Source organism: Helianthus annuus, chromosome 5 (genome assembly GCF_002127325.2).
Source record: "Helianthus annuus cultivar XRQ/B chromosome 5, HanXRQr2.0-SUNRISE, whole genome shotgun sequence".
Classification (NCBI taxonomy): Eukaryota; Viridiplantae; Streptophyta; class Magnoliopsida; order Asterales; family Asteraceae; genus Helianthus; species Helianthus annuus.
Genome location: NC_035437.2, coordinates 63,231,951 through 63,304,039, shown reverse-complemented (window position 1 = coordinate 63,304,039; position 72,089 = coordinate 63,231,951). Strand labels below are relative to the sequence as shown.

At 37.6% G+C, this 72,089-nt stretch overlaps 2 protein-coding genes and 5 long non-coding RNA genes across 11 annotated transcripts; 2 read left to right on the top strand and 5 right to left on the bottom strand.

Annotated features, from left to right (window-relative positions):
* Positions 1-38,709: 38,709 nt before the first annotated feature.
* LOC110938871 lies at positions 38,710-39,591 on the bottom strand. The gene is made up of 3 exons (XR_002591771.2): positions 39,256-39,591; positions 39,103-39,172; positions 38,710-38,794 (listed from the first exon to the last, which is right to left on the bottom strand). It is a non-coding gene; the product is annotated as an uncharacterized LOC110938871 (long non-coding RNA).
* Positions 39,592-40,402: 811 nt separating this feature from the next.
* LOC110938870 lies at positions 40,403-41,374 on the bottom strand. 4 transcript variants are annotated; one of them, XR_004893323.1, is made up of 5 exons: positions 41,302-41,374; positions 41,140-41,216; positions 40,804-40,869; positions 40,639-40,696; positions 40,403-40,482 (listed from the first exon to the last, which is right to left on the bottom strand). It is a non-coding gene; the product is annotated as an uncharacterized LOC110938870 (long non-coding RNA). The 4 variants fall into 4 exon arrangements; XR_004893324.1 differs by having other exon boundaries at positions 40,804-40,883; positions 41,302-41,369; XR_004893325.1 differs by lacking the exon at positions 41,140-41,216.
* Positions 41,375-46,004: 4,630 nt separating this feature from the next.
* LOC110938867 lies at positions 46,005-46,788 on the bottom strand. The gene is made up of 3 exons (XR_002591767.2): positions 46,604-46,788; positions 46,451-46,520; positions 46,005-46,142 (listed from the first exon to the last, which is right to left on the bottom strand). It is a non-coding gene; the product is annotated as an uncharacterized LOC110938867 (long non-coding RNA).
* Positions 46,789-46,871: 83 nt separating this feature from the next.
* Positions 46,872-47,521, bottom strand: LOC110938868. The gene is made up of 3 exons (XR_002591768.2): positions 47,233-47,521; positions 47,043-47,098; positions 46,872-46,954 (listed from the first exon to the last, which is right to left on the bottom strand). It is a non-coding gene; the product is annotated as an uncharacterized LOC110938868 (long non-coding RNA).
* A 229-nt stretch (positions 47,522-47,750) lies between these two features.
* On the bottom strand, positions 47,751-48,192 carry LOC110938869. Its single transcript, XR_002591769.2, has 3 exons — positions 48,125-48,192; positions 47,960-48,017; positions 47,751-47,830 (listed from the first exon to the last, which is right to left on the bottom strand). It is a non-coding gene; the product is annotated as an uncharacterized LOC110938869 (long non-coding RNA).
* Positions 48,193-55,591: 7,399 nt separating this feature from the next.
* LOC110940644 (cytochrome b-c1 complex subunit 7-2, mitochondrial) lies at positions 55,592-64,309 on the top strand. 2 transcript variants are annotated; one of them, XM_022182196.2, is made up of 4 exons: positions 55,592-55,772; positions 56,769-56,926; positions 57,099-57,146; positions 64,032-64,309. In XM_022182196.2, the coding sequence occupies exons 1-4, from the start codon at positions 55,673-55,675 to the stop codon at positions 64,098-64,100; spliced, it is 375 nt and encodes a 124-aa protein (XP_022037888.1). In that variant the 5' UTR covers positions 55,592-55,672; the 3' UTR covers positions 64,101-64,309. The 2 variants fall into 2 exon arrangements, with proteins under 2 accessions (XP_022037888.1, XP_022037889.1); XM_022182197.2 differs by lacking the exon at positions 57,099-57,146 and having other exon boundaries at positions 55,593-55,772; positions 64,032-64,308.
* A 3,038-nt stretch (positions 64,310-67,347) lies between these two features.
* On the top strand, positions 67,348-68,976 carry LOC110943196. Its single transcript, XM_022184949.2, has 4 exons — positions 67,348-67,444; positions 67,589-67,726; positions 67,805-68,061; positions 68,149-68,976. The coding sequence occupies exons 1-4, from the start codon at positions 67,348-67,350 to the stop codon at positions 68,221-68,223; spliced, it is 567 nt and encodes a 188-aa protein (XP_022040641.1). The 3' UTR covers positions 68,224-68,976.
* Positions 68,977-72,089: the final 3,113 nt, after the last annotated feature.

The window sequence follows — 72,089 nt, the reverse complement described above, 5'->3', positions numbered from 1 at the left end:
GCTATATGAAGTAAAAACATGCAAGAATCATCCATTAAGTTTTAAAACCAAATACAGTACCATTGTTTTAACGGAAACACGCCCTAACAACCATAACCTTGTTCATCAAACATTACAAACTTAAACATAACATAAACACAGTTTAAGGACTGTGACTTGTCCAGGAAAGAGTCACATTCCCTAAACCCCGGATGACCTTGGAAACTAGTGCAGCGGGAAAACGTGCCATACCGTGCCAGATCTTTTAATTCCCTGAAATACATGTAAGTTGAAAAATCAACAATAATGTTGAGCGAGTTCATGCGAAAGTGAGTAAATAAACCTTTGTAGTTATCAAAATCCTGGTATGTAGCAAATAAGGAAAAAGAGATCACCAATGGTTTGTAAGTCCATTGATATGTGTGAAGTGCAAGTAGGAAGACTCAAACCTTGCGATTTTGCGTCGGGGCACAAAGTCACCCCGAGGTCCGTTATGCTGGACCTGGGGTTGGGCTCGCTACACCCAGATAGATCTACCGCTTACGTCCCTCGGTCCTACAATGAGGATTAATGGCCTCCAGTTTCCGCCTACCCACTCACATGATCTAAGTAGTAACCCTCCTTACGCTAACCATACCATGTAAAAAGTACTCGTAATCATAGTAACATGTATTTCATCCCCGCAGTTTAGAAAACTGAAAATAGTTAAGAGAAAAGGGGGACATGAACTCACAGTCGGTGCGTCTCTACCAAGTACTCCGAATCAGGCAGCTGTGCAACGACCTACATGTACTAATTCTATTAGACGGATGGCCGTGCCTTAGCTTTATAGTTTAAGTTTTTGGGAAATAGTTAAACAACTATTTCGTGTTTACATTTTGCATGTACTTGGTAGTTAATCTCCTTCCCAAGGATGGGGGGATTTAATACATGTGCTTTCGAATTACACCATTAAGTCTCACTTAATATATTCATTTCCAATTCCAAAATATAAATATTTTTCTCAAAAATATTATATTTTCATTTCACATAATATTTCCCAAAAATAATACGTCGATAAAATACGCGTTCATGAATATTTCCGTATAATGCGTAAGTTACGTTTTAGCGTTCGAGTGGTAATAGTAATTACCGGTGTAACTCATATAGTTATCGTAGAGGCGTTCGTATTATTTTGGATCTGTTAACGTTCGTAAATATTATTTTTACTCTAAAAATAATATTTGTGTATTTTTCACAAAATAATCATAAACAGTGTTGTGAAAAATATATTTACCAAATATATATTTATCACGTTTAGTTTTGTGAAAATCCCACCTCCGAATATTTGTAAATAAAGTCGTGGCGAAATATATTTTGAAAACATGTCAAAAATAATTCTAACACTTGTAAATAATTCTAAGTGTTAGGTTTCAGAAAAATTTCGCCAGAGTTTCCTCTGTAACTGGAAGTGGCCACGCTTTCAAGCGTATCATTTTCTTTTACAAAATCATTTCAACAACTTCTTTATTCAATCAAACAATTTCCGACACATCAAACTAGTCGACAAGTATGTAAATCGCATAAGTACATGAACTTGTAGTTTTTCCGAAAACCATAGTGTAACTCCCATTATATTTTGTAGATCTTATATAGAGTAGCTTAATCTCGTAAAAACCTCGGTTTTAGAATAATTCCATCTTTACAACTTCCCGTCATCTTTCACAAAGATTGTTATTTTGTCGAAACTCTTCATTTCACAAGTGTTTATACACTTGTGGTTTGTAAAAATCATACTTGTTAGTGTACTATCCGACTTTTAGAAAACATGATTTTCTCGACACTTGGTCCTTTGAAAATACCACTTGCAGATACGTAGATCCGCTAGTTTTAAACACTATTTTTCAAGTAAAAATACTTTTACACAAGTTCATGTTTCTCGTGTGGTAGAGTTTCACCTTTTAACCCTTGTACCATTCAAAACAAGCTTATGTCAAGATCCATGATCTTAACCAAACCAGGTTAAATGGTGATCCGAGTTACCACAACATAGATCGGGCCTAGATAACTACACAAATAAAATACTACAACTTTTACACCACTTATGTGCTTTTAACCATCAATATTCATGTTTTAGTAGACTTTTATGTTTCAAAACGCAAGTTTCCGACTTTTAACCGTTACAATACATATTAACCACCTTAGATTAGTTCGAGTATGAGTTTTAAGTGTTATACCTCTAGCTCAAGGCTAGGGAAGAATCTATGCGAAAAAGAGGTGGATAAAAGCGAGATAGAGAGGTCCTTCGCCTTCCGTTTGCTCCAAGACTCCTAATGCGTGACCCTTGAAGCTTGTATAACCTTGGAATGAGAGGATGGAACTCGAAAATGGATGTAGAAGGGGAGGGGGGTTCGGCCGAGAGTTGTGGGGAGCAAGAGGGAGTGAGTTTGTGGTGAAGTGTGGAATGTAAGATCATGTGTGTAAGTGTTGTTTCTTATAGACACAAATCAAGATCATGGTCCAAAGGTCCTAGTGTTCTCTTGATATGAGACACTATGGAATATAAAATTCAAAAATGGTACAAGATTAGTCCCATGGTAACCGAATCGGCCCAGGGGGGGGTAAGCTAGTTCGATTCCAACTAGAGGTTAAGTATTAGTTAGGTTAAACCAAGTTAGATTTAGGGGTTAACTTGGTTATGGTGTGATGTGTTTTATAGCAGGTGTTAGGGTGTTCAGGGACCCTAACTGGCTCAGAAAAAGACCAATAATATTAATGTCAAAATTTTCATGTTCCGGGTATAGTCCGGTTGTTCAGTTGGATAGTAATCCGTTAAAGCGCTTAATAAAGCTTTAAAGTGTCGTTAATAACATTTTTAGTGACACAATTTATTTCTCAAAGTGTCGGGAATATTTCCTCATGTTTTGGCACTTTATTAGTTAGCCAGAGGCTGAAATGTTAATTAAAGTGTTGTGTTTTGTGCTTAGAGTACGTTTTAGGCACATCCAGTCATCGTAACTTATTCCTAGAGACGCAGTTCTACAACCCTTGTATCCCTACACTCACTATGGGTGTAGTAAAATATTTCTGGCTCATACAGGCCTTAGAGGCAGTATCTGCCTGATGCTGGCTTTATCAGCATGTTCAATAGGTTATCCGTTCATAGTGCTACTGTGCTTTTATGCATCATGTTTGTCACTAGAGTTCAGCATGTAAATAATGTAGTGACGGTATGTAAAGTATGATGCAGGAATATACAAGTATCAGAAATCAAGTAGCAGTTCATCAGTAATTTCAAGTAAGCACAGTAATTTAGTAGCAATTAATTATTAATTAAATCGTACGGATACCTGGTTTAGTGAGGGTTGTCACATTCTCCCCCCGTTAGAAAAATTTTGTCCCGAAATTTTAAGCTCTGCTTGTAGAAGCAGGGTTCTTAGGAAATAAGTGGGGGTATTTCTCTTTCATTCGGTCCTCACGCTCCCAGGTGAACTCAGGACCATGGCGGGCATTCCAACGAACTTTGACGAGCTTGACACTGCTCCGGCGGGTCTTGTTTACTTTCCAATCCGTGACCTCAACAGGTTCTTCAACGAAGTGGAGCGTGTCGTCAACATGAATTTCGTCGGTAGGAATGGCAACGGTATCTTGCGTTGGACTTCTCTTCAGATTGGATACATGAAATGTATCGTGAACACCATTCAGTTCGGCAGGTAGGTCCAACTTGTATGCTACGGTCCCAATTCTTTCCAAAATCTTGAACGGACCAATATATCGCGGATTCAACTTTCCACGCTTCCCAAAGCGTGCCACACCCTTCCAGGGTGATACCTTCAACAAAACCATATCACCTACCTCAAACTCTAGAGGTTTCCTGCTTCGATCCGCGTAGGCTTTCTGACGGTCACGAGCCGCACTGATGCGATCTCGTATCTGTGCGATCTTATCGGTGGTTTCCTGGACTACATCAGGACCAACCAACTGTCTATCACCGGCGTCAGACCAACAGAGCGGTGAACTGCACTTGCGCCCATATAAGGCTTCGAATGGCGCGGCACCAATACTGGTATGGTAGCTGTTGTTGTATGAAAACTCAACCAGAGGCAAATGCTTATCCCAGCTACCGCCTAAATCCATAACACATGCTCTCAGCATGTCCTCCAATGTCTGAATCGTCCGCTCGCTTTGACCGTCGGTCTGCGGGTGAAACGCGGTGCTCATATTCAACTTCGAGCCAAAGGATTCTTGGAAGGATTGCCATATCCTTGACACGAACCTTCCGTCTCTATCAGAGATAATCGAGAGAGGTACTCCATGGCGTGTAACAATCTCTCTCATGTAAATTTCAGCCAATTTGCTTGTATTATCCTTTTCTCGGATAGGCAAGAAGTGTGCTGACTTCGTTAATCGTTCCACTATCACCCAGATAGTGTCATGGCCTCTAGGCGTTCTTGGCAATTTTGTAACGAAATCCATGGAGATTTGTTCCCACTTCCACTTGGGAATCTCTGGTTGTTGCAGAAGTCATGAAGGCTTCTAGTATTCCGCCTTAACCTTAGCGCAAGTTAAACATTTGCTCACATAAACAGCCACATCGCCTTTCATCCTAGGCCACCAATAATAATCTTTAAGATCCTGGTACATTTTATCCGCTCCAGGGTGGATAGAGTACCGCGACTTGTGAGCTTCATCGAAAATAACCTTTCTTAAACCTCCAAACAAAGGAACCCAAATCCTTTTCTCAAAACACAACGTTCCTTCCTTGTTTGGTACCAATAACTTCTCCATCCCACGGAGACACTCTTTTTCAAGGTTTCTCTCCTTGAGAGCTTCTTTCTGCGCGGCACGAATGCGCAGAGGAAAATCGGTTCGAATAACCATTTCCAAAGCCCTAACCCTTATGGGCTTGATCCTCTCTTTTCGACTTAGGGCATCGGCGACCACATTCGCCTTCCCTGGATGATACTTTATCTCGCAGTCGTAGTCATTCAACAGCTCTACCCATCGTCTTTGCCTCATATTCAACTCCTTCTGGTTGAATATATGCTGGAGGCTCTTGTGATCTGTGAAGATTGTGCACTTCGTACCATAAAGGTAGTGCCTCCAGATCTTTAAAGCAAAAACCACTGCGCCTAGTTCCAAATCATGTGTGGTATAGTTCTTTTCATGTACCTTCAGCTGGCGTGACGCGTAGGCAATAACCTTTTGGCGTTGCATCAACACACAGCCCAATCCTTGGCGCGATGCGTCACAGTATACCACAAAATCATCTGTACCTTCCGGTAGGGCTAAAATTGGCGCGTTGCAAAGCTTATCTTTCAATATCTGAAACGCTTCTTCCTGTTTGATTCCCCAATCAAACTTCTTGTCCTTCTGATTTGAGGAGCGTCAATGGTTGAGCGATCTTCGAAAAGTTCTCGATGAACCTTCGGTAATAGCCAGCCAAACCCAAGAATTGCCGAATCTCGGTTGGCGTTTTTGGCGTTTCCCAATCCTTGATCGCCTCGATCTTGGTTGGATCCACGTGGATTCCATCTCCATTTACCACGTGCCCAAGGAATTGCACTTCTCTTAGCCAAAACTCGCACTTAGAGAATTTGGCCTACAACTGTTCTTTCTTTAGCAGCTCCAGAATGGCTCTTAAATGCTGCTCGTGCTCAGCCTTCGTCTTTGAGTAAATCAAAATATCATCGATGAACACAATCACGAACTTATCCAAGTACGGCTTACAAACTCGATTCATCAAGTCCATGAACACTGCAGGTGCGTTTGTCAGACCAAACGGCATAACGAGAAACTCGTAGTGTCCATATCGAGTTCTGAAGGCTGTCTTCGGGATACTCTCCTCTTGTATCCTTAACTGATGGTAACCCGATCGCAAATCGATCTTCGAATAGAAGCTTGAACCTTGAAGTTGGTCGAACAGATCATCAATCCTTGGCAGAGGATACCTATTCTTGATCGTCAGCTTGTTCAACTCTCTGTAGTCAATGCACATACGGAAACTACCGTCCTTCTTCTTGACAAACAAAACTGGAGCTCCCCAAGGCGAGAAGCTTGGTCGGATAAATCCCTTGTCTAACAACTCTTGAAGTTGTGTCGACAGTTCTTGCATCTCATACGGAGCAAGTCTGTAAGGTGCCTTAGCCACAGGCGCGGCGCCTGGAACTAAGTCAATGCGGAACTCCACTTGCCTTTGAGGCGGCAAGCCAGGCAAATCTTCTGGGAAGACTTCTGGGTACTCCCTCACGACAGGGATGTCTTCGATCTTCGGTTCTTCAGCTTTCTTATCCACAATGTGTGCCAGGAAAGCAACACATCCTTTCTGCAAACACTTTCTTGCTTTCAGGCAACTAATAATCCTCAACGGCGTCTCACGCTTCTCTCCATGAACAACAATGGTCTCACCATCTTCGGTCGGGATACGAACGACCTTCTCGTGACAAACTATCTCGGCCTTGTTACTCGATAACCAATCCATTCCTACTACCACGTCGAAGCTTCCCAACTGGACTGGTAGTAGATCTAGAGCGAACTCACGCTCTCCCAATTCGATTACGCAACCTCGAATCACCTCATTAGCTTCTACTAACTTCCCATTCGCCAATTCGATCGAGTACGGAATATCTAACTTACTAGCGGCTAAACCAAGCATATTCTTAAATTCTAACGACACGAAGCTATAATTGTGACACCTGTGTCACTTCAACCATCAAACAAATGCCAAACCAAGGAAATATTGTATTTCATACTTGGGATTTGTATAAATATGTGTATGCTTTGCACATATCAATTCTTGTTCAATTTCATACTCTACAACGCTTTCTGGAGAATTATACGCAAACTGGTGCATAAACGTGCTCAGTTTAATGCGACAAATACTCCGGGAGACCATCATACACTTAACATACCTTAAATAACCTTTACATAACTTAGAAATAAGTTTTGAAGGCTTTGGTATGGCAAAAACAAGTTAATTCGCTTACAAGGACTAAACTTGACAAACTGCGAAAGTATGCCAATTTGAACCATAACGAACATTCCGGAACATGTCCATAAGTTAAACATACCATATATATCCTTTACATAGCTTAGAAATAGGCTTTGAGGGGTTTGGTATGCTAAAACAAACTTTTGGATCATTCAGGGACTAAAAGTGTCAAAAAGTGCATAAGTTTGCACTTTCGCGCATAACTCACGTTCTGAATACATCCGGACATCCAAAAATTTATGTAAGCATCCTTATATTATGCCTAAGTGTTTGGCATGAGAAAAATCCATTTGTCGCGTCATTTGGATCGTCTTTCGCGCTTATGCGCATTCCGTCGTAATTAAGCGAACATCGCGATCGTACGGCCAAACGAACCGACATCCGGAATATTTTTGAGCATATTTTAAGTCCCCTACACTTTAACTTCATCTTAGAGCCTTGAAATGAGGTTAACGGGGCTTAAACGTGCCAAAAATGGGCCAAAATACGTGTTTCTGAAGTGCAGGGACCAAAATTGAAAATTCTGGTCTGGGAACCTTAGGCGGGGCGCGTAAGGATTTGCCAAATCCTTAGGCGGGCCGCGTGAACATGTCTGACAGAAAGATTTTGCATTTAATGCAGAATCTGGCCTTTCGTTCGATCAAGGGGCGATGCCTTTTCACCCAATGAAGAGCCAAGGGTCAAGTTCACTGAACTTATCCACTGGACACATGTACGCACGAGATCAAGGCACGATATTCGATAAAACGATCCTAACGGTTCCACTTTTCCTATAAATACCCCCCCCCTTTAGTGTAAAAATCACAAAATCAGATCTTAAAGCTCTAAGTTGAAACCATTGTTTCATACCTGAGCTATTTGGTCTTGATTAGCACTCGGGGACCCTCCGTAAGTCTTCTTTCGCTCTTTTATTCGCTTTTCGAGTCCGAAAATCAACGTTTTGTTGACTTTCTGCATTGACCAGCTTATGGTCGATGCGAAGTTCATGGAACTTCATAACGTGAGCGTGATCACGATGGTTATAGTCCGTAGTGACTATACCTACTGATCACCACGTTAACTAGGCTCAGTGACGAGTCGTAGTTTTGGCCAAAATGTGCATTCTTGCATATTTTGTAACCAAACTACTCGTGGGCATCAAAGCCGTTTGTTTTGATGTCAAACCTGTTTTCAAACTTAGTTAAGCATGTTCTAACATGCTTAGCTCGTCACTTTTAGTTTAGTGCTTATATAGGGTCGTAAGGTAAGCGATCTAAACCATCGCTTATACTTTCGAACCCGACCCATTTGGTCAGTCATTAGGACCCGACCAAACACATTAGGTGACCATAGCTATAACCTTCCGAGGTTATACCGTGTGGCCGCAATGTTAGGCGTTCCGAACGCGTTCTACGCGAACGACGCGTTAGGGTAGCATAAGCTACCTAAACGGGTCGTGATGGACCGTAAGCACTTAGATTAGGTTTCATTTTAGTATGTAGGCTTTGCTAAGCCATATTACACGAGTCTCCATACTCGTTTGGTTTACGAACCCGCATACTGTCCGATCCTTCCGATTTGGTCCGGTATATTAACATAAGCTACCTATTAGGTGCCGTTGATATTCCGTGATCTTTAGCATTATCCGGTTATTATACAAGGAATCCAAAGCAATCTCAGGTGAGTACATAGTTCCCCTCTTTTACTGTTTTCTGAACTGTTTTGGGGTGAAGCATGTGTACCTATCTGTTATTTTCATGATTTCAAAGTATAATTGATTATACATGATAGTATTTATCTTTTGACAAACTAAATGACTATCTATGGTTTAAACACTGATTTCTCAAAAAAAATTACAAAAGTAATTGTTGGAATAGTACTTATTTTGTTCACCAGATCGATTGGTAGTATGATATAGCGCTATAGGACTAGACACCCCATTCCTGTTGTCATGGAATGTCTGAAACCAATTTGTTTCTCCATCCAAATAGGGATTTCCTTTGTGGTATCCTTATAGTCTCAAAGGTGTAGTTTGATGCACTAGGTCTGAATGAATTCTTAAATCTCACCTTTAAAGTATATTTTGATATACTCCCAAAAAGTATAGTTTGATATACTCTCATGTGTGGTATTGTACAGAACCAACATATATTTTGTAATCATCCAAAGCATATTGTGATATGTTACTTACATAACTAAAACATAGTTTAATATGTTATTTATCACATCCAAAGCATATACTGATATGTTAGTTACAACACTAAAACATGGTTTAATGTGTTATTTATAAATCCAAGGTATACTTGTAATATACTACTGAAAACTATTATTTTGAACAACTAAAGTATATTTAATATACTATCTATCAAACGATTTAGTTTTGGTTAGTGTTTAGATAACGGAACGAGTGTAATGTGATGAAAACATGGTAGATACGCCGCTGGTACTTCTTATATATAAGTGTTTTCATTGCATTACATACCGTGGCGTTATTTAGTACACTTGGGTTAACAATATTGGAACTGAAATATATTTTAATATATTACTTATTCAACTTTCTTAAAACCAAGGTATATTTTATATATACCATAAACGTTTTATTAAAACATTGTTTTTCAAACAACTTAACTTATATAAACTCATTTTACATGGTTATTCAGTTAACCATACATTATTCTCTTATTTATACATATCATCTGATCCTATCGTTTTTTTTCAAATGATTTACAAGACAAAGCAAATTTACAAAGTTCATGACTAAACATTTTCTCAAACATAAGTCATGAACTCCGTTTTCACAAAACCTATGTATCTCACAGGCATTTTTATGCTGACGTACCTATTTTTACACATGTTTCAGGTGCTGTCTTGAGATGATTGTTGATGCATGCTACATTTAGGATGGACTCGTGCCTTAGCAACTTTAAAACTTGGAAGATCATAGTTGTACTTGTGTGATTGTAATAGAACAACGAGTTCATTTAATCAATAAAACAATATTTAAATTTCCATGTGTTATGAAACAATGATTCTGTCCCAACACTCCCCGACGTTTCCGCCACGTTTTGTTGTTCCACGTGGTCGGGGTGTGACAGAAAAGTTGGTATCAGAGCTCATGGTTATAGGGAATTAGGTTATTAGTAATGCTTTGACCTAGTCTATAACCTTCCTAGGACCCTAACGCGAGTTTACTTGCGTTTAGTCATAAAACAACACCGTCACCTATCCTTAGGCGACGACCGCAACAAGAACATAAATTTCAAAACCGCTTTGAAAACTAATCATCTGTTCTAGGATGATTGATTACTAGGTTTTGAACCCTCTGTTATAAGGTTTTGAACCCCTTTGAATTTTCAAAACTCTCGTCAAAGTTGGTCTAAATATTGTGAACACATGCAAACTGGAAGGGTGGGTGCCTGTACCCTGAGTTTTCTGTCTAAGGCTAGAGTGTTCGTACAAATCCACATAATCGGACCAGTCACTCTTACCTGGGAACTCTTGGGGTGAGTGTCCACTTATAGGCGAGCATGTCTTCGCGATACATTATTTTTGACCTATTTGCTTCGATTAATCACCAGGTCGTTTGTTGCTTTGTAGTAACAGACAGACGGCCACTATCCTTGCTTTCATCAGATTTGTTTCATCTCATTCTTTTCGTCTAATTCTCTCACTCGTTTCCCCTCATGTTTCCTCTTTTAGAATGCCTCCTCGACGCGACAATCAGATGGCGAATGCCGAACTGGCGGAAATCATCGCGCAACAAATGGCTGCTGCCTTCCCAATTCTTTATGCTCAAATAACTCAAGCCATCAACAACAACAATGCTCCATGCAATTTCAAGATTTTTAACTCAGCTAAACCGCTCAAGTTCAATGGTTCTGAGGGAGCAACTGGTCTTCTTCAATGGTTCGAGAGCATTGAGAATACTTTCCGTCACGTTCAGTGTCCTGAAAATCGCAAGGTCGAGTTTTCTTCGAGTGTGTTTCAGAAGAGGGCTCTTACGTGGTGGAACGGGGTTATGAGAGACCGCGGTGCAGAGGTTGCATTAGCACAGACTTGGGCCGAGCTTAGGACTCTTATGATGAAGGAGTTCTGTCCTCGTCATGAGCTTAGGGCTCTAGAAAGGGAATTTGATGATTTAAAACAAGACAGTGGGGAACATCAAGCCTATACTGATCGCTATGAGGAATTGAGCTTGTTATGCCCTACTATGGTTACGCCTCTGGATAAGGCGATTGAGAAATACATTGATGGGCTTCCTGACGTAGTTCAGGACATCGTTACTGGCAGCAACCCTACTACTGTCAGACAAGCCATTGAATTGGCTGCCACTCTGACTGAATCCCAAATCAGGAAGCGCACGCTGTTTCGGAAGGGCGACTTAAGACCATCTGACAAGACTGCTCATGTGGAACCAAAGGAAGAAAGTGCTGAGGTGTCTAAGAAGAAAAAGCGCAAAGCCTCTCAAAGCTACGCTGTAACTGCTCAAGACAAACAAGTTGCACCAAACCAGCCAACACAACCTCGTACAAGGCAAAACTATGTTGGTACAGCACCGTTGTGCAACAAATGCAACCGTCATCATCTAGAGCAAGAGCAGTGTCACAAATGTACCCACTGTGGGCGGTTGGGACATTTGATCAATGTTTGTCGTTATGCAAATCAAGCTGCTGCAAACCCTGCTGCTGTTCAAGCACGGTTCCCTCCAGGGTCATGTTATAACTGTGGTGACCTTACCCACTACAGGAACAATTGCCCAAGGCTTGTTAACATACCTCCAGCGCGTGGACGAGTGTTCAACATCAATGAGGCAAACATGAACAATGATGCAGCAGTGAACAATTAGTGTTTTGTATTTCCTTAGTTGCTATCTTTTGACACTTCAAGACAATTCCGTTGTTACATAAATAAAGATTTGTTGTTTTTATTTCTGCAAAATTTATGCGTTTGTGTGAATGCTTGATGCAACTTTATGATGTCAACCCAAAGACAAACTACTCGTATGGTTCTGTCATATTATGATCACTTGTGATCTCCCCAAGAACCTTAAACTCTCGTTTCTTTTAAGAAACAAAGTTAAACACTTATTGAGAATCCCTCTATCTTTATAGATAGATCTTCATAAATCGTTAAAGTGCCAAATGAAATCCATAGGTTGGATTCCTAGTGTGCCTTAATATCCATACCTAAGGATAACAAAATAAAGAATCAAGTTAACTAAATTTGTGCTTATGTATTTTCTTACATGTTTTGTGGTTGTATGTGGTCCATCCAAATCCTCATAGAATCTTTCATATCTTCATACGAGAGATTCATAATGGGATATCCAAAGATACTATCTTAAACCCTTAATGGATTTCAACAGTGTAGTTAAGTCCCTCGGGTTATAAAGTATTATTCTATAATTGGACCTCTTGAAAGGTCTGCTTAAACAGATTGATTTTGAAAATCTGATTAGAAATATCATGTGATGATATAAAAAAATGATCCCTTAAGCGGTCTATTTAAAGAGATCGTACGACGGTCTAGTTAAGAAGATCATGTGTTGATCTAGTTAAAAAGATCGTTCGTTGATCGAATTAAAAGGATCCTTTGGTGGTCTAGTCAAATCGCTTCATATTTATTCAAGTAATTTTTCCTACGGATTATGAAATGGACTGTGCGGACTGTGCAAGGAATTACGTAATTATGGAGGCCTACATAATTATGGAATTCAGTGCACAGGAACCACAGGAAGTTTCATCATGTGTTAAGACCTAGTGACAAGAATAATGATACGGGAGAAGTCTCGGACCTCGACCAATGTCATTTATTCTAACACTCCCCCAATTCTGATCTCAATCACACACCAAGTTTTCCTATGATAAGCCTTCATAAGAAACGTTCGTCAATCAGTAGTTCAAAATTTCATGTTTTACTATTTCAAGGAATTCACTCTGAGGGTTAACAAATTCGCTAAGAATCCTAACATGGCCCAGGGTTTTACCTAAGGGTTCAATGGATCTATTATAAGGCGAAACCTTCACAGCTGTCCTCACAAGTTTCCTCTAGAATTAAATTTCGGGACGAAATTTCCTAAAGTAGGGGAGACTGTGACACCTGTGTCACTTCAACCATCAAACAAATGCCAAACCAAGGAAATATTGTATTTCATACTTGGGATTTGTATAAATATGTGTATGCTTTGCACATATCAATTCTTGTTCAATTTCATACTCTACAACGCTTTCTGGAGAATTATACGCAAACTGGTGCATAAACGTGCTCAGTCTAATGCGACAAATACTCCGGGAGACCATCATACACTTAACATACCTTAAATAACCTTTACATAACTTAGAAATAAGTTTTGAAGGCTTTGGTATGGCAAAAACAAGTTAATTCGCTTACAAGGACTAAACTTGACAAACTGCGAAAGTATGCCAATTTGAACCATAACGAACATTCCGGAACATGTCCATAAGTTAAACATACCATATATATCCTTTACATAGCTTAGAAATAGGCTTTGAGGGGTTTGGTATGCTAAAACAAACTTTTGGATCATTCAGGGACTAAAAGTGTCAAAAAGTGCATAAGTTTGCACTTTCGCGCATAACTCACGTTCTGAATACATCCGGACATCCAAAAATTTATGTAAGCATCCTTATATTATGCCTAAGTGTTTGGCATGAGAAAAATCCATTTGTCGCGTCATTTGGATCGTCTTTCGCGCTTATGCGCATTCCGTCGTAATTAAGCGAACATCGCGATCGTACGGCCAAACGAACCGACATCCGGAATATTTTTGAGCATATTTTAAGTCCCCTACACTTTAACTTCATCTTAGAGCCTTGAAATGAGGTTAACGGGGCTTAAACGTGCCAAAAATGGGCCAAAATACGTGTTTCTGAAGTGCAGGGACCAAAATTGAAAATTCTGGTCTGGGAACCTTAGGCGGGGCGCGTAAGGATTTGCCAAATCCTTAGGTGGGCCGCGTGAACATGTCTGACAGAAAGATTTTGCATTTAATGCAGAATCTGGCCTTTCGTTCGATCAAGGGGCGATGCCTTTTCACCCAATGAAGAGCCAAGGGTCAAGTTCACTGAACTTATCCACTGGACACATGTACGCACGAGATCAAGGCACGATATTCGATAAAACGATCCTAACGGTTCCACTTTTCCTATAAATACCCCCCCCTTTAGTGTAAAAATCACAAAATCAGATCTTAAAGCTCTAAGTTGAAACCATTGTTTCATACCTGAGCTATTTGGTCTTGATTAGCACTCGGGGACCCTCCGTAAGTCTTCTTTCGCTCTTTTATTCGCTTTTCGAGTCCGAAAATCAACGTTTTGTTGACTTTCTGCATTGACCAGCTTATGGTCGATGCGAAGTTCATGGAACTTCATAACGTGAGCGTGATCACGATGGTTATAGTCCGTAGTGACTATACCTACTGATCACCACGTTAACTAGGCTCAGTGACGAGTCGTAGTTTTGGCCAAAATGTGCATTCTTGCATATTTTGTAACCAAACTACTCGTGGGCATCAAAGCCGTTTGTTTTGATGTCAAACCTGTTTTCAAACTTAGTTAAGCATGTTCTAACATGCTTAGCTCGTCACTTTTAGTTTAGTGCTTATATAGGGTCGTAAGGTAAGCGATCTAAACCATCGCTTATACTTTCGAACCCGACCCATTTGGTCAGTCATTAGGACCCGACCAAACACATTAGGTGACCATAGCTATAACCTTCCGAGGTTATACCGTGTGGCCGCAATGTTAGGCGTTCCGAACGCGTTCTACGCGAACGACGCGTTAGGGTAGCATAAGCTACCTAAACGGGTCGTGATGGACCGTAAGCACTTAGATTAGGTTTCATTTTAGTATGTAGGCTTTGCTAAGCCATATTACACGAGTCTCCATACTCGTTTGGTTTACGAACCCGCATACTGTCCGATCCTTCCGATTTGGTCCGGTATATTAACATAAGCTACCTATTAGGTGCCGTTGATATTCCGTGATCTTTAGCATTATCCGGTTATTATACAAGGAATCCAAAGCAATCTCAGGTGAGTACATAGTTCCCCTCTTTTACTGTTTTCTGAACTGTTTTGGGGTGAAGCATGTGTACCTATCTGTTATTTTCATGATTTCAAAGTATAATTGATTATACATGATAGTATTTATCTTTTGACAAACTAAATGACTATCTATGGTTTAAACACTGATTTCTCAAAAAAAATTACAAAAGTAATTGTTGGAATAGTACTTATTTTGTTCACCAGATCGATTGGTAGTATGATATAGCGCTATAGGACTAGACACCCCATTCCTGTTGTCATGGAATGTCTGAAACCAATTTGTTTCTCCATCCAAATAGGGATTTCCTTTGTGGTATCCTTATAGTCTCAAAGGTGTAGTTTGATGCACTAGGTCTGAATGAATTCTTAAATCTCACCTTTAAAGTATATTTTGATATACTCCCAAAAAGTATAGTTTGATATACTCTCATGTGTGGTATTGTACAGAACCAACATATATTTTGTAATCATCCAAAGCATATTGTGATATGTTACTTACATAACTAAAACATAGTTTAATATGTTATTTATCACATCCAAAGCATATACTGATATGTTAGTTACAACACTAAAACATGGTTTAATGTGTTATTTATAAATCCAAGGTATACTTGTAATATACTACTGAAAACTATTATTTTGAACAACTAAAGTATATTTAATATACTATCTATCAAACGATTTAGTTTTGGTTAGTGTTTAGATAACGGAACGAGTGTAATGTGATGAAAACATGGTAGATACGCCGCTGGTACTTCTTATATATAAGTGTTTTCATTGCATTACATACCGTGGCGTTATTTAGTACACTTGGGTTAACAATATTGGAACTGAAATATATTTTAATATATTACTTATTCAACTTTCTTAAAACCAAGGTATATTTTATATATACCATAAACGTTTTATTAAAACATTGTTTTTCAAACAACTTAACTTATATAAACTCATTTTACATGGTTATTCAGTTAACCATACATTATTCTCTTATTTATACATATCATCTGATCCTATCGTTTTTTTTCAAATGATTTACAAGACAAAGCAAATTTACAAAGTTCATGACTAAACATTTTCTCAAACATAAGTCATGAACTCCGTTTTCACAAAACCTATGTATCTCACAGGCATTTTTATGCTGACGTACCTATTTTTACACATGTTTCAGGTGCTGTCTTGAGATGATTGTTGATGCATGCTACATTTAGGATGGACTCGTGCCTTAGCAACTTTAAAACTTGGAAGATCATAGTTGTACTTGTGTGATTGTAATAGAACAACGAGTTCATTTAATCAATAAAACAATATTTAAATTTCCATGTGTTATGAAACAATGATTCTGTCCCAACACTCCCCGACGTTTCCGCCACGTTTTGTTGTTCCACGTGGTCGGGGTGTGACAATAATCGGCGCCAGTATCAAATAAAACAGATGCATAGCGTTGGTTTACAGGGAACGTACCAGTGACAACATTGGGATCCTGGCGCGCTTCCCTTGCTTCTATGTTGAAAACCCTTCCGCGGGCTTGGTTTAATTCCGGGCAATTCCTCTTGTAATGCCCAATATCACCGCAGTTGAAACATCCTGGCCTCTGCCCATTTCCACCACCGTTTCCAGCCTGATTGTTCCTCTGATTACGATTCACAGTGCCTGCTTGGTTTGCATGATTGACCCGATTCCCATCACCTCCATTGTTTCCCTGTGGCCGATTTCCATTACCACCACGATTATTCCTATTCCCAAATCCTCCTTGGCCTCCCCGGCCAGCACTAGCCCAACAAGAATCCTTCGAATGACTAGTCTTCCCACATGATTCACAAACTTTTGGCCCGCATCGACCAGAGTGATGGCGTTGGCAAGAGTTACACTTGGGATGTGCACCCATATATCCCTTACCTTTCCTCCTACCACCAGCTGTATCCTGAGCCGGCATACTTGATTCTCCTTTCCTAACCACCACCCCGGTGCCCTGCTTGAAGTTTGAAAACTTCCGCTTGTTTCCCCCTGATGACTCCACATGAGTCTCTTTCTTCTTGGGCTCCGCTTCATCAAACTTGTTCAAACGAATTGCCTCCTCGGTGAGAGCCACACTCAAATCAATGGCTTCAGTGATAGTCGCAGGTTTGGAGGAGGTCACCATGCTTATGATTTGAGGAGCTAATCCCCAAATGAAGCGTTCAATTCTCTTGAACTCAGGAGTGACCATGTAGGGTACCACATGCGACAAGTCGTGGAATCTCTGAACGTACTCTGCTATCTTTGGGCCTTCCATTTTCAGATGCCAGAACTCGGTCTCCAATCTCTGGATTTCAGCGCGGGAACAGTACTTCTTGCGCATGAGTTCCTTCAATTCGGTCCATGTCAGCGCGTAAGCAGCAGCTTCGCCAAGTGTCTGTACTTGAAAGTTCCACCAGGATAGGGCTCCATCCAAAAACAGCCCAGAGATATAAGTGACTTGCTGATCCAATGCGCATTTGCTCATGCGAAGAACGGATTCTGTTTTCTCAGCCCAGCGGACAAAGGCGACAGCACCTCCTGTGCCATCAAAGTTTACGGGCTTACAGTCCAAGAACTGTTTGTAGGTGCACCCTGCACATACATTATAACATATGATTGGCATTAGCACTCTTGCTAAGGGAATCCATTTAGGTCATGGTATGTCTTAATGACTTAGGGTTACCATGAGGTGGATTGTTATTGTTGCCAATGTTGCCAGAGTTGCTTCCACTCATTCCTCCTTGAGAGGCAGCATATTGAGCAATAGCAGCAGCAATGACTTGCTGTAGTTCTTCCTGAGTCGTAGGCATTTGCTGTTGTTGACGTCTTGGCGGCATCTTCTAGAGATGTGTTTACGTCGGTCAGGCCATAGTGAAGCGTACGTATATAGTAATAGTAATAGCACATAACATCTCATGTTATCAATATTTCACAAATACCAATCACACAACATCCCATGTCACAAATATTATACACACAACATCCCATGTCATAAAAAAAATATAAATAAGCAATCAAGCGAATCAAATGTGATGAGAATACTGCGATTGCCATATATATATCGAGACCACAACGTAAGTGTATCAGTACATTATTGTGTCATACAATCATCAATCAACTAGGGGCTACATCACCCCTGTCCAAAAGCTATATCAAGTCAGTGTCAAATACATCAAATACATCAAGTATGTGTCAAAAGTCAGAATCATCATGTAGTCTCCAAAAAGGCTGTGCAGTCAAAAGCAATCGCGGTCCTCTCACCAACGTCTACCCTAACAGTACTGATGAGCTCTATACAGATGACGGTGGAGGAGGGGGAAAGTGAGTGTAAATCAAGCGACGTAGCTGGAGCCAGTCCTCCTCCATAGCTCGCTGAGTACGAATGATAGAAGCAACCTGCTGCTCTAGTGTAAAGAGGCGGGCAGCATAATCTGGGGGTAATGATCAAAATGGCTGCAGAGGAGAGTGTGTCTGACCATGGCACGAACATGGTGGCAGCTGAGCTCTCTCAAGCTCCTGGATACGCTGCGTGTGTGACTCGTGCTGAAAAACAAAAGACATCAAAACGTCCTCAATAGTGTGTCCCACATGGAACGGATGGTATGGATCAGTCGGTGGCATGACGGGCGGTGAGGACCAGAGCAAAGGCTCACTGGTGGGGTCAAACGGTGCCACATGAAATGGTGAAGCAGAGGGTGGAACAGATGACATCTGGGGCATGAAGGGAATAGACATCAGTACGTGCCCAAAAGGATGGGCTGAAGAACCCTCTCCAGGCCTCGCTTGTCACACCCTGGCTTTGCGGAAGCGTGGTTATTTTGGTGTGACTTCTTAATACCATAGCTTAATCATAACAAAGCTATATGAATTAAAACATGCAAGAATCATCCATTAAGTTTTAAAATCAAATACAGTACCATTGTTTTAAAACGGGATCACGCCCTAACAACCATAACCTTGTTCACCAAATGGCATAACGAGAAACTCGTAGTGTCCATATCGAGTTCTGAAGGCTGTCTTCGGGAAACTCTCCTCTTGTATCCTTAACTGATGGTAACCCGATCGCAAATCGATCTTCGAATAGAAGCTTGAACCTTGAAGTTGGTCGAACAGATCATCGATTCTTGGCAGGGGATACCTATTCTTGATCGTCAGCTAGTTCAACTCTCTGTAGTCAATGCACATACGGAAACTACCGTCCTTCTTCTTGACAAACAAAACTGGAGCTCCCCAAGGCGAGAAGCTCGGTCGGATAAATCCCTTGTCTAACAACTCTTGAAGTTGTGTCGACAGTTCCTGCATCTCAGACGGAGCAAGTCTGTAAGGTGCCTTAGCCACAGGCGCGGCACCTGGAACTAAGTTAATGCGGAACTCCACTTGCCTCTGGGGCGGCAATCCAGGCAAATCTTCTGGGTATTCCCTCACGACAGGGATGTCTTCGATCTTCGGTTCTTCAGCTTTCTTATCCACAATGTGTGCCAGAAAAGCAACACATCCTTTCTGCAAACACTTTCTTGCTTTCAGGCAGCTAATAATCCTCAACGGCGTCTCACGCTCCTCTCCGTGAACAACTATGGTCTCACCATCTTCGGTCGGGATACGAACGACCTTCTCATGACAAACTATCTCGGCCTTGTTACTCGATAACCAATCCATCCCTACTACCACGTCGAAGCTTCCCAACTGGACTGGTAGTAGATCTAGAGCGAACTCGCGCTCTCCCAATTCGATTACGCAGCCTCGAATCACCTCATTAGCTTCTACTAACTTCCCATTCGCCAATTCGATCGAGTACGGAGTATCTAACTTACTAGCGGCTAAACCAAGCATGTTCTTAAATTCTAACGACACGAAGCTATAATCGGCACCAGTATCAAATAAACGGATGCATAGCGTTGGTTTACAGGGAACGTACCAGTGACAACATTGGGATCCTGGCGCGCTTCCCTTGCTTCCATGTTGAAAACCCTTCCGCGGGCTTGGTTCAATTCCGGGCAATTCCTCTTGTAATGTCCAATATCACCGCAGTTGAAACATCCGGGCCTCTGCCCGTTTCCACCATTGTTTCCCGCTTGGTTGTTTCTCTGATTACGATTCATGGCGCCCGCTTGGTTTGCGTTATTGGCTCTATTTCCATCACCTCCGTTGTTCCCTTGGGAATGATTTCCATTACCACCACGATTATTTCTATTCCCAAATCCTCCTTGGCCTCCCCGGCCAGCGCTAGCCCAACAAGAATCCCTTGAATGGCCAGTCTTTCCACAAGCTTCACATACTTTCAGCCCGCAACGACCAGAGTGATGTCGTTGGCATGAGTTGCACTTGGGATGTGTACCCATATATCCCTTACCTTTCCTCCTACTACCAGCTGTATCCTGTGCTGGCATACTCGATTCCCCTTTCTTAACCACCACCCCGGTGCCCTGCTTGAAGTTTGAAAACTTCCGCTTGTTTCCTCCAGATGACTCCACATGAGTCTCTTTCTTCTTGGGCTTAACTTCATCAAACTTGTTCAAACGAATTGCCTCCTCGGTGAGAGCCATGCTTAAATCAATGGCTTCAGTGATAGTCGCAGGTTTGGAGGAGGTCACCATGCTTATGATTTGAGGAGTTAGTCCCCAAATGAAGCGTTCAATTCTCTTGAACTCAGGAGTGACCATGTAAGGTACCACGTGCGATAAGTCGTGGAATCTCTGAACATACTCTGCTATCTTTGGGCCTTCCATTTTCAGATGCCAGAATTCGGTCTCCAATCTCTGGATTTCAGCGCGGGAACAGTACTTTTTGCGCATGAGTTCTTTCAATTCGATCCAGGTCAGCGCGTAAGCAGCAGCTTCGCCAAGGGTCTGTACTTGCAAGTTCCACCAGGATAGGGCTCCATCCAAAAATAGCCCAGAGATATAGGTGACTTGCTGATCCGGTGCGCATTTGCTCATGCGAAGAACGGATTCTGTTTTCTTAGCCCAGTGGACAAAAGCGACAGCACCTCCTGTGCCATCAAAGTTTACGGGCTTGCAGTCCAAGAACTGTTTGTAGGTGCACCCTGCACATACATTATAACATATGATCGGCATTAGCACTCTCGCTAAGGGAATCCATTTAGGTCATGGTATGTCTTAATGACTTAGGGTTACCATGAGGTGGATTGTTGTTGTTGCCAGTGTTGCCAGAGTTGCTTCCACTCATTCCTCCTTGAGAGGCAGCATATTGAGCAATAGCAGCAGCAATGACTTGCTGTAGTTCGGCCTGGGTTGTAGGCATTTGCTGTTGTTGACGTCTTGGCGGCATCTTCTAAAGATGTGTTTACGTCGGTCAGGCCATAGTAAAGCGTACGTATATAGTAATAGTAATAACACATAACATCTCATGTTATTAATACTTCACAAATACTAATCACACAACATCCCATGTCACAAATATTATACACACAACATCCCATGTCATAAAAAATATAAATAAGTAATCAAGCGAATCAAATATGATGAGAATACTGCGATTGCCATATATATCGAGACCACAACGTAAGTGTATCAGTACATCATTGTGTCATACAATCATCAATCAACTAGGGGCTACATCACCCCTGTCCAAAAGCTATATCATATCAGTGTCAAATACATCAAATACATCAAGTATGTGTCAAAAGTCAGTATCATCATGTAGTCTCCAAAATGCTGTGCAATCAAAAGCAATCGCGGTCCTCTCACCAACGTCTATTCAAGCAGTACTGATGAGCTCTATACAGATGGCGGTGGAGGAGGGGGAAAGTAAGTGTAAAGCAAGCGACGTAACTGGAGCCAGTCCTCTTCCATAGCTCGCTGAGTACGGATAACAGAAGCAACCTGCTGCTCTAGTGTAAAGAGGCGAGCAGCATAATCTGGGGGTAATGATCGACATGGCTGAAGAGGACAGTGTGTCTGACCATGGCATGAACATGGTGGCAGCTGAGCTCTCTCAAGCTCCTGGAGACGCTGCGTGTGTGACTCGTGCTGATAAACGAAGGACATCAAAACATCCTCTATAGTGTGTCCCACATGAAATGGATGGTAAGGATCAGTAGGTGGCACGACTGGTGGTGTCGACCAGAGCAAAGGCTCACTGGTGGGGTCAAACGGTGCCACATGAAACGGTGAAGTAGAGGGTGGAACAGATGACATCTGGGGCATGAAGGGGATAGACATCGGTACGTGCCCGAAAGGATGGGCTGAAGAACCCTCTCCAGGCCTCGCTGGAGGTACAATCGGAGGAACCTGAAAAGAAAAATCAACATGTCGTGTAACAGGGATCTGAGGGGGCAAAGGTGGAACGTCCTCATCAGCAGGTATCCAACCGTGCTGTGCATGCTCATCCGGTGGATCCATGTGGTCTGCAAACAGTGTGTGCTCAGGCTCAAGTGGAACGGGATCAAAAGGGGAAGCAACAACAGGGTCAACTGGTGCAATGTGATCGACAGGATGGTCAACAGGTATATCAACAACAAAAGGTGGAGGAACAACAGGATCGACAGCAATAACATGATCATCCTCCAGATGATCATCGACAGGCGGGTCAGCTAGAACAGGCTCAACTGGGATGCCAGCATGTACGGGGTCATGCTCGGGCATAGGATCTAGAGCAGCTGCCTGCTCAGGAGCCAAGGCAGGCTCATGGTCATCAAAAGCCATCTCGAAATCGAACTCGGGATCAATAGGATCGACTGGATCAGCGGGATCCTCCATGGGCTGGTCCATCGGGATAAACTCAATATCATGATCCGGGTCGAATCCCGGAGGAAAGATGGGATCAGAATCCTCTATGTCATCATGGTCAAACGCAAAGCTCGGAATAGGTGCAGTAGAGGATGCCTGGTCAGGATCCGAGTCGTGTGCAAAGTGTTGTGCGCTCACCTCGTGAGAAGGTGCGGATGCCACAGACTCAAAGGAGTCTGGGACCGGTGAATGTGCGGGTGAGTCCTTGGCAGGGGCATCAACGATCATCAGAAGATCGCCAACAGGAAGTAGGGATGCGTCCGGGATCTCATCCTCGATAGGCTCATCCTCAAACAGATCGATATCGCCGTCAGCCTCGGCGTCAAGAAGTAAGTCATATGCGGGATAGACGGCTAAAGGTATAGGAGCCGGAATCACTACTGGAGGTAGGTACTCAGCAGGAGGGCCATCTGCAGGCTCATCAGCACCCTCGGGTAGTGCGAAGGGCTGGAAATCGTCATCGTCCGTGCTGGTAGAATCAGATGTATACACCACATGCTCCGAAGATGGGAGGTCATCAGATACGATAGGTCTGGGTCCGGTGGTGTCCGAATCGCCTGTACCTGGCGAGTCCATGAGTCTGTAACATAGACACAAGTATGCACAAATAATCAGCCATACAATCAAATAATCACATAAGTCACCAAGTAAGATATAATTCTCCTAGTCCCACTAGCCTCCCAGCCTCCCAGACTGACATTCCTAGTCCCACTAGCCTCTCAGTCTCTCAGACTGCTCTTCCTAGTCCCACTAGCCTCCCAGTCTCTCAAACTGACATTCCTAGTCCCACTAGCCAATTCTCCCAGCCTCCCAGACTGACTCCCTAGTCCCACTAGACAACTACCTCGATCCATTAGATCGAGCCTCGGCCTCCCAGACCGAGCCTCAGCCTCCCAGACTGAGCCTAAAAATAATAAATAAAATGTGCTCAACATTTGTTTGTAAAAAGGTTTTGGATCTGGACTTAAGTGGTATGCAGTAAAAATGTTTTCGTGAGAGCCCTAGTGATCATAGTCTAGACTCGAGAAGGAATCCTAGTTCGCTATGATCAGAGCTCTGATACCAAGCTGTCACACCCTGGCTTTGCGGAAGCGTGGTTATTTTGGTGTGGCTTCTTAATACCATAGCTTAATCATAACAAAGCTATATGAATTAAAACATGCAAGAATCATCCATTAAGTTTTAAAATAAAATACAGTACCATTGTTTTAAAACGGGGTCACGCCCTAACACCCATAACCTTGTTTAACAAACAATACAACTTAAACATAACATAAACACAGTTTAAGGGCTGTGACTTGTCCAGGAAAGAGTCACATTCCCTAAACCCCGGATGATCTTGGGAACTAGTGCAGCGGGAAAACGTGCCATACCGTGCCAGATCTTTTAATTCCCTGAAATACATGTAAGTTGAAAAATCAACAATAATGTTGAGCGAGTTCATGTGTAAGTGAGTAAATAAACCTTTGTATTTATCAAAAATCCTGGTATGTAGCAAACAAGGAAAAAGAGATCACCAATGGTTTGCAAGGCCATTGATATGTGTGAAGTGCAAGTAGGAAGACTCAAACCTAGCGGATTTTGCGTTGGGCACAAAGTCACCCCGAGGTCCGTTATGCTGGGCCTGGGGCTGGGGCTGGGCTCGCTACACCCAGATAGATCTACCGCTACTGTCCCTCGGTCCTACAATGAGGATTAATGGCCTCAAGTTGCGCCTACCCACTCACATGATCTAAGTAGTAACCCTCCTTACGCTAACCATACCATGTATAAAGTACTCGTAAATAGTAACATGTATTTCACCCCCGCAGTTTAGAAAACTGAAAACAGTTAAGAGAAAAGGGGGACATGAACTCACAGTTAGTGCGTCTCTACCAAGTACTCCGAATGTCAGCTGTGCGACGACCTACATGTACTAATTCTATTAGACGGATGGTCGTGCCTTAGCTTTATAGTTTAGGTTTTTGGGAAATAGTTAGGCAACTATTTCGTGTTTATATTTTGCATGTACTTGGTAGTTAATCTCCTTCCCAAGGATGGGGGATTTAATACATGTGCGTTCAATTTATAATATTAAGTCTCACTTAATATATTTTCATTTCTAATTCCAAATATAAATATTTTTCTCAAAAATATTATATTTCCATTTCACATAATTTTTCCCCAAAAATAATACGTTGATAAAATATACGTTCATAATCATTTCCGTATAATGCGTAAGTTACGTTTTAGTAATCGTATGGTAATAATAATTACCGTTGTAACTTATATGTTTATCGTGAAAGCGTTCGTATTATTTTGGATTCGTCAACGTTTGTAAATATTATTTTTACTCTAAAAATAATATTTGTGTATTTTCACAAAATAATCATAAACAGTGTTGTGAAAAAAAATTATATTTACCAAATATATATTTATCACGTTTAGTTTTGTGAAAATCCCACCTCCGAATATTTGTAAATAAAGTCGTGGCGAAATATATTTTGAAAACATTTCAAAAATAATTCTAACACTTGTAAATAATTCTAAGTGTTAGGTTTTAGAAAAATTTCGCCAGAGTTTCCTCTGTAACTGGAGGTGGCCACGCTTTCAAGCGTATCATTTTCTTTTACAAAATCATTTCAACAACTTCTTTATTCAATCAAACAATTTCCGACACATCAAGCTAGTCGACAAGTATGTAAATCGCATGATCACATGAACTTGTAGTTTTTCCGAAAACTATAGTGTAGATCCCGTTATAGTTTGTGGATCTTTGTATAAAATAGTTTAATCTCGTAAAAACCTCGTTTTTAGAATAAATCCATCTTTACATCTTCCCGTCATCTTTTACAAAGATTGTTATTTTGTCGAAACTTTTCGTTTCACAAGTGTTTATACACTTGTGGTTTGTAAAAATCATACTTGTTAGTGTGTCATCCGACTTTTAGAAAACATGATTTTCTCGTCACTTGGTCTTTTGAAAATACCACTTGCAGATACGTAGATCCGCTAGTTTTAAACACTATTTTACAAGTAAAAATACTTTTACACAAGTTCATGTTTCTCGTGTGGTAGAGTTTCACCTTTTAACCCTTGTACCGTCCGAAACAAGCTTATGTCAAGACCCATGATCTTAACCGAACCGGGTTAAATGGTGATCCGAGCTACCACAACGTAGATCGGGCCTAAATAATCACATCTTTCAAGTACTACATTTTTTTTACACAATTATTAAGCTTTTAACCAACAAGATTCATATTTTTAGTAGACTTTAAAGCTTCAAAATGCAAGTTTCCGAGTTTTAACCGTTACAAATCTTATTAACCACCTTAGATTAGTTCGAGAGGGTGTTTTAAGTGTTATACCTCTAGCTCGGGGCTAGGGAAGAATCTATGCTAAGAAGTGGTGGATAAAAGCAAGATAACGAGGTCCTTCGCCTTCCGTTAGCTCCAAGACTCCTTATGCGTGACCTTGAACACTTGTATGATGTTGGAATGGAATGAACTAAACTCGAAAATGGATGTGGAGGGGGAGGGGTGTTCGGCCGAGAGTGGTGGAGCAAGAGGGAGAGAGTTGTGGTTGTGTTATGAAATGGTAATGATCTTGTATGTAACCCTTGATACTTATAGACAATTAGGGTGAGCTTAGTCCAATGGGTTTCATGTCTCCTAGATATTGTGCACAAACAATAAAATAATCAAAGTGTGTACCATGGTGTCCCCCTAGTTATGGGGCCGGTTACAAGGGGGGGGGGGTCTTGGTCCGATTCCAACTAGATTAGTTAGGTTAGAGTTTAGTTAAGTAGGTTAGATTTAGGGGTTAACTCGGTTAGTGGTGTGATGTGCTTTAATGCGGGTGTTAGGGTATTCAGGGACCCTAACTGGCTCAGAAAAAGATCAATATTGTTACTGTCAATATTTTTATGTTCCGGGTAAAGTCCGGTTGTTCGGTTGGATAGTAATCCGTTAAAGTGCTTAAATAAGCTTTTAAGTGTCGTAAATAACATTTTTAGTGACACAACTTATTTCTCAAAGTGTCAGGAATATTTTCCTCATGTTTTGGCACTTTATTAGTTAGCTAAAAGCTGAATCTTTGGTTAAAGTGCTGTGTTTTGTGCTCAGAGTACGTTTTAGGCACATCCTGTCATTATATCTTATTCCTAGAGACGCAGTTCTATAACCCTTGTATCCCTACACTCACTATGGGTGTAGTAAAATATTTCTGGCTCATACAGGCCTTAGAGGCAGTATCTGCCTGATGCTGGCTTTATCAGCATGTTCAATAGGTTATCCGTTCCAATGCTACTGTGCTTTTGTGCATCATGTTTGTCACTAAGGTTCAACATGTAAATAGTGTAGTGACAGTATGTAAAGTATGATGCAGGAATATACAAGTACTAGAAATCAAGTAGCAGTTCATCAGCAATTTCAGTTAAGCACAGTAATTAAGCAGCAATTAATTATTAATTAAATCGTACGGATACCTGGTTTAGTGAGGGTTGTCACATCGCTGGAGGTACAAACTAAGGTACCTGAAAAGAAAAATCAACATGTCGTGTAACAGGGATCTGAGGGGGCAAAGGTGGAACATCCTCATCAGCAGGTATCCAACCGTGCTGTGCATGCTCATCCGGTGGATCCATGTGGTCTGCAAACAGTGCATGCTCAGGCTCAAGTGGAACTGGATCAAGTGGGGGAGCAACAAAAGGGTGAACAGGTGCAATGTGATCGACAGGATGGTCAACAGGTATATCAACAACAGGTGGGGGAACAACAGGATCGACAGCAATAACATGATCACCCTCAGATGATCATCGACAGGTGGGTTAGCTAGAACAGGCTCAACTGGGATGCCAGCATGTACGGGGTCATGCTCGGGCGTAGGATCTAGAGCAGCTGCCTGCTCGGGAGCCAAGGCAGGCTCATGGTCATCAAAAGCCATCTTGAAATCGAACTCGGGATCAATAGGATCAACTGGATCAGCGGGATCCTCCATGGGCTGATCCATCGGGATAAACTCAATATCATGATCCGGGTCGAATCCCGGAGGAAAGATAGGATCAGAATCCTCTATGTCATCATGGTCAAACGCAAAGCTCGGAATAGGTGCAGCAGAGGATGCCTGGTCAGGATCCGAGTCGTGTGCAAAGTGTTGTGCGCTCACCTCGTGAGATGGTGCGGATGCCACAGACTCAAAGGAATCTGGGACCGGTGAATGTGCGGGTGAGTCCTCGGCAGGAGCATCAGCGATCATCAGAAGATCGCCAGCAGGAAGTAGGGCTGCGTCCGGGATCTCATCCTCGATAGGCTCATCCTCAAACAGATCAATATCGCCGTCACCCTCGGCGTCAAGAAGTAAGTCATATGCTGGATAGACGGCTAAAGGTATAGGAGCCGGAATCACTACTAGAGGTAGGTACTCAGCGGGAGGGCCATCTGCAGGCTCATCAGCACCCTCGGGTAGTGCGAAGGGCTGGAAATCATCATCGTCCGTGCTGGTGTAGTCAGAAGTGTGCACCTCGTGCTCTGAGGATACGAGGTCGTCAGATACTACAGGTATAGGTCCGGTGGTGTCCGAGTTGCCAGTACCGGGCGAGTCCATGAGTCTGTAACATAAACATAAATATGCACAAATAATCAGTCACACAATTAAGTAATCACATAAGTCACCAAGCAAGAAATCACATAATTCTCCTAGTCCCACTAGCCTCCCAGTCTCCTAGACTGACATTCCTAGTCCCACTAGCCAAATCTCCCAGCCTCCCAGACTGACTCCCTAGTCTCACTAGCCAATTCTCCCAGCCTCCCAGACTGACTCCCTAGTCCCACTAGACAACTACCTCGATCTATTAGATCGAGCCTCGGCCTCCCAGACCGAGCCTCAGCCTCCCTGACTGAGCCTAAAAATAATAAATAAAATGCGCTCAAGATTTGTTTGTAAAAAGGTTTTGGATCTGGACTTAAGTGGTATGCAGTAAAAATGTTTTCGTGAGAGCCCTACTGATCATAGTCTAGACTCGAGAAGGAATCCTAGTTCGCTATGATCAGAGCTCTGATACCAAGCTGTCACACCCTGGCTTTGCGGAAGCGTGGTTAATTTGGTGTGACTTCTTAATACCATAGCTTAATCATAACAAAGCTATATGAAGTAAAAACATGCAAGAATCATCCATTAAGTTTTAAAACCAAATACAGTACCATTGTTTTAACGGAAACACGCCCTAACAACCATAACCTTGTTCATCAAACATTACAAACTTAAACATAACATAAACACAGTTTAAGGACTGTGACTTGTCCAGGAAAGAGTCACATTCCCTAAACCCCGGATGACCTTGGAAACTAGTGCAGCGGGAAAACGTGCCATACCGTGCCAGATCTTTTAATTCCCTGAAATACATGTAAGTTGAAAAATCAACAATAATGTTGAGCGAGTTCATGCGAAAGTGAGTAAATAAACCTTTGTAGTTATCAAAATCCTGGTATGTAGCAAATAAGGAAAAAGAGATCACCAATGGTTTGCAAGTCCATTGATATGTGTGAAGTGCAAGTAGGAAGACTCAAACCTTGCGATTTTGCGTCGGGGCACAAAGTCACCCCGAGGTCCGTTATGCTGGACCTGGGGTTGGGCTCGCTACACCCAGATAGATCTACCGCTTACGTCCCTCGGTCCTACAATGAGGATTAATGGCCTCTAGTTCCCGCCTACCCACTCACATGATCTAAGTAGTAACCCTCCTTACGCTAACCATACCATGTAAAAAGTACTCGTAATCATAGTAACATGTATTTCACCCCCGCAGTTTAGAAAACTGAAAATAGTTAAGAGAAAAGGGGGACATGAACTCACAGTCGGTGCGTCTCTACCAAGTACTCCGAATCAGGCAGTTGTGCAACGACCTACATGTACTAATTCTATTAGACGGATGGCCGTGCCTTAGCTTTATAGTTTAAGTTTTTGGGAAATAGTTAAACAACTATTTCGTATTTACATTTTGCATGTACTTGGTAGTTAATCTCCTTCCCAAGGATGGGGGGATTTAATACATGTGCGTTCGAATTACACCATTAAGTCTCACTTAATATATTCATTTTCAATTCCAAAATATAAATATTTTTCTCAAAAATATTATATTTTCATTTCACATAATATTTCCCAAAAATAATACGTCGATAAAATACGCGTTCATGAATATTTCCGTATAATGCGTAAGTTACGTTTTAGCGTTCGAGTGGTAATAGTAATTACCGGTGTAACTCATATAGTTATCGTAGAGGCGTTCGTATTATTTTGGATCTGTTAACGTTCGTAAATATTATTTTTACTCTAAAAATAATATTTGTGTATTTTTCACAAAATAATCATAAACAGTGTTGTGAAAAATATATTTACCAAATATATATTTATCACGTTTAGTTTTGTGAAAATCCCACCTCCGAATATTTGTAAATAAAGTCGTGGCGAAATATATTTTGAAAACATGTCAAAAATAATTCTAACACTTGTAAATAATTCTAAGTGTTAGGTTTCAGAAAAATTTCGCCAGAGTTTCCTCTGTAACTGGAGGTGGCCACGCTTTCAAGCGTATCATTTTCTTTTACAAAATCATTTCAACAACTTCTTTATTCAATCAAACAATTTCCGACACATCAAAATAGTCGACAAGTATGTAAATCGCATAAGTACATGAACTTGTAGTTTTTCCGAAAACCATAGTGTAACTCCCATTATATTTTGTAGATCTTATATAGAGTAGCTTAATCTCGTAAAAACCTCGTTTTTAGAATAATTCCATCTTTACAACTTCCCGTCATCTTTCACAAAGATTTTTATTTTGTCGAAACTCTTCATTTAACAAGTGTTTATACACTTGTGGTTTGTAAAAATCATACTTGTTAGTGTACTATCCGACTTTTAGAAAACATGATTTTCTCGACACTTGGTCCTTTGAAAATACCACTTGCAGATACGTAGATCCGCTAGTTTTAAACACTATTTTTCAAGTAAAAATACTTTTACACAAGTTCATGTTTCTCGTGTGGTAGAGTTTCACCTTTTAACCCTTGTACCATTCAAAACAAGCTTATGTCAAGATCCATGATCTTAACCAAACCGGGTTAAATGGTGATCCGAGCTACCACAACATAGATCGGGCCTAGATAACTACACAAATCAAATACTACAACTTTTACACCACTTATGTGCTTTTAACCATCAATATTCATGTTTTAGTAGACTTTTATGTTTCAAAACGCAAGTTTCCGACTTTTAACCGTTACAATACATATTAACCACCTTAGATTAGTTCGAGTATGAGTTTTAAGTGTTATACCTCTAGCTCAAGGCTAGGGAAGAATCTATGCGAAAAAGAGGTGGATAAAAGCGAGATAGAGAGGTCCTTCGCCTTCCGTTTGCTCCAAGACTCCTAATGCGTGACCCTTGAAGCTTGTATAACCTTGGAATGAGAGGATGGAACTCGAAAATGGATGTAGAAGGGGAGGGGGGTTCGGCCGAGAGTTGTGGGGAGCAAGAGGGAGTGAGTTTGTGGTGAAGTGTGGAATGTAAGATCATGTGTGTAAGTGTTGTTTCTTATAGACACAAATCAAGATCATGGTCCAAAGGTCCTAGTGTTCTCTTGATATGAGACACTATGGAATATAAAATTCAAAAATGGTACAAGATTAGTCCCATGGTAACCGAATCGGCCCAAGGGGGGGGGTAGGCTAGTTCGATTCCAACTAGAGGTTAAGTATTAGTTAGGTTAAACCAAGTTAGATTTAGGGGTTAACTTGGTTAGTGGTGTGATGTGTTTTATAGCGGGTGTTAGGGTGTTCAGGGACCCTAACTGGCTCAGAAAAAGACCAATAATATTAATGTTAAAATTTTCATGTTCCGGGTATAGTCCGGTTGTTCAGTTGGATAGTAATCCGTTAAAGCGCTTAATAAAGCTTTAAAGTGTCGTTAATAACATTTTTAGTGACACAATTTATTTCTCAAAGTGTCGGGAATATTTCCTCATGTTTTGGCACTTTATTAGTTAGCCAGAGGCTGAAATGTTAATTAAAGTGCTGTGTTTTGTGCTTAGAGTACGTTTTAGGCACATCCAGTCATCGTAACTTATTCCTAGAGACGCAGTTCTACAACCCTTGTATCCCTACACTCACTATGGGTGTAGTAAAATATTTCTGGCTCATACAGGCCTTAGAGGCAGTATCTGCCTGATGCTGATGCTGGCTTTATCAGCATGTTCAATAGGTTATCCGTTCATAGTGCTACTGTGCTTTTGTGCATCATGTTTGTCACTAGAGTTCAGCATGTAAATAATGTAGTGACGGTATGTAAAGTATGATGCAGGAATATACAAGTATCAGAAATCAAGTAGCAGTTCATCAGTAATTTCAACTAAGCACAGTAATTTAGTAGCAATTAATTATTAACTAAATCATACGGATACCTGGTTTAGTGAGGGTTGTCACAAACCTTACCCTAAATATACATATATATATACATACATACATATATATATATATATATATAGAGGACCGCTAAAATGAAAATCACCTCCAGTTATAAGAACCACGAGAACTTTTTGATCCGGGGCGAGTTGGACCAAAATTTTTTTTCATAAACGTAGATGCGTGTATTATAAACACATTTGTAAAAAAAACTCCAAAAAAAACGTCGTGTGTGTAGTTTTGAGCACCACAAGTTTGTGTTTACGGGTACCGTAAATCTTAAATAAAATTTACGGTACCCGTAAACACAAACTTGTGGTGCTCAAAACTACTCACACGACATTTTTTTTTTTTGATTTTTTTTTACAAATGTGTTTATAATACACGCATCTACGTTTATGAAAAAAATTTTTGGTCCAACTCGGTCCGTACGATGTAGTTCTCATGGTTCTTACAACTGAAGGTGGTTTTCATTTTAGCGGTCCTCTATATATATATATATATATATATATATATATATATATATATATATATATATATATATATATATATATATATATATATATATATATATATATATATATGTGAGTGTTTAAATTAAACTTAAAATATTACAAAGATATACAACTTAAAAACATAAAAACATAAATTTTATATATTTTTTAATTGAAAGAACTAGAAAACACATGTATTTTCGGGTATTTAGAAAACCAATCATTTCGGGTGTTGGGAAAACCTGGTTCCGGGTATTGAATTGTTATCGGATACAATCGGGTACAAATCAGTTTCGGTTCCTGGTTCGGTTTTTGGTCCTAAAATGTATACCTTATGCATACCTTACGGGTAGGATTGGTTTCGTGTTTGGTTCGTAAATACCCGATTATAAAAATACCCAGTTCCGGTTCTGATTTTTTTTGCGCACCTCTGGTCCAAACAATTTTATGATATATAAAACTAGACTAGTGATAATACCCGCGAATTTCGCGGTGTTGAAAAATGATATGTTTGTTACTTTTAAAAACAAAATACGTTGTTGATCATAAAGAATCTGTACGCATGATCATAAAAACCGTGAATGTCTAAACAAAAAAACAAATGCCGATAAAACATTAACAACATTAAACATATAATAAACTAACTTGTATTGCACTCAATGATATGTGATGTGTTAACCATATGAAAACGCACGTTTTGACGTATCCGATTGAATTCAATGTATCATATAGTTGCATTGCGATTGGATCAAAACATAACGTAAATCGAATTTATATCATCCAATCATAACGTATTATACGCGACCCGACTAATTCGAATTTATATCGTCAAGCCAAAAACTCTCGAGGGGGTCAAAATGGCATTTACAAAGTTCATAAAAATTTAAGTGGTTAAAAATTGCATTTCCTAAACTTAAGGGCTAAGAAAGGGTAAAGATTAATTTGATAAAGTTTTAGGGTAAGAAGGAAACTATAACAAAGTTGAGGCTGAAAAGAAAACTACGACAAAGTTGGGGTGTCTAAAGCAAACAATTTGTAAAATAGAGTAGTAGCTTATGAAACTTTGAAGGTACCAAAGTCAAGAGTCTAAAATTGCAAAATCGTAAAAGTATAGGGGTAGAGGGAGGCAAAGTCGGTGGGGTTTCCTCCGACTTTTTCTTTTAAGTTATAGTATAATATAATATAATAGAATGTCTACTTTTGGAATTTAGATTACTCACATGTAACGGGGCTGACTTACTATAATGATAAATAAATGTGAAAATGGGCTTTATCCCACTTGTGTTTTACATTAACTTAGTTAAAATTTATCGGTGCTAATACCCACGAACTTCGCGGTTTTAAAAAAATGATATGTTTTTGTGGTTTTGACAAAATTAAACATTTAATGTTAAAAGTTTGAATCAGTTCCTTAATACTTAATATCAGTACACTTAAATAGAGGAATGATTCGATTCATACAGACTTTAATATTTTGAAAAATGAAAATTCTTATGTAACGTGAAAAAATAAAGAAATAAAAAGACTTCACTATACATTTTTAGCAACTTTAACTATTGGTAAAAGAAATTTAAGGGTTATTAGTCAACCATATAATAAATTGGTTATAATATTAGAAACGATTTTATGGCTAAATAAATAAATTATTTTAAATATAATATAAGAGGAAGATTAACGTACATTACGGCTTAACGTACATCATGTACGACAGGTAATTACGCACGTTCATTTTTAAATCACGCACGTTATAACTTAAAAATCCAAAATCACGCATGTTATAGAACAAATCACGCACGTTGTCGTACGTGAAGTACGTTAAGCCGTAATGTACGATATACTTTTTCTATAATATAATGTAAAATTCATCAAACATACTATGACTGATTTAAATTATATTATATTTTTTAATAAATATGAAGTGTCAAACATAGAATACATGGTTTTAATATTAGAACCCATTTTATGACTAAAAAGTTATAAATAAATCATATGGAAAAAAACAAAATGACCCTGCAAAAACACATAGCTTGTTGTGATAATATATTTTTTTTAACAACAAAAGAAGATTATTCTTGCTACCAAAACAAAATTTAGCTTTGCAAGCAGCTAAGCCAAACAACCCAACAACAGACGCCGCAAAGAAAGAAAAACAAACAAACATCCATCTACACACCTACAAACAAAATAAATACAACCACTGCCTCATTGCGCAAACCACTCCAGCATACACCAATAGAAAGAAAAAAAAACACAGCTAGCTGGAAATCAACACTTGCAAACTCGTTCCAGTTTGCGAGATTACTACCCGTAACCTTCGATCTTTTCAACGTCCACCAAAAGGAAGTTCTTTTATGTCGTTTTTTATTCTGAACTGTAAGGTATTGCGCTCTTTAAAATTCTTGTCGTTTCAAGCAACTTAAAGTCTCCACGCCATTAACAAAAAATAGCATAAATGCCTTCCTTTCTAATATTCGAAAGCCCCGAACCGGGAGGATATTCTAGGAACTGTTGGAGGGAATCAAAATGAGTTAGAACCGGAACGCCAAGGCACACACATATTTGCCACCAAACGAATTTTGAAATGACACATAAAAAAAGGACAGGATAAAATAAATAACACACCTTGATGATGTGTATTGCTCTAGAAATTTCATTCACACATGAACTTTTATGTTAAGAATACTCGCATGATCTTTGTCCTAAGAACACATTTTGTGTGAGGCTTTTAAGTGAGCATCCCAATCAAGCCTTCCATCATTTGGAAGTTGAAACAAAGTACAGAATAAGAGATTGCAAATATATTTTAGAAGTAGAGGTGTCAAAATGGGCAGTGCAGGCGGGTTGTGGAACGGGCCGTGTCAAAATGTGTAATTTCATAGCGGTTAAAACGGGTTGGGTTGGATTGGGTTGAACTTTGCGATTAAAAATAACACTTTTATGGATAGACGGCATGTCAAATATGATATACAAAAATTATATTACTTGTTTGACCCATTACAAACCGAATCAACCTATTCATAAGGAAATGAGCCGGAATTATCACATCTACATAAATGTTGAACCAAAGATAAGAAGAGACTTATTGCAACTTCACGATAGCTAATTCCAAAATCTTTTAAGGAACCTAATCAATTTTATATCTGACGTAAACCCGAATACAATAAAATAACCTGCGTCTTAAAAGAAAAAATTAACTAAATATTGAGTACAAAACACATGACCATGTATGAGAGAAACTTGATCAAAACATATTTCTCCTTTTCTAGTCTTCCCTTGTTCAATATCGTGCAAATGAATAGCAAACAAAAATGGCTACTTTAGAGTAGAAAACATTTAAGAATGCGTACCAATACAATAGAAGTTATTCTAATTCACCATGTTTTTACTCATAGCTGACGAAATGATGATCCCACCCAAACTGACTCGTGCCAAAAAAAATGTCATGCTTAACCTATCTTACCAGAAAATGGCCTCTTTAACCAACTGTACCATAAATTGATTGATGACCCACTTAGGGTTTCATTTTTTTTTTTTTGAAATTTATATTTCCAAAAAAGTGAAGATTACCAAAAATTCCATATCATATACTCTCCCTATAATTCCATGAAAATTCATCAGGTCAATTTGTTCAATACTAAGCAGGAAAATATTATGTATATACGTTTTCGATCCCCCGGGTCAGGTTCAGGCCCCTTAAAACATGATTTATATGGAAGTTAGAAATTATTAAGACTAACCTCAACATGCTCAACACCATCATCATCATCTTTCCAAACTCTAATGGGAATCCGTTGGCGGGCTGCTTGATTTCTGTTTTCTTGACCGTATCGAGTAATCAGTGAGTGCCCAATGGCCACCAGCTCGCATTCTAACTCGGAGGTGGTGGGTTCGAGTCTTGCTCGTTCCCAATGCCCCTACGGTAGCGGATTTACCCCAGACTCAGGCTTGCTGGGTGGCGGTCTGCGAGGTGGGATCACCTCGGCGGTTGGGAGGACCATGGAATATCCCCCCCCCCCCTCGAGTAATCGGTGAGTCGATCATGACACAAAGCTGGTACCCGAGAATAATATTACAAAAGTGACAATGTATCAAACACAAATGTAATACAGACCTCTCAGCCAATGAAAAAACTGATTGTCATCTTGAATCACGTGCAAACTGCAAAGCTTTGTTAAAATCCTTTTACCTGACTAAAAAGATAACAAAAATCCATCAAATAACAAAAATGGACAACTAAAAAAAATATAAAAATTATGTAACTGCCACCAAGTCTTACTCCTTTGGTTCAAAGATAAGTTCTTTAACAACTATAGCAGCAGCAACAATTCCAAGTCTAGTCAGGATTACAACACTATATGAAGCTCATTCTATAAATGTCATTAGCTTCTCTGGTATATTTTAAGTGGGCGCATCAAATGGATCTTCAACAGTTGTTACCTCTTTCCTAGTATGTAAAGTAAGTGCAAAAAAAAACGTTTAGATGGAAAATGGTTAAAAGTGCATTCAAATGAGTGCAAGCAAATGAAGTTATTATATAAACAGGGCTGAAAGTAACACTTATTAAAACTGATGATAAATAATTGAAGAGGGACTGCAATGTAAAACAAAGACCCAAAAACACCTTCAAATCTCTATAGTACACACCTCTACCATACCCTAGGCCATTAATGAGCTGCTAATAATATCATCTAGGCTCCAAGACCCCTTCTTCTTCCTCTCTTCTGGCTCGTTTCTGACCTGCACAACCTCCGTCAACCTAGAGCAAGAAGAGCACTTTAATCATTGGTGATCCATCAAAAGCGAAACCGAAAAGTTAATCACATTTATGAATTTATTATTGGATATTGGGAAGAAGCTTAACTTAACATGAAATAGAAATAATAAGCGATTCTAAACAGACAATGTTTCAATTTGATTTATGAAATTCCAATTAGAGAACTTTTCAATCCCGTCTATGAATTTATTACTGTTTTTTTTTTTTCAAAACAAATTGGGGGGGGGGCTAGGAAGCTGATAACTGTACTTAATATAAGTAAAGTTGGGCGAAATACAGGGTAAAGTGGCAATCTACTTAACACATTAAAAATCCTAGTTGTGGCCAACTTTATAGCATTTACATTAGTAGGTTGGTTGTTCGAAACAAAATGGCAATTCAAATGGTTCAAATACTAATCATATTAAATATAAAATCCACAAAATCATTTAAAAAACTGAAAACCACATAAAAAGATCACAAATATGTATTTTCAACCTTATGATTCCTATTTTAGAAACTGTTACTAATATAGGCGATACTAAAAGCTAAACTACACAGACGATATTTCACTGGGCTGTATTTAATTGTTTCAGAAAAGCAAGACACAGAAAGGCAAAAGCTAGGCACACGCTGTACAAAATGTGTGTCCTTTTTAGCGCTTTTTGTAGATGTGCGCCTCAGAGCACCTAGTGTATCTGTCGCTTTTTTTTTCTTTTCTTTCTTCTAAATCTTGTGTTTTTTATGAACCATTGTAAATGGACTATCTTTAAATTCCAAATACATAACAAAAGACCAAGTTTGACGTGATTGCCACGTGGAGTGCGACCCTTTGACCCCTGCTAGGTTTATTTAGCTTATAGTGATATCATACAAAATTTCAAGTATTAACACATAATTAGCAATTAGATCATCCTATTATGTATTTGATATTTACACGAAACCAAAAGGAGCTTAGGTTAAGCTCTTACATGGGTTGAGTGGTGCAGAGTACACACTTGTATAACTTAACCCATCCTGGACCTAACGAATGGCAGAAGTCAGCCCCTTATAAGACAGAGGAGCTGCCGTGAAATTTAAAGGTCTAAATGGTGACATATAGAATTTTACCTGTTTGAATAAAGTATTTAGTAGATTCTATTAATTAAAACCACACTATTGTCAACATTGAAGCCATTTTAGCCATTAGAGATAATATCAACCGAATCGACCCGTTCGTAGTGAAGGCAAATATTAAATTCTAAAACCTATAAATAGATAGGGTATTCACTTTATGGTATATGACCACAAGATAAAAACAGCGTGAGGACTCACCACCATCAGCAAAGCAAAGTTTGTTGCTCCCTATATCAATGTGACCAGATACCTACAACTGAATTTGGACAAACTTTGAACAACCCTTTATATATATTAATATTTTTAAGACATCAAATGGAAAAAAATGAGTACGCAAAATATCATCTTTAATGTCAACAGAAGCACACAAAAAAACCCTGTACAATGCCTAGTTCACGCAGTTTTAAAACGCTGGATAATAAGTCTTTCAAGGCAGCCCAAGACAATTTAAACAAATTCAATCATTTGACCAATTACCCATTCCGCAAGCGCAAAATCAACAGTACAGGTTTTGCATACTAAAAACAAGGATTATGAACATAACTAGGAATCCGCAAGACATACCTTCGTAGGAAATGCTACCCTCAATTTTGTAGTCCAGGTAGACCCAAACCATGGAACCAAAATCATTAAGCTGGACAGAAATAAGGAATAACACAAAAAACCACTCATTTATGAATTTGATCAAGCTAAATAGTTAAAGAAAAAGAAACTTACAGTTACACCTTACTCTGCCTTCATTTGCCTGCATGTTGTTCCCAAAGAAATTTTATCACCACTAATCAAATCTTCATATCTATTACAAAAGGGAAGAACATGAGATGAAAATTTTAAACTTTTGATTATATCACCAAAACAACAAACTCAAATCACAGAAAACAAAAGGCCACCAACAATGTTCACAAACTATCGAAAAATGGAAGAAACTAAACACACACCGAAAGACAACTGTGTGCACTCAAATATCAAAAAATCCTAGAAACACACACAATATATTGCAAGAAAAGGCGATTACCTGTGCGAGAGATAGGCAGTGACGGTGAATAAGTTGTTGCCACGTCTTTGACACTAAAGCAGAATCGAAACACAATATTGAAGATTAGGGTTTTGAATCATAAAGAACTTAAAATTATATGTAGATCTATAAACCAAATACCTGATCGAATTGGAAAGGATTCGTCTAATTTAATCTAATCCATATAAACTAAATACCTGATCGAATTAGATATTACTATGTTAGTAAAATATTCACCTAAAGCATCAACTGTAGAAGAAAACAGTTAAACTAAGAGGGTAAATGCCAATATATCGATGAAAGAGAGACGAAAAAACCAGATGAAACCCACCTCTGTACCCCTCTTTGCAACTTTCTTCTACAATGAAATCCGGCAACCTCGCTGGTCCATCTGCTACCATACTACGGTTGGGTTAGTTGTCGTTTCCGATGAATAATTCAAAGCTAAATGTTAACACCATCGCCGTCGCGGCTAGATTGAATGAAATAGCTGTTGATATTCAACTTTCTTCTACGGTACGACGACTGTCCACCACTACAACCACCACTATCGTTACTAAGACATCAAAACACCACCATCAACGTTCGTTAGTCAGAACCCTAGAAACACATTGATACACAAAAAAACGTACCTCAATCGTCGTGGTATAAGAGGTTACTTATTACTATTTCTGCTTAATGCAATATCCAGTATGGTAAGATTCTGCAATAAAAGAGAAAACAAATAAACAACACCATCTGTAAATAATATTAATAGCATAAATCGTCTGAACACCAGGTCACAGAACTGAAGTTGTCCCAAAAATACAGAACCAAAAAAAACAATTCTTTGATGATACTTTAGACATATATTGGTTACCTGATGTTTGGATCCTTTCGAATGGATTTGCTTGAACCAAAGGGCAATAAGGAGATTGCAAAAATCAGATCTGGAAAAAAATTATAGACACAGGATCATCTAAGACGACCCGAATTATACAAATCTTTAAATAAGGTAGAATCGACCGATTATCTCCACAATATACAAACAAAATCTATTAGAAGAACATCAAAACCTGAATAATATATCAATATCGAAATTATACCTTTGTGCAGACGACATTTATTTGTCAGAAAAGAAAACAAATCGAAGATCAACAAACCCTAGGTTATAACGAATGAAAATCAAATGAATGAACAATCAAAACGAAGATTGAATGTTAAATATTGATAAAATCATCATGTTTAGTTTAAAGTATTTGTGATCTGACCTTGATTTGAAGCCTTGATATGAACTCCAACTTTTAAGACCAAGTTATGATTCAATCAGAGTGGACCTGTATCATGAAAGCTAAAAAAGTGCATAAGAGATTCAAGCTATCAGTTACACTTCCGACGATGACGACCAACAATAGATCTAACAAAAAAACCAAATCCAAAACATCAAAAAAACAGATTCAAAACACAAATCCAAGAACAAAAATGACTGTATGGCAAAAAAAAAAGAGAATTATATGAAGAGGTTAAGAGGATTCGTAACAAAAAAAAAAAAAAAAACCCTGAAGAAGGCTGAATCGAAATATATAACATTAGTAACCCTAAAAAACCTTTTGAGTGAAGAATACTGAATCGAATCAATGAGGCAGATGGATTGGACGGAAGAGCGGAAATTATCAAACACACCCTGAGCGTATGATTACCATCTTAGTTGATTACAATCGAAAACCAAGATTCGAGATTATTATGTTTAATCGAAACTGATGATCAACCTTGATTTGAAGCGTGGAGATGAAGATCCATTGAGATGCGAGAGAGAAGTTGGGGAAACCCTAGATGTGAGATGAAAAGTGATGTATATGTCGGGTCATAAGGTATTTAATAAAGTCGACCCGAAAGGACAAAATGGATCCCGCGTCGGGTTTCACTCAAGGGAAATCAAGGGATTGAAAAATGGCGGGAAAATGAGGTTTAGAGGCCCTAGATGGGAGACATGTGTCCCTTAGGTATGACTTTTATTAGGTTAAGAAGATATGGATCATTTAATAAAACTATTTATTATTTGTCAAAATGAGATGATATTGTTATGAATGAGTCATTTATATGGTGACTCCACATACATAACTCATATCTCTTTATTTTTTTTTTGTATTAATGTATATGCCTAAATATATAGAGGCATTTGTATATGGTGAAGATTGATTAATGAATAAGAATTCTCCATGTTCTATTCTCTACATGATTTTATAGTTTTGTTCTCATGTTTATATAATTATATATTAGTAGCTAATAGACCATTGTTTTACAACACGTTATCAGCACGATGGTGTTTTTGTTGAAAAAAAACCATAGCGGTAGCGATTCTCTATTGTTTTGTTCAAGTTAATATTGCCTACTGGAGCCACCATCTGCGAGTCTCACTTGACAACAGCTATCACCAACATCCCACTCATCACTCGTTTGACGGGGCGTTCCATTCCGCAATCACGAACCTATCTCAAGTGGCAAATAAGGTAACAACATGAAAACTTATTGCTCATAATACATATACACATCCTGTTGATATGCATTAACGAATTATAATATTATATTGATTTGGATTGAATTTTAATTTGGAAATGGGAGTTTGTTGTATGGGACATCGAATTCAAAGATTATTTAACTATTTAGTTAAATCTCTGTTTTGATTCAATTTATATCAATCTCAAAAGATTATTTAAATAATGGAGACGTTATACCATTGTATTTACAATTTTAGAGGACTATTTAAGTTTCAGTTTTTGATATAATATATTTCTAAGTGCAAAAAATATTGATATTCTGTTATTTAGTATATTTTAATTTATTGATAAGACAAAAAATGAATTGAGGACATATATCCATAATATTGATTTCAGTGCATACATAAAAGATATAGTTAAAAAAAATTTACCCATTCATATTAGATACCGTATTACTCATTATTTTAATAAACAATATGTAGGCTACTTCTTAATTTATTTTTAGTGCTTAGATAGGAATATATGAACACAATGGTAAAAAAAAATGAATTTAGATGGTTGCATAGAAACACAAGAGCATACACCAAGTAATTGGATTTAATTAAATTTGTTTCTTGTTATGGTGATTTTGATTATATTGATGAGTTGGTATCTTATTCATAAAGTTGGATCAAATAGATGTTATATATGAATATTTGAAATATTTGCATGGTAAGATATTATATTTATAGCATTGAGACCCTTGTGATACTTTTACGATTATATGGAACTACATAACTTATTATTGTAGAAAGTAAAAAAAAGGTGGGCTTATTTACTAGTAAACAAATGATGATATGTTAAAATCATAGTTTCAAATTAACATGACAGATATGTATACGTGAGATATTTTTTTTTGTTACACTATAATTAATTATACCATGATAATTTATTTAAAAAAAAAGTTTTATGCTTTTTAATTGATCGAAAAGAATATCTTATCTCATAAAGTTTTACTACTCAATCAAGGACATAATATATACACTTTTTCTGTTAAACCCCAAGTGAAGTCCTTTTTATTCCTTTAACTGAAATTATTTGCTTGTTGGCCGTAAAAAAAAAGATAAAATATTAATATGGATCGTAATTAATTGTTTTCATTAGTCATTGTTAATATATAGCATGCCAAAGGATTTTTACACAATTAGATATAAATGAGTTATAATGTGGATCGTAATTAATTGTTTTCATTAGTCATTGTTAATATATAGCATGCCAAAGGACTTTTACACAATTAGATATAAATGAGTTATGTGTGTAGTGCTCATTGGAAACATCACGTGATTTAGTTTTAAATAAAGTATACAATCTATAATGCAATGTATTATTATTGTTATAGCATGATTATAAAAATAACGTTTGGTATTTATACTAGGGTTATACTAGCATTTATAACAAATTTTGCATATAAGAAATTCATGTAATTGATTCCTATTTCTAGATATCATTATTTGTTATTAGAGAAACCCTTTCTAGCGATGTCGGTTTTTCTCATGCATTCATTAGGCTATGTCATAATGTTTAATAATTTAATTTTTGATTAACTATTATTATTGCTTGTATAAAATAATGACCATTGCTATATGATTCATATGTGCAATATATAGATTGTTTATTTGATGTCATTAGTTTTTTTTTAATATCAATATTTGAGAAGAAAAATTTGAGTACGCTATGTAGTTCATAAATATTCCAATTTTCAAATAATAAATAATCTGAGAACTTGAAAGAGATCTATGTTTAAGTTTCAAAGTAAGTAACGAATATACATAAGATATCTTTGTGATTGGTTCTATCATATCTTTGTGATTGGTTATACCATGATATGTTATTACATAAATTATATACGTTTTCTTATTAGTGATGAAAAGGTTTCTTATTTCATAAAGGCCTATTATAAGTTGTTTTTATATGATGACATGCTATGAGATCATGTATTGAATGATTTGTTGCTATCTATATCTTGTATTCTATATGCTATCATTTCTTTGCATCGATAATATTGAATGGAACGATTAAACCAGATCATGGTTTATTGTCACTCTCATGAAAGAGGAGAAATATGCGTAGATTTGACACCCAAAGTGTCATACTCCATGTATCTCATTATCAAGTTTTAAATGGTCGTGAGATGTTAGACCGGTATTATTATATGACTCGGACAACAAAGAGAAGTTTATTTATAAGGGAAAATCGGATAAAACAAACTTTGTTTGTCAAACCTCAAATATGATCCTAAGGTAGCAATATCATTAAAAAGAAACAAAAGGTTCTAAATCAATTTAGATTTATATGTCCGAGTAAATAATGGAAACCGTGAAAATTGTTTGGTTTTACTTTGATCCATGAAATGAATATATATTGATCATTGTGATCACTGAGAAAAATACAATGATGGTCATGTTGATAATGAGATCAACCACTAGAAATTATAATGAGATCGACTACAATAATTGAAATGATAGTTATGATGAGATCGATTATTAGAATTGTAACAATAGTCATAATGAGATCGACCACCAAAAGTGGCAAACTAAGGAATGACCATATAACATGATGGTTTAAACTTTGAAGTTATAATACATTCTCTTGTATCTTACATTTTGTATTACATACGTGCAAGTAATACATATGCGATCATAATCCAAAGGTTTATGGATCATAAGTATTTAGTTAGTTGGCATGGCCAGTTAGACCACACCGAGTCATTAATGATGATGTGAAAAGTATCGAAGAACCAGAAGATTATCTTGATAATTACATGTCATGTTTGCTCTCAAGTGAAGTTAAGTACTGATCAACAAAAGTAGGGTGTGAATCCCCAAATATTCTGGAAATGATAACGGAAATAAATATACAAACATGATACCATTTAGTATTTTAAAATCGATGCATCGTCTAAATGGTTATCAAATCCACAACCTGAAGCTTGTGTGATTGTGGCTTAGCTAATGTGACAGCAAGCATATTAATCCAGATTAGTATATTTATTTGATAATAATGAATTTGATTCACAAATTATTAACAATCATTGAAATAAGTGTTATTGTTGAGATAATCACTAAACGTCTACTATTAGTTACAAAGCCAATGATCATGAGAGGAGAAAAAGTTCATTTAGGTACATGTAATTTTATATATAGTACCGTTAGCTCACATCAAGCCAATAAGTGATAGTTCTCCCCATACAGTTGGTTTTTGGTCAGGAACCAAAGATGTCTCATCAAAGATTTTGCTTGTGCGACATATATTGAAACTCATCCACCACACCACACAAAGATGGGACTTCTAAAAAGTTTGAGAATATGTTGAGTATAAATAATCGTCTATGATTAAATACTTAACGCCGTTAGTGAGAAATTCGTTTATGGCTCATTGGTTTTCACTTTAGTGAATGAATGTTCCTAACATTAGGGAGAGATAACAAGCAGTTGGAAAGTGAAAAGTAAAAATGAATTATCATGTCATCTTGATCCTCAGACTTTAAACTATGAACTAGAAGTTTAAAGTATAATTCATTTACCAATATTAAAGTACAAATTACCAGACAAGTTCACTGACCTAAATAGAGTGACCAAGTAAGTCACATAATCAACTGCTTATGCTCCAGTTATCTTTGTGTCCTAAGAGGACAACCACATATTTTTGTAATGAGTCTATTGCACGCCTATAGCGTGGTAGACTAGTTGATTCCAACAATAAAATTCCTCGAAAATTGGAGCAAGTAATTAAGATGGTCAAGTCGAGGTTATAGTAATAAGATCCCCTGAAGGGACAATAGACATGATGGTTCAAGAAGAACCTCAGGTACCTGAAAATAAAGAGATCTCGCTAAGTTGTATCATGTCTAAGATATGTATGGAATCGAAATAAAAATCGACGTCGTTATACTTTTGTATATATTGTATCGCTTAAAATGATTAAATGATGAGTATTAAATTCTAAAACCTATAAATAGATAGGGTATTCACTTTATGGTATATGACCGCAAGATAAAAACAGCGTGAGGACTCACCACCATCAGCAAAGCAAAGTTTGTTGCTCCCTATATCAATGTGACCAGATACCTACAACTGAATTTGGACAAACTTTGAACAACCCTTGATATATATTAATATTTTTAAGACATCAAATGGAAAAAAATGAGTACGCAAAATATCATCTTTAATGTCAACAGAAGCACACAAAAAAACCCTGTACAATGCCTAGTTCACGCAGTTTTAAAACGCTGGATAATAAGTCTTTCAAGGCAGCCCAAGACAATTTAAACAAATTCAATCATTTGACCAATTACCCATTCCGCAAGCGCAAAATCAACAGTACAGGTTTTGCATACTAAAAACAAGGATTATGAACATAACTCGGAATCCGCAAGACATACCTTCGTAGGAAATGCTACCCTCAATTTTGTAGTCCAGGTAGACCCAAACCATGGAACCAAAATCATTAAGCTGGACAGAAATAAGGAATAACACAAAAAACCACTCATTTATGAATTTGATCAAGCTAAATAGTTAAAGAAAAAGAAACTTACAGTTACACCTTACTCTGCCTTCATTTGCCTGCATGTTGTTCCCAAAGAAATTTCATCACCACTAATCAAATCTTCATATCTATTACAAAAGGGAAGAACATGAGATGAAAATTTTAAACTTTTGATTATATCACCAAAACAACAAACTCAAATCACAGAAAACAAAAGGCCACCAACATTGTTCACAAACTATCGAAAAATGGAAGAAACTAAACACACACCGAAAGACAACTGTGTGCACTCAAATATCAAAAAATCCTAGAAACACACATAATATATTGCAAGAAAAGGCGATTACCTGTGCGAGAGATAGGCAGTGACGGTGAATAAGTTGTTGCCACGTCTTTGACACTAAAGCAGAATCGAAACACAATATTGAAGATTAGGGTTTTGAATCATAAAGAACTTTAAATTATATGTAGATCTATAAACCAAATACCTGATCGAATTGGAAAGGATTCGTCTAATTTAATCTAATCCATATAAACCAAATACCTGATCGAATTAGATATTACTATGTTAGTAAAATATTCACCTAAAGCATCAACTGTAGAAGAAAACAGTTAAACTAAGAGGGTAAATGCCAATATATCGATGAAAGAGAGACGAAAAAACCAGATGAAACGCACCTCTGTACCCCTCTTTGCAACTTTCTTCTACAATGAAATCCGGCAACCTCGCTGGTCCATCTGCTACCATACTACGGTTGGGTTAGTTGTCGTTTCCGATGAATAATTCAAAGCTAAATGTTAACACCATCGCCGTCGCGGCTAGATTGAATGAAATAGCTGTTGATATTCAACTTTCTTCTACGGTACGTCGACTGTCCACCACTACAACCACCACTATCGTTACTAAGACATCAAAACACCACCATCAACGTCCGTTAGTCAGAACCCTAGAAACACATTGATACACAAAAAAACGTACCTCAATCGTCGTGGTATAAGAGGTTACTTATTACTATTTCTGCTTAATGCAATATCCAGTATGGTATGATTCTGCAATAAAAGAGAAAACAAATAAACAACACCATCTGTAAATAATATTAATAGCATAAATCGTCTGAACACCAGGTCACAGAACTGAAGTTGTCCCAAAAATACAGAACCAAAAAAAACAATTCTTTGATGATACTTTAGACATATATTGGTTACCTGATGTTTGGATCCTTTCGAATGGATTTGCTTGAACCAAAGGGCAATAAGGAGATTGCAAAAATCAGATCTGGAAAAAAATTATAAACATACAAATCTTTAAATAAGGTAGAATCGACCGATTATCTCCACAATATACAAACAAAATCTATTAGAAGAACATCAAAACCTGAATAATATATCAATATCGAAATTATACCTTTGTGCAGACGACATTTATTTGTCAGAAAAGAAAACAAATCGAAGATCAACAAACCCTAGGTTATAACGAATGAAAATCAAATGAATGAACAATCAAAACGAAGATTGAATGTTAAATATTGATAAAATCATCATGTTTAGTTTAAAGTATTTGTGATCTGACCTTGATTTGAAGCCTTGATATGAACTCCAACTTTTAAGACCAAGTTATGATTCAATCAGAGTGGACTTGTATCATGAAAGCTAAAAAAGTGCATAAGAGATTCAAGCTATCAGTTACACTTCCGACGATGACGACCAACAATAGATCTAACAAAAAAACCAAATCCAAAACATCAAAAAACAGATTCAAAACACAAATCCAAGAACAAAAATGACTGTATGGCAAAAAAAGAGAATTATATGAAGAGGTTAAGAGGATTCGTAACAAAAAAAAAAAAAAAAAAAAAAAACCCTGAAGAAGGCTGAATCGAAATATATAACATTAGTAACCCTAAAAAACCTTTTGAGTGAAGAATACTGAATCGAATCAATGAGGCAGATGGATTGGACGGAAGAGCGGAAATTATCAAACACACCCTGAGCGTATGATTACCATCTTAGTTGATTACAATCGAAAACCAAGATTCGAAATTATTATGTTTATCGAAACTGATGATCAACCTTGATTTGAAGCGTGGAGATGAAGATCCATTGAGATGCGAGAGAGAAGTTGGGGAAACCCTAGATGTGAGATGAAAAGTGATGTATATGTCGGGTCATAAGGTATTTAATAAAGTCGACCCGAAAGGACAAAATGGATCCCGCGTCGGGTTTCACTCAAGGGAAATCAAGGGATTGAAAAATGGCGGGAAAATGAGGTTTAGAGGCCCTAGATGGGAGACATGTGTCCCTTAGGTATGACTTTTATTAGGTTAAGAAGATATGGATCATTTAATAAAACTATTTATTATTTGTCAAAATGAGATGATATTGTTATGAATGAGTCATTTATATGGTGACTCCACATACATAACACATATCTCTTTATTTTCTTTGTATTAATGTATATGCCTAAATATATAGAGGCATTTGTATATGGTGAAGATTGATTAATGAATAAGAATTCTCCATGTTCTATTCTCTACATGATTTTATAGTTTTGTTCTCATGTTTATATAATTATATATTAGTAGCTAATAGACCATTGTTTTACAACACGTTATCAGCACGATGGTGTTTTTGTTGAAAAAAAAACCATAGCGGTAGCGATTCTCTATTGTTTTGTTCAAGTTAATATTGCCTACTGGAGCCACCAACTGCGAGTCTCACTTGACAACAGCTATCACCAACATCCCACTCATCACTCGTTTGACGGGGCGCTCCATTCCGCAATCACGAACCTATCTCAAATGGCAAATAAGGTAACAACATGAAAACTTATTGCTCATAATACATATACACATCCTGTTGATATGCATTGACGAATTATAATATTATATTGATTTGGATTGAATTTTAATTTGGAAATGGGAGTTTGTTGTATGGGACATCGAATTCAAAGATTATTTAACTATTTAGTTAAATCTCTGTTTTGATTCAATTTATATCAATCTCAAAAGATTATTTAAATAATGGAGACGTTATACCGTTGTATTTACAATTTTAGAGGACTATTTAAGTTTCAGTTTTTGATATAATATATTTCTAAGTGCAAAAAATATTGATATTCTGTTATTTAGTATATTTTAATTTATTGATAAGACAAAAAATGAATTGAGGACATATATCCATAATATTGATTTCAGTGCATACATAAAAGATATAGTTAAAAAAATTTACCCATTCATATTAGATACCGTATTACTCATTATTTTAATAAACAATATGTAGGCTACTTCTTAATTTATTTTTAGTGCTTAGATAGGAATATATGAACACAATGGTAAAAAAAAATGAATTTAGATGGTTGCATAGAAACACAAGAGCATACACCAAGTAATTGGATTTAATTAAATTTGTTTCTTGTTATGGTGATTTTGATTATATTGATGAGTTGGTATCTTATTCATAAAGTTGGATCAAATAGATGTTATATATGAATATTTGAAATATTTGCATGGTAAGATATTATATTTATAGCATTGAGACCCTTGTGATACTTTTACAATTATATGGAACTACATAACTTATTATTGTAGAAAGTAAAAAAAAGGTGGGCTTATTTACTAGTAAACAAATGATGATATGTTAAAATCATAGTTTCAAATTAACATGACAGATATGTATACGTGAGATATTTTTTTTTGTTACACTATAATTAATTATACCATGATAATTTATTTTAAAAAAAAGTTTTATGCTTTTTAATTGATCGAAAAGAATATCTTATCTCATAAAGTTTTGCTACTCAATCAAGGACATAATATATACACTTTTTCTGTTAAACCCCAAGTGAAGTCCTTTTTATTCCTTTAACTGAAATTATTTGCTTGTTGGCCGTAAAAAAAAAAGATAAAATATTAATATGGATCGTAATTAATTGTTTTCATTAGTCATTGTTAATATATAGCATGCCAAAGGATTTTTACACAATTAGATATAAATGAGTTATAATGTGGATCGTAATTAATTGTTTTCATTAGTCATTGTTAATATATAGCATGCCAAAGGACTTTTACACAATTAGATATAAATGAGTTATGTGTGTAGTGCTCATTGGAAACATCACGTGATTTAGTTTTAAATAAAGTATACAATCTATAATGCAATGTATTATTATTGTTATAGCATGATTATAAAAATAACGTTTGGTATTTATACTAGGGTTATACTAGCATTTATAACAAATTTTGCATATAAGAAATTCATGTAATTGATTCCTATTGCTAGATATCATTATTTGTTATTAGAGAAACCCTTTCTAGCGATGTCGGTTTTTCTCATGCATTCATTAGGCTATGTCATAATGTTTAATAATTTAATTTTTGATTAACTATTATTATTGCTTGTATAAAATAATGACCATTGCTATATGATTCATATGTGCAATATATAGATTGTTTATTTGATGTCATTAGTTTTTTTTTTAATATCAATATTTGAGAAGAAAAATTTGAGTACGCTATGTAGTTCATAAATATTCAAATTTTCAAATAATAAATAATCTGAGAACTTGAAAGAGATCTATGTTTAAGTTTCAAAGTAAGTAACGAATATACATGAGATATCTTTGTGATTGGTTATATCATATCTTTGTGATTGGTTATACCATGATATGTTATTACATAAATTATATACGTTTTCTTATTAGTGATGAAAAGGTTTCTTATTTCATAAAGGCCTATTATAAGTTGTTTTTATATGATGACATGCTATGAGATCATGTATTGAATGATTTGTTGCTATCTATATCTTGTATTCTATATGCTATCATTTCTTTGCATCGATAATATTGAATGGAACGATTAAACCAGATCATGGTTTATTGTCACTCTCATGAAAGAGGAGAAATATGCGTAGATTTGACACCCAAAGTGTCATACTCCATGTATCTCATTATCAAGTTTTAAATGGCCGTGAGATGTTAGACCGGTATTATTATATGACTCGGACAACAAAGAGAAGTTTATTTATAAGGGAAAATCGGATAAAACAAACTTTGTTTGTCAAACCTCAAATATGATCCTAAGGTAGCAATATCATTAAAAAGAAACAAAAGGTTCTAAATCAATTTAGATTTATATGTCCGAGTAAATAATGGAAACCGTGAATATTGTTTGGTTTTACTTTGATCCATGAAATGAATATATATTGATCATTGTGATCACTGAGAAAAATACAATGATGGTCATGTTGATAATGAGATCAACCACTAGAAATTATAATGAGATCGACTACAATAATTGAAATGATAGTTATGATGAGATCGACTATTAGAATTGTAACAATAGTCATAATGAGATCGACCACCAAAAGTGGCAAACTAAGGAATGACCATATAACATGATGGTTTAAACTTTGAAGTTATAATACATTCTCTTGTATCTTACATTTTGTATTACATACGTGCAAGTAATACATATGCGATCATAATCCAAAGGTTTATGGATCATAAGTATTTAGTTAGTTGGCATGACCAGTTAGACCACACCGAGTCATTAATGATGATGTGAAAAGTATCGAAGAACCAGAAGATTATCTTGATATTTACATGCCATGTTTGCTCTCAAGTGAAGTTAAGTACTGATCAACAAAAGTAGGGTGTGAATCCCCAAATATTCTGGAAATGATAACGGAAATAAATATACAAACATGATACCATTTAGTATTTTAAAATCGATGCATCGTCTAAATGGTTATCAAATCCACAACCTGAAGCTTGTGTGATTGTGGCTTAGCTAATGTGACAGCAAGCATATTAATCCAGATTAGTATATTTATTTGATAATAATGAATTTGATTCACAAATTATTAACAATCATTGAAATAAGTGTTATTGTTGAGATAATCACTAAACGTCTACTATTAGTTACAAAGCCAATGATCATGAGAGGAGAAAAAGTTCATTTAGGTACATGTAATTTTATATATAGTACCATTAGCTCACATCAAGCCAATAAGTGATAGTTCTCCCCATACAGTTGGTTTTTGGTCAGGAACCAAAGATGTCTCATCAAAGATTTTGCTTGTGCGACATATATTGAAACTCATCCACCACACCACACAAAGATGGGACTTCTAAAAAGTTTGAGAATATGTTGAGTATAAATAATCGTCTATGATTAAATACTTAACGCCATTAGTGAGAAATTCGTTTATGGCTCATTGGTTTTCACTTTAGTGAATGAATGTTCCTAACATTAGGGAGAGATAACAAGCAGTTGGAAAGTGAAAAGTAAAAATGAATTATCATGTCATCTTGATCCTCAGACTTTAAACTATGAACTAGAAGTTTAAAGTATAATTCATTTACCAATATTAAAGTACAAATTACCAGACAAGTTCACTGACCTAAATAGAGTGACCAAGTAAGTCACATAATCAACTGCTTATGCTCCAGTTATCTTTGTGTCCTAAGAGGACAACCACATATTTTTGTAATGAGTCTATTGCACGCCTATAGCGTGGTAGACTAGTTGATTCCAACAATAAAATTCCTCGAAAATTGGAGCAAGTAATTAAGATGGTCAAGTCGAGGTTATAGTAATAAGATCCCCTGAAGGGACAATAGACATGATGGTTCAAGAAGAACCTCAGGTACCTGAAAATAAAGAGATCTCGCTAAGTTGTATCATGTCTAAGATATGTATGGAATCGAAATAAAAATCGACGTCGTTATACTTTTGTATATATTGTATCGCTTAAAATGATTAAATGATGAGGATCAAGATTTAAGATCTGCCTATGAATGAATATTAAGAAATGATTGGCCAAAATAGAAAGACGCAAATAAGGCAGAGTTTAGTTCTCTAATGAAATGGAAAGTTCCTGGACCAACAGTCCATACAACTGAAGTTGTAAAATATGCTGGATACAAAAGTGTCTTTACGCGAATCATGTGAAAATCAAATTAAGTGATATAAGTCAAAATTGGTGGCACAAGAATTTTCACAAATACCTATGATTGATTATGAGAAAACGTATTCTTCAGTGGTGGATGCATTGACTTTCCAATATCTTATTAGTCTGGTAATATATAAAAGAGAATCGACACGCGTCTTATGAAAGTTATGTATCACTTGATACTAAGTCGTATAAAATAAGTTCTCGAGAATATTATGATTATTATATAAATTCAGATCTGAATACATATACATGTTGTATATGTTATTGAATTGAATATAATTGGAACTCCACATGAGTATCCTAAACCATTTGAGTGCTTAAGAGGTTAATTGAAACACCTTATGGATGTAATTATAGTGCACCAATACTCCAATAAACATACATAGAAAATGTGTACCTGGTTATTATGGCATCTCAATGTACACTGTGTACAAACATGGCACAATATGAATTTTGGAGATAAAAGCAAGTGTTCTTGATATTTTTGCATATGATATAGATATATCTATGTGTTAAAAGGGCAAGTTTATATAGCAAAACTTCTAAGAGTGAAAGCACATGCATATTTGGATAAGATAGAAAGAATTCCCTCATGGATTGATAATGCTAGAAGCATTAATGATGTAAAAACCGCAAGAACATATTATATGAAGTTGACAAAATACGTATGGACTAAAATAGTTGGGTCGAGTGTTGTACAACTCGAGATATTCACATAAAGAGGGATATAAGTTTAATTAAATTAGCCATGTTCTATGAACATTCTACTTTTAAAAGTTCACTATAATCGCAATTTACAGTAATGATTCTAGGCATCATTGAGATAAATTGTCGAGCTTTTAGAGGGAGAATTTTTGAATGACCTTGGCACGGTCTAATTATTACTCGAACTGCAGTTCGAGTATATATGTAATCATATTTTACTAATCCCTCAAGTACATCTAGAAGATGATGTTTGGATATTTTAGTATGGACATAGTTGAACCTTAAAGTATGTTAAAGGTTGTTAAGTCATTTTTTATAAGAAATGACTATTATCATCTCCTACCAAAGTAGGGATTCTCATTCCAAAAATACCATAGCTAAAGTGCAATTGTGCATTAATATTTCTTTCTATCTATGCATAATATGTTTTTCTTATTTGAATTTATCAACATGATATAGCACATGTACAATGAGGAGACATTTGAATGGTAAAGCAGATATGTCGATACCCTAAAGGTAAGAATGATATGTGTTTATATTTTACTAACCTATGAAATCTAGTTTCGTTAGTCTTGTAGATGTAAAGAATGTAACACAACATAGTAGTGGATCTTATGGTATTTGTTTGCAAGAGGAAGCACTAGAAGTCTCACAAGAAGATTTTACAACATTACTCAATATAAAGTATTGCACTTCAAGGCATCAAACAACAAATTATTCTACAAAAGTTTTGAGTAACATTCGAGGAAGATGGACACATGTTACTTAAAGGATACATATTATAATGAGGGGGAGATTTTTTTAAGTTGCACTCTTTTTCCCTTAACTAAGTTTTGTCCCATTGGGTTTTCTTAGTAAGGTTTTTAACGAGGCAACATACCTGATCCAGAAGTATCAGAATAAGAAAATACGTGCTGCACTCTTTTTCCCTTAGCTGAGGTTTTGTCCCACTGGGTTTTCCTAGCAAGGTTTTTAACGAGGCAGTATCACCAAGCGTATTAAAAGTATGTGGATAGTCAAGGGAGAGTGTTATGAATGAGTCATTTATATGGTGACTCTCCACATACATAACTCATATCTCTTTATTTTCTTTGTATTAATGTATATGCCTAAATATATAGAGGCATTTGTATATAGTGAACATTGATTAATGAATAAGAATTCTCCATGTTCTATTCTCTACATGATTTTATAGTTTTGTTCTCATGTTTGTATAATTATATATTAGTATCTAATAGACCATTGTTTTACAACAGAAATTTATTTTATTTTATTTCTAGTGGGTTGGGCCAGGGGCTAGGGCTAAGGCTAGAATATTTGGGCCTTTGCAATAATCAAATGGGCCATGAGGAAATGCAACAGCTCCTTTTCGAAACCTACAAACGTTCAACCATAATCTAGCAGTCTAGAAACATCTAAGGCCAGAGGCAAATCGGAAATTGAGTTCGCAATCAATTCAATGGCGTCGTCGAAACTGGTTAAAGTGATCTTAGATCCGAAGAAAAACTGGTTCGCCGCTCTGCACAAGAAAACAATAGAAAATCGCCTTCGAAAATACGGTCAGAATCTCCTTGTTTCTCGACTTGTTGTGAAATCGTATAATAGATTCGTATTTTTGGTATATTTGTGGAGGTTTTAGCTAGATATCGATGCTAATGATGACAATTAGGTTTACGAATTCGATCAGAATCCATTGTTTCTGGATTTGTGTTGGAATTGTATGATAGATTTGTGGAGGTCTTAGCTTGTTACTGATGCTAATGATGACAATTAGGTTTACGAATTCGATCAGAATCGATTGTTTCTGGATTTGTGTTGGAATTGTATGATAGATTTGTGGAGGTTTTAGCTTGTTACTGATGCCAGTGATGACAATTAGGTATGACGATTTGTTTTGCTAGAATTTTATTGTTTCTGGATTTGTAGTGAAATCGTATAATAGATTCGTAATTTTGTAGATTTGTGGAGGTTTTAGTTTGTTATTGATGGTGATGATGACGATTAGGTTTGCGATACGACGATTTTGGTCGATTCGAGTTTCATTGTTTTTGGATTTGTAGTGAAATCTTATTATAGATTTGTAATTTATTTATATATGTGCGGAGGTTTTTGTTCGTTACTGATGCTAATGATGATAATTAGGTTTGTGATGTGATGATTTATTCGATCAGAATGTCATTGTATTAGGATTTGTAGTGAAATCGTATGATAGATTTGCAATTTATTTATATATGTGTGGTGGTTTTAGTTAGTTACTGATGCTAATGAGTAATGATGACAGCTAGGTTTGCGATTTGATGATTTGTTCGATCAGAATTTCACTGTTTTTGGATTTGTGGTGAAATTGTATAATAGATTCGTAATTTTTGTAGATTTGTGGAGGCTTCAGTTTGTTACTGATGCTAATGATGACAAGTAGTTTTGTGATATGACGATTTGTTCGATAAAAAAATTATTGTTTCTAGATTTGTAGTGGAATTGTATATTAGGTTTGTAATAATTGTTGATTTCTGAAGGTTTTAGTTAGTTACTGCTGATTTATTGATGACGATTAGGTTTGCGATATGACGATTTGTACGATCCGATGGAGTCGTTGGATATTAAGGAAGCATTGGGTAGGTTGCCTCGTGAGATTGTTGATGCGAGAAACCAACGGCTTTTACGCGCCATGGATCTATCTATGAAGCATGAATACCTTCCTAAAGATCTACAGGTTTGTTAATGTTCATAAGTTGTTGATTTTTGTTATGGTGTATTGAATTTCGTTTGCTTGTGATTATATGATGATTGTGTATGGTTGATTAATTTTGATAGTTTCTATCATAATCATTTTTTAAGAAGAAAAGGCACTTTGAAAATTGTGATGAATTTTGTTATTGTTACAGGCTCAACAGACTCCATTTAGGAGTTATTTGAGTGATATGCTAGCCCTGGTACGTGTCTACCTAACTATTTGTTAAATTTGGATGATAATGTATGATGCTAATTGCTTATTGCTGTTGCCGCTTGTGGATTCTTGTTTTTTAGCTTCTCTTAATGGCCTGTATAATGTATATATGTGTGGGCCTCGGGCGGGCAAAAGTGAAATTGCACTAATTTTAACATTATTTTACTAATTTAGTGAAAATAACGTTAAAAGCGGTGGGCGGTTAATCATGCATCATGTGGTGGCGTTGATAGCCGAAATACAAAAGTGTACATGCACTAATCGGCCTTTGTCCCGATTGCTGAGTGTTACGTGCCTTATGTCCAAGGCTTGATGCAAAACTACTATGGAGCCGAGGGTCTCACTGGAAACGGCCTCTCTATTCCTATGGGCTAGAGGTAAGGCTATCTACATCTTACCCTCCTCAAACCCTACCTTAGCTTTGCTATTGGTGGGATTTACCGAGTATGATGATGATGAATAGCCTGTGTAAGTATTTCGACTTTCGTGCACACAATGACTATTTGGTGCTAGTAGAATAATTTGCTATATGTCAATATCTTATCTTTTCATAGTAGATCAATTATCATCAAGCACATTAAAGGATTATTCATCAAGATTTTAGAATAGAGTGGAATGATGGTTCGTTTGCTACTTTGCTAACTAGCATGCATGCGGAAACCATGAAACGTTGGCTTTAAACTTTCAAGTTGCTTTTTGAACAATATTAAAATTAGAATTGACATTTATAAGCATTCGTTGTACACATCATTGTTTTTATTGCAACAAAATAAAAATAACATGTGGCGTTGCCTACGTTCATTGAATAAAGCAACGCTCATTAACAGGAACATTCCAACAGTTAGCAACTTTTTGGGTTTCTTTCATGGAAGTTGCATGTATAATCTTGACTCCAATGCATAGTTGTTAAAGACGCTAGGCGCACTCAAGGCGCATAGGCGCACTCAAGGCGCATAGGCGCACTCAAGGCGCATAGGCCTCGCCTGGGGCCTAGGCGCAAGGCGCAAAAAAGCGAAGGCCTGAGAAAAAAAGAGCGCACAATGAAAAAAAATTAAACATATTTTATGTAGAGTAAATTACACGGATAGTCCCTGTGGTTTTGCAAAATAACACCTATAGTCCCCAACTTTTGAAAATTACACCGATGCTCCCTGTGGTTTGACAGTTTGTTACTCGGATAGTCCCTGGAGTGGATGACGGTTAGTTTCCTCAGTTAAATAGATATGAAATGACAAATTTACCCTTGATAATAAAAAACAAAAAAAAAAAATAAAAATAAAACAAAAACTGATTAGAGCCCACTCTTTTTATATTATTTTATTTGTGAAACCTCACCACCACAATTCATCTTCAACCTCCACCCATCACCGTCACCATCACCATCACCCACCACCGTCACCCAGGGTGACTCACCCTCCTTCACCATTACTGCCACAATCACTCTCCACCATTTCGACTAATGATCCCAGCATTTTAACCTCCACCCACCACTGTCACTCTAATCACCCGTCATACTAAGAACTCCACTCACCACCGCGAGCCACCGCTTCTAACCACCATCTCCATGTTGATTTTTTTCATCCCCTCCACCCCAATCTCATCACCGATTATTAACTGGCATCGCTTGCCCCCTCGTTTTTCCCGCATTATTCTTGTGAAACTCATATCCCTTACATATATATAACTCTGTTTTAGTACTTCAACTGAAGTTAAGCACCTTTGACAATCTATCATAATTTAGGAACCAAAATATACATATATTTTGCCACTCTTTGCATAATAATAAATGCCCATTAACTAGGGGATTTATATTCAGATTTACTTAGTTGGTATTGAAACACAATGTTTCGTTTCAGTATACAATTGTAAAAAATATATGGATGACACCAGCTTCGATCAATTAACATTCAAAAGAGAAACGAAATAAAATTGAAGATAGGGTGCTAAAACATCCAGAAACAGTATAATTGTGATGATGAACACTTTCAGATCTATGCATACAGGACGTTTATACAGGCTATATTCAGATCTGAAATCTGCGCCCGTGTTGGTGATAAACAGATTTCCAGATGAAGTCATTGAACACGATTTGAGCATAAAGAGCCAAAGTTTTAATGCTTCTTGATGGGTTTAGTGGCCTATTAACCGGCTCGATGGCCAGCGAGGAAGGTGGTTGCCGGTGGGGGAACTGGAGAAGAAAGGGATGGAGATGGGCGGTGGATGGTGGTTGTCGGCTGGAGAAGATCTGCGCAAGAAAGAAAGGTGGGGTGGGTTTCGCCGGTGGGGGAACTGGAGAAGAAAGGGATGGAGATGGGCGGTGGATGGTGGTTGTCGGCTGGAGAAGATCTGGCAAGAAAGAAAGGGTGGGTGGGTTTATATAATATATTTATTAGATAGTTAATTAGTTTTTTTTTTCATTAAGGGTATCTTAGTCATTTTACAGACACTTAACAGGAAAAACTAACCTCAATTCACTTTAGGGACTATCCGAGTAACAAATAAACAAACCACAGGGAGCATACATGTAATTTCCAAAAGTTGAGGACTATAGGTGTTATTTTACCAAACCACAGGGAGCATCCGGGCATTTTACTCTTTTATGTATTAGAAAAGTAATACTATTCTTCAAATAAAATAAACAAAAGCTATTATAGAACATTTAATATCATCTATTTATTAGTGTAGAAAAGTAGTTTCCCTACAATAAAAGTAGAATTCTGGCTGGAATATTGCTGGAATTTACAGAATTTGGCCGGAAACTCTCCGGAAGCTAGGAATCTCGCCGAAATTTGCGTTTGAATCATCACCTGGAAAATTAAAGCGCAATTGCTTTGACTTAAAGCGCAATTGCCTCGCCTAGCTTGGAAAATGGGCCTAGGCGCAAGAGGTGATGGCTTTTAATAACTATGCTCCAATGCTATTACTTCCTAATATTATGTATACACATACTGTTATATATATAGACACATTTGTTCGCATCCAATAATATGTTTAGAACCGCATAATGCAGTTGTATGTAGTGCATGATAGATAATTAGTAGTGAGGAGAAACAAATGCGGTCATATGAGAAGTAAAGCAATTATATACAAATAAATGAGACTGTTAGGCAATTTGTTGAAGTACAAATAATGTTTTGAATATCTTTTACATTGATATTTATTTTTGGTTGGAGATTTGAAATCTCTTAAAGCATGGAAAGAAAATGCTTATGTAATATATACCAATCGAACGGGATGTGTTTTACGAATCTCATAATAATTATAGGTAAGAACAAGGACGCAAAGTATTCAGATTTAAACTTAAACTCTAAATATTTACTGTTAGTTGAGTTACATTTTAGTATAGAAGGTTGTTGTGCAAAGAAGTCATTTTGTAACAGTGAAGTTTCAAAGAAGTAAGCAATTAAGGTTCGGAATATTTATATTAAGGGTGGATTCTATATAAGCAACCTCCTTTTTGAAAAAACAAAAATGTAGTGTCTCTATACGACAATATCTACTGAACATTTGAAATATATAATATATGCTTTACATGCATAGGCAACACGAGTGCAAGTTAACAACTTATTAGCTTATCTAGTTAGGTGTTGTTATTATATTAGATCACCTGTAGTCGTCAGTTATTTGGGCGTTTTTTTATAAAACAACGCCCCACCACGCCATACCCACCGCCCCCTGGGGCGTTTTTGGTCAAAAAGTTTGAAAAGCGTTGTTTAAAAAACGCTCTTGCCCGCACGCTTTTCAAAATTCTATTGTTGATCAACGGTCAAATGCATTAAAAGTTTTTTTTTTTTTATTTTTTTATTTCAACTTTTACCCTATATAATTCCTATAACCATGGTGATGGTGTTATAGGTGGTGGAATAGATGCCAATGTTTTATTTTCTCGAACATATATACATATATATTTTTATGATGTCACTATTAAACTATAACCACACAATTCTTTTTGTATTTAGTGGTTTGATGTTGAGTAAAACCTATTGATCAAAAACCCTAGTTAAATAGTTTGATATTTAAGGTATTCATATTTACCCTCACCCTTTGGTAAAGTTGTGCTTTAGCTACATTGAGGTGCTTTCTTGGATCGCTTCAAGTGCCTTGCGTATGCGTGAGGCGTCATTTTTAAAACCAAGATAATGTTGTACCTACGTTTCGGACACCAAATATTATATGAAAGATAAAAAAGAAAAGGGTTTAAGAGTCCATTGGTGTATGTTCTTTTTATAAACCTACAAATACTGATGCATAATATGAATCCCCTAGAGTTGTGTTCTATCTTCAAATACCATGAGGGAACCTATCGGCCAATTGCATGATGCATCTTCTTAGAAGTATCTGTATGTAGTTTTGTCAATGGCATGAAAAGTATTCTTTAGATTTTTTGATTGATTTCTTTCTCATTTTGAATTTGAAGAGTGAGATCTTTATAGAATGAGAATGATTCGACTTTGGTAGATTATCATTTTTTTCTTTTGTGCCTGATTATGTTCTTTTCAAGTTTTCCTCTTTATTACAATAGTTAGATTTGCATTTTTTTCTCTAGCTTGATAACCAACAAAGTAATTTGGATAGTTTTGGGTGTTTTTTCAACGCCTACTTTCTTCTTTTCCATTTTTTTTTTATATTGGGATGGTTATGATTGGCAGTGTTTTAGAACAGTTTTGTTTAATTTTAACTCGTTGTCATGAAATGCCAAATCAAGATGAAACATGACATGGATAACACATGTGGTTAACTATGCAGTCAATAGCGTGCTATAGTGGTGCTATAGAAACGCTATAGCGCTTAGCGGACATACAAACCCATAGCGGTCCAAATAGCGCTCTTTTATGGCAGTCTTTGGTCCGCTATTTTGAAACCCGTATAGATGTCATAGCACTGCTTTTAGCGATTTTTCTTATTTCAGACCAAAAGTAAGGTAAAGCCCACATTAATCCACTTTTTGTTTATAAATAAACCCAAAAGTAAATGCCCGAAGTCCCGAACCCAAAATTAAACATAAAGGGCCTTGAAGTGTAAGATAGTGATTGGAGGACAAAGATCGAATACATAAAACTATTGGGTAACACTTGGCAATTTTTATAGGAGGCTTATGGGTTTTCCTATCAGTGTGCTTACAAAAGTTAATGATATGACTTGGCTCATTTAAAAGGCTTCGACTGTTAACATTTTGTTTTGACATATCAAAAGTTGATGTAGAGGAAAGAGTGATGGACTCATCTGAGTTGGTGCAAAGGAACAAAAGAAAGCACACCAACGACGGAGGAGGCCATAGACTTCAAGGGAATAAGAAAGCCTAGAATTAGAATTGGCAAGGAAAATGTCATTTTGTAGGTGGAAGGATGATCGTATTGGAACAATCTAGGGCTTACATGTGCCATAACTTCTAGAGGCGCAATAACGTACACTGTCTTTTAAAGTGACATCCTGTTGTTACTGACACTCATCAAGATGGCTTGTGAAAATCAATTAGGTTCAAATTTCCGAAATTCTTAAGAATTTAAGATCATTTTCTAAGTGACATTAGTCTTTGTTAATTCTTGTGCACCATAGTGAAAAACTATACAACACTAGATTGGGGGACTTAGTTGTGTAGCCTAAATATTCTCAGGCTATATTACTTAGAATTAGGGATGGAAAAGGGCAGGCTATGGGACATGTTTGTTCTATACCTGATTTTAAAACGATGTAGTAAATGATACTTATTACTCGTGTTTGTGGGTATATCCACATGTATTTAGTGTTTATGGTCTAAAAAATATCCGTTTCTGGTTTTTTTAATCGTCCTTTACTTGGAAGGCCCCAAAAGACTAGGGCTTTATAGATTTCAGTGGGTTTCTTTTGCCATCCCTCCTTAGAAGGCTTAAGAATACTAATACTTAAGGAAATTCAGTGGGTATGCATGTATATACCAAGTCCTAGGAGAGCAGTGAAGAAGGGCGATTAGCATGTACTTAAATAGCGTGGCCAGCAAGAAGCTGTAAAACCCAAAGAAACATGACAATTACAAGATTACATCCCTTATATTAGTCACACCATCTATCCCTTATTTTTAATCCATAAGAAATAATACATATTGATGTCTTCAACCGTTTTGTGAATTGGAATAAACTTTTGCTCGAATTCCATGTCGTTTCTAGCTTTCCAAATCTGCCACAGAGTTGTGAAAGCAATTGCTATAACGACATTTTTCCAATCTTTCGATCCAGCCAACGTGTCAATCCATTTAAGAATCTGGGCCGGTGCATCAGTTTGATCCGGGTTGGGGAATTTCAGCCACACTCGAATTTGCCACCATACCGCCCTAGCCCATATACATGACGGGAGAATATGGTTTGTTGATTCTGGCTCTAATCCGCACCTTGAGCAGTTTACATCCGCCACCAAAGCTCCTCGTTTGCCTAGTTCAGTTTTAGCCGGGATTCTTTCCATACACGCTCGCCACCCGAATGAAACGACCTTGGCCGGAACCCACTTATTCCAATAATTCCAATCCTTCTCCATTGTGACTTTCCTGTACACACGCTAACTTTTCTCTTAGATCTGCCACCGAAAAAGTGTCGTTTTCTTCCCAGAACTTTTCTCTTTTCAATAAATACACTTGCATATAGAAAATTTGAATTTTAAGTTTTTAACATTGTCTTTTGTCATGTTCCCATTAATGTTTTTGATTAATAACTATTAACCATATGATTCTCATCAAATTTTATGCGTGAAAGAACTTTGAAAAGTTACTACTAGAGTTACTATGATAGTCATATAATGAAACGAGATAGGTATTTGTATTTTATCCGAACACTGAAAGATGTATTATAGATAAATACGTGTGGTTATATCTAAGACAAGGTTTTTGCGTTTGCGTTTACAGGTAGAGAGGGAGAAAGCGGAACGCCAAGCCCTAGGAGCATTGCCTCTCCAGCAGCGCACCATACCGTAATTTCTTTTTTCTTTCTTTAATCATCTCCGCGTTTTGGTGATAATGATAACAATAATGAAGCTGGGGGTTTTATTTTTGTGTTACTGCTGATTGATATTATAAAATTTACGTTCAGCCTGTTTCTTGCTGGTCGTTCATGTTTGACCTCTTGATATAAGACAAATGCATGTTTCAAGTTATATGCTACTTTGTATGATTTTTTTGTTTTTGTTTTTTTAGCATGGCGAGTGGTGCTTGGCTGTTATATATTTCTTTTTGCTGGGTTTGTAAACACAGTTTCTCTCTAGAATTAGGTAATACGTTTTGGGTTGTTGATGCGGTGATGTTGGTTGAGTTATTATTTTAAGGGGTAGGTTCGGTCTGTCACACCTCCAAAATCCACATGCGGAGTATCACCACTTGGAGGCGTGACTGACCAGGATTAAGCCACCAATCATATTGAACAATACAATTAAATATTCAAAACCAAACGCAATATAATTGGTGATCCAAAACAAACCAAACATGTCTAAAAAATCAGCGGAAGCATAGTAATGTTTAAATAACCAACACACAGTTTAAAGTTCAAATGTTTAAGTATGGAACATAACAGTCCATAATCCCACAACGTCCACGCCTCCTCGTGCAAGCTCCAAAAGTACCTATTGACCTGCAAGACATGTAACAACGAGTTAACAACAAAGTTGAGCGAGTTCACAGTTGGTTGTTCAGTTTTACCAGTTTGTTTTGAAATCATAAGTTTCGTAAACCACGAGTTAACCAGTTCTTTTGTTTCCCAAACCGTAACCATAATCAGTGGGGGGCTTCCCCTGTGAACCACTAGACCATACCATATCGACTACTAACGAAATATAAGTTGTGCCCTACATCAGTGTCTATCATCACTGACAGTTTGCCATAGTCCATTAGTACACGCCCGTTCGAACGACACGGTGTGAGGTTTGTTAAACCTAATAGCGCTATTAACTAATGACTCGCTCGCCATCGGCCTCGACGATTAAGTCGATATAAAGAGGAGGGACTTCATGATAGAGTTTTGTCTAGTAAGTTAAGGTTGTTGTCCTACCCAAGGAGGACGAACGTACGTAGTTCTACCCAAGGAGAATACGCAGGAGTTATAGTGGCATCCTGTCCAAGGAGGATGGCCGTACATATCCTACCCAAGGAGGATATGTAGATCCCGTTTTAGTTTATTAACCCATTCCCAACCCTTGGGAATCCCATGCCTTGTAGAAAGTGTGAACTTACCTCGGTTTACTCGGTTGATTAATTACTTGATTCCAATTAATCAGTCAAAGCCTATGGTATGCACGTATTCACAATCAGTTTATATCCACATAGTTCAAGTATAAATCATGATCACAAAGTATAGCTCAAGTAATAGACGCCTCATAGCATTTAGCAGTTAATCGCATATTCACATGAGTTAAATTTAACGACACATAACTAACTCAGTTAACTCCTTAACAGAATTAAACTTAGTTACTGTGCAGTTTTCTACTTCGACGAAAGCCCTTGTTTCGTCGTGATCACCCTTCGACGAAACACCCCTGTTTCGTCGTGCACGCTTTCGGCGAAACTCCCCCGTTTCGTCGTGGTTACCCTCCGGCGAAACACACCCGTTTCGTCGTCACCAGCGTTTCGTCGGAAGGCATCATTTACGTCGTGTTATCAGTTACACACAGAAACCCTAATCATTCTGAACAGCCGTTTTACACTAATCTCGAACAACCAGTTATCATCTAACGCTGTAATCATCAATCATTATACAGAAAACATACAAACATACAACAATCATGTGTCAAACTTAAACAATCTAGCATATATGATGGCCATTGCACAATACAATTTCACAGATTCATCATTACAGACATCCTTCCTCATTGATCCAAAGTCTATTCAAATCAATAATACCAAGAAACCCTAATTGTTAACAGGTTCATAAATAAACATCATCAACAATCAATGGAATTCAAACATAATAACAACCATCTACACAACAACTTAATAGTTTGATCAATTCGAGATATTACACACTAACCGGTTGAACGGAACAATGACTCGATCGATTTTAGGTGGCTTCGAGGATACACAGTCGCCGTCAATAGGGAGGGAGAGCTCTAGGGTTTCTTATTTGCTAAAAGTGTGACGAATGAAACAGTAATACCCAATAAATATACGCGTAATCATACTGGGCCCCTAATGGGCTTCGGCGAAACATTGGGCCGGCGAAACACCTTGTTTCGTCGAGATCATGATGGCGAAACACTCCCTGTTTCGTCGGAGTGGTTTATGGCGAAACGCCCTGTTTCGTTGAACTAATTCAGGTTTAAATAGTTTAAGTTTTTTCAAGCAGGTTACATGTTATATCAACCAAACATATAGATGCAACAATCACAAAACGTCTCAACACATATCAAACACGTGTACAATTACAAGGCAAACAAGTCGTGTAACAAACAACTAAACAATTAACGTGCAACTAATGCAATGGTGGAATCTTGGAAACTCGAGTTGTCACATTCATCACTCATAACTTACAATCAAGTTTCGCTATGTCATCAAGCATTATTCCATCGCAAGCATTATTCCATCGCTACTGATGGATTTTAGTGGAAATGCCCATCACTAGTGATGGAATTCCATCACTCACAACTTTTTTTTTTGTTTTTAAATTATAAATTAACAATAAAACACTAAAATTATAAATTTCATTTAAATTAAATACAATATTTCTAGAAATATTTTAGACTACAATAAAAATAAAAACATACATAAAGAAACTCTACTCCTCGTCCGAATTAGGAAGTTCCAAACCTAAAGAACCTATTAGTTCAATTAAATCGTATCTCAACCGAAAGTGAATTTCATCACGCAAGTCTTGTTGGATATTTTCGGGAACGAGAACTTGTGTAGAAGGATCCGGCACCCAATTTGGGGATATTGCACGTTCGTCTTGTTTGATTAGCATATTGTGTAATATGATATATGCATATACTATGCTATGTATTGATTTCTTATTCATTGCACGAACCGGTCGGCTTAGTATGCTCTATGGATGGCAATGGGTCGGGTTTGGGACGGGTTTAGGTGATCCCAACCCTAAACCCGATTAGATAAACTTGTCCCAAAACCCACCGGGTTTCTAGCGGGTAAATACCCATCGGGTATCAGGTCTACCCGCGGGTTTCGAGTAACCCATTAATTTTAAAAAGTTTACCCGTTGGGTATACCCGAACCAAAACCCATGGTTCTTGTCGATTTTTGTTTATTCCACTTCGGGCGATCCACTGATACTCCGAGCCACAAGGAACGAAGAGGAGTGGAAATCAAAGTTTTTCTTTGTAAAAAGAGATTCAATCCCTGGTGGAACGGATTGTCCGGTGAAATGGTTGAAAAAGGGTAGGACTTAGGGTTTTAGTATGATCCTGTCTTGTGTCCTGTTTCATATCTTGAACTAATCAACTTTTTTATTGTCTTGTATACAGCTGATTTCAGGAAGCTTGCACCTCCTCTGGCCGAATCACAGAAGAGAATTGACGCCATCAGACTACTCCCAAAGGCCGAAAGAAGTTTCAATCCGTTTCCATCATCTCCAAGTCCACTTTCCAGTGCAAACATGTCTGGTAAGGATCCTGCACGATATCCTGCATACATGTTTTTGTTTGATATTTTTAGGAAAGAGTTTCACTCCCTGTTCACAGACTCCAGCAAAGTTCCAATCCTCCTATATCTCGAGGATCTTGATAGTTACCCCACTCCAGTTAACGTCAAGAAAGAGGCTCCTGCTACTACCAGCTCTAAACCGCTCCCGGCTCCTAAGCCCAACCTGAGGGCTCGTACTTCCACCGCCAAGAAGAGAAAAGGTTCTGAAGTTAGCACCCTAGGCTCTGAAGGGTTCTTGTATGAAGAACTCAGCTTCACTGACTCCTTGGAACCGATGACATCCTTCCTCAATAAGGTAATATCCTGGCACTATACCTGCACATATTCTGATAGAATATACTGGTTAGCGAATATTGACTCATACCTGGATTTTGACTTACAGGGTCTCCAGTATCTGCTTCGTCTCTACACTGAAGCTTGTGGTACAGCAGCATTCCAAGAAGCCAGGATCAAATAGCTTGAAACTACTGTTGCTGACCAGGGCACCCTCGCTGAAGCCAAGACCTGACACTATGTGGATAAACTGAAGAAGGTCACCTAGGATGCTGAAGTAAAGTTGGCAAGCGTCCAAATGGAGCATGAACAGGCCATGGTCTCCTTACGGGAAGGGATAAAAAACTCAGCTGTTGTCTCTCTGCTGCAAGCTCGTATCAAGACGGCTTATGAGGCCAAGGAGACAGGCCTGGCCGGTTGAATTCTGGATGGCAAAGCTGAAGGAGCTTGGAGGCAAGGCTGTGCCATATCCTGCTGAGGCTGATGAGTCCTCTAAGTCAGAAGAGGTGGTGGACAACACTGGAGAAAAGAAGTATGCTGGGATGGATGCTGGTGAAGATGCTGCTCAGGATGCTAAGGCTGAGAAGACGGAGAAGGCTGGTGGAGATGCCGCTGTGTGAGGGCATTCAAGTGGGCGATGATGGATGTTGATGCCTAGGCCGGAGCCCACTTTTTTAAATTTGATCGTTGGTCTGTAACCCTGAAACAATTTACTTTTTCCTGCATTTTACCTTTTCTGCACCTGAATAATTTATATCTTCTGCATGCATTTTGAACAGTATAACAGTTGGAGGTGGATGGGTCTCGGTTTGAGATGAAACCTTCAACTGTTATGTAAATATAACTAGGAACTTTTTTGTGCTTTTGGTGGATGGGTCTCAGTTTGAGATGAAACCAAAAGCACAAACTTTTGCCACGTTAATAATGTAACTTTCTTTTGACCCTATCTTTGTTGTTATACTATTATTGCATGAATTTTATTCTGAAAATAGTTTTCTTTGAAAATTCTTGGGAACATTTAGGGAACGTATCCTGAGAGTATCCTGAGGGATATCCTGGTTAGGATATTGCCATATAACTTAGAAAACTTAGGCCATCTAAATAAAAGAGGAGAGACCATACCAAAGACTCTTAGAGAGTCAATTCCAATCTTCCACCTTAGGAATGTCCTCAGTGCAAACTTGAACCCATCCTTTGAATCGTATGTCCCCTGTGTTCAACATATTCGCAGGCATAGTCATACTTTAGCTTTCCTGTGGATAAATCCTTAATCCGCTGGGGATAAACCCTTAATATCCTGGGGATAAACCCTGATTTTCATGCGCTACAGGCGGGAGTGTATAAACTCCAAGACTTAGAAAGGTGAAAACCTTTAAACCTTAGAGAGTTTGAAAACACTCTTTCGTGAGAGAGGGTGATCAATCCTCATATACCTTGAGGATCCAGGATATAGCCAACAATAACGAAATTGTCAGCCACTTTTACATGGACTGGTCCCGCTATCTTGAACTATTCCTGGATAACTTGCGCTCCAGGCGGGGTGTTTAAACCTAATTCGAAAGAAAAGTGAATACCTTTAAACCTGTGAAGGGATTAGGATCCCTTAAACGTGAGAGAGGGGGCCAATCCTCTAATCTTCCGAATTATCCTGAGTGTATATCCTGGAGGTATATCCCGGAGCATATTCTGCAAAACAACCTTAAACTAAGGTGGGTGTTAGCCTGGCTAACACCCCTCCAATGCTTAAGTCAGTATTGGATTCAAAAGAATAAATAAATTCAAACATATTTAAAATAGATAGAATTCATGCCATCCTGAGTTAGAAATTAAATTCTAAACTCACTTGAAATAGAGCTTTAGGTGTATAGCATTCCAAGATCTTGGTAGCATATCCCCCTCCATATTGTTGAGTCGGTTTGCTCCTTTTCCCGATTCTGATTCACTCTCATAGAGTCCTTCCCACTTTGGGGCTAACTTTCCATCGGCAGAATTAGTAGTATTCTAAAAAGCCTTTCTTAACACCCAATCCCCAACTTGAAACCTTCTAGTCCTTATATTCTTGTTATATGCTCTGGATATCCTCTGTTGATATGCTGCCATCCTTAGCTTTGCTGCAACTCTTTTCTCATCCACAGTGTCTAATTCTTGGCACAGAGCTCCAGGATTCTGTTCAGGATCCCGTAGATTAGACCTTGCTGTAGGTATCACCATTTCTGTTGGGATCACCGCTTCTGTTCCAAATACTAAGGAGAATGGAGTTTGGCCAGTTGTACTCTTTATTGTTGTTCTATCAGCCCATAAAACAAAGGGTAGTTCTTCTGCTCATCTTCCTTTTTTTAGCTCCTAGTCTCTTTTTTAGGTTGTTGACAATTATCTTGTTCGAGAATTCTGCCTGTCCATTTGCTTGAGGATGTACCGGAGTAGATGTGATCATTTTGATTCCCCAACTCTTGCAAAAGTCAGTAGTCCTCTTACTTATGAACTGAGAACCATTGTCGCAGATTATCTCGGCTGGTACTCCAAACCTGGTCAGGATATTCCTTTTTAGAGTTAATAGCCAAAATGGTCCCTGAGGTTTTCTCACTTTTGCCACTTTAGTCCAAAATCTAAAATTTTTAAATCTGGGTCCCTGAGGTTTGCATTTTGTTGCCATTTTAGTCCAAATTTCAAAAACCCCTTTTTTAAGTGTTGAAACCAGCCTATTTTGTCCTTTTGTGCATGGGTATTTTGGTCATTTTTTATGAGTTATTATACAAATACAGATTAAGAACCCAACACAAATCATAAACAACTGAATCATCATCATCATCTTCACAATAATTTGAAAACCCCATATCCAAAAACCCTTAACCTCAAACAAAAAACTGAATCGACCCAGATCACCACCATCACCACCTTTCAACCCAGATCACCACCATCATCATCTTCACGGTTCACCATCACCACCATCCTCCACTGTTCACCATCACCACCCAAATCTGAAAACCCCATATCCAAAAACCTTTAACCTCAAACAAAAAACCCAAAACAAGTTAACCCAGATCTGTCACACCCCCAAAACCCACCAGCGGAGTACTACCGCTTGGAGGCGTGACTGACCAGGATCCAACCACCAATCATACTGAACAAGCATATAAACAGTTATAAAAGTTTAACCAATACGATTGGTGTTTCAAACAAACAAAGTTTAAGTTGCAAGCGGAAGCATAAGTTTAAGGTTATAACATAAGTTCAAATGTTTCTCAAATAGAACATGGCACGCAGCAATCTGTGTCCCACAACGACTCTCCTCCATGCAAGCTCCAGCTGAGTACCTATGGTCCTGCAAAGCATGTAGTAACGAGTCAACAACTAGTTGAGTGAGTTCACAGTTGGGTGTTCGTTTTAGTTGTTTCGAAAACAGTTTCCTTTATCTGGCATCCTGCCGTGGGGGTTACCCCATAGTTTAAAAACGTGACTTGTTCATTCCCAGTTACTCCGGCACTCCAGCCGTGGGGGCTACCCCATGTTAGTTATCAGGCATTTCGGCCGTGGGGGCTACCCCATGCGTACACTAGACTCGTTACCATATCGACTGCTGACTGTAGTCATGTTTATGTGCCCTGAAAACCATCAATGTCTATCATCATTGACGTGCCCCAGATCCATTAGTTCACGCCCGTCCTCTGCGGCACGGTGTGAGGTTTATCAGACCTAAATAGCGCTATCTAACTAATGACCCGCTCGCCATTGGCCCGGCGATTAAGTCGATATAAAAAGGAGGGACTTCGTGATAGAGTTTTGGTCTAGTACGAGTTATCCGTCCATCCGGACGAGGAATCGCATTCCTGAACCACAGACGTCCTACCCAAGGAGGACGAGGAATCCACGTTCCTTAACCCCGTTCCCAACCCAGGGAATCCCATGCTTTGTAGAGGGTGTGAACTCACCTTGGTTTGCTCGGCAGTTAAATCACAGAAAGGTCAATCAAATTGCAGGTAATCAATTAGGTCCTATCACAGATATTTTTCGTATCAGATTCAAGCCAGCAGTGCACGTATGTTCAACACG

Bases quoted from the DNA above. Each gene is read 5' to 3' on its own strand.
- LOC110943196 (XM_022184949.2), top strand. From the start codon at position 67,348: ATGGTTCTTGTCGATTTTTGTTTATTCCACTTCGGGCGATCCACTGAT. The intron at 67,445-67,588 runs GTAAAAAGAGAT...TCTTGTATACAG, and splicing joins GGAAATCAAAGTTTTTCTTT to CTGATTTCAGGAAGCTTGCA. The intron at 67,727-67,804 runs GTAAGGATCCTG...CCCTGTTCACAG, and splicing joins TTCCAGTGCAAACATGTCTG to ACTCCAGCAAAGTTCCAATC.
- LOC110940644 (XM_022182196.2), top strand. From the start codon at position 55,673: ATGGCGTCGTCGAAACTGGTTAAAGTGATCTTAGATCCGAAGAAAAAC. The intron at 55,773-56,768 runs GTCAGAATCTCC...GATGACGATTAG, and splicing joins AAATCGCCTTCGAAAATACG to GTTTGCGATATGACGATTTG. The intron at 56,927-57,098 runs GTTTGTTAATGT...TTATTGTTACAG, and splicing joins ACCTTCCTAAAGATCTACAG to GCTCAACAGACTCCATTTAG.